The sequence below is a fragment of the Epinephelus fuscoguttatus genome, linkage group LG13, assembly GCF_011397635.1.
Source record: "Epinephelus fuscoguttatus linkage group LG13, E.fuscoguttatus.final_Chr_v1".
NCBI lineage: Eukaryota > Metazoa > Chordata > Actinopteri > Perciformes > Serranidae > Epinephelus > Epinephelus fuscoguttatus.
The window spans coordinates 10,395,748-10,456,695 of NC_064764.1; the positions used below are offsets into that span (position 1 = coordinate 10,395,748).

Here is a 60,948-nt window from a genome sequence, read left to right on the forward strand (position 1 = left end):
AATTCAGTCATAAACTCATTTCATTTCCTATATATCCTTCACAATAAAAGTCTCCCATTATTTTGTTATATACAAACTTTTATTGTTAAGCAGAAAAATAAGGAAATGTTGAGTTTTCGAGGGCTGATAGCAAACATGAAACATTAAAATAAAGCAGATATCTAAAGTCCAAACAGTGCGCAGGAGAGAAACTAAACTTCAAACCACAGAGATTCTGTTAGAACCTACGAAAGTACTGAGAGCTGAACACACAGAGACCTTGAAAAACACCTTTCTCTCTGGTCTCCTGCAGACAGAGGTGAGTAGAGCCTCGCAACACACATGGCTTGTTTGAGGGGGAGAAGCGGGGTCATCGGGGGTTGGCTGCCATTGATGAAATGTCCCTGCTAACCGCTTGAGGGCGGGCAGCCCGGCTTTTGTACCTACTCTGTAGAAAGCTCCATCTGTGTCACAGCTCAGCATGGCACGGTGCATCAAAACTGATAATCGCAATGCAAATTGGCGCTGCATGGCTCGACTCAGCAGGGCCAAAAGTTACAGTGGAAATGGCCCATATATGTATCCAGTATGTATTTGTACGGTATATGTTTTATATGGCAGCTACACAGGCTTACACAATACATGAACTTCTCAGCACAGTTGTCACCCACTGAGCAGGAGACAGAATTTTAACATTGTGTTTATGCGTATGTTCCATGTAGTCCAGTTTATCAGAAATTAGCAATGGAAGTCCACTGAAGTCAATATAAGTACAAGACTGTGATGTTGAAATGGTTGAGGATGTGAGTGCATACTCAACAGCTTTGGTATTAACAACTGAGAGAATCAACATAAAATTTGGTTTATATAAGTACATGGGCCACAAGTACCTCTTTTCTTTCCCTACATTTCTTCGATGAATTCCGGCACATTCCAGATTTGGTCCGTCACTCAGTAATTGCATGAGATCCACTTAACCTTTAGAAGGAATAACTCCAAGTTATCTGCCTTCGCTGTGCATTGCATACTTTTATTAATGAACTCAAACAGAGAGCCCTTTGCCTCCAATCTAAATGTCATCGGACATCGTGAAACACTGGGGATGTTCCATACAACGCTTGAGGACTTTTAAAACAAGTTTTTTGTTTTCTTTTTTTTTTTGTCTTTCCCAACTGTGATGAAGCAGACTGTTCTTGAGGGCACTCTGGCACAGGCTGCCTGAGGCATAAGCCAATAAGCTGCTGCTTAGAGTCAGTATGCAAATTATAATGTGAACTCTCCTTGGCTTCCTCTTTTCATTTTTGGGCCAATTTCCAGGACAGGGATTAGGACTAGCACTAAAGTTGCCTTTAAAACCACATACAGTACAGGCCAAAAGTTTGGACACACCTTCTCATTCAATGCGTTTTCTTTATTTTCATGACTATTTACATTGTAGATTCTCACTGAAGGCATCAAAACTATGAATGAACACATGTGGAGTTATGTACTTAACAAAAAAAGGTGAAATAACTGAAAACATGTTTTATATTCTAGTTTCTTCAAAATAGCCACCCTTTGCTCTGATTACTGCTTTGCACACTCTTGGCATTCTCTCCATGAGCTTCAAGAGGTAGTCACCTGAAATGGTTTTCCAACAGTCTTGAAGGAGTTCCCAGAGGTGTTTAGCACTTGTTGGCCCCTTTGCCTTCACTCTGTGGTCCAGCTCACCCCAAACCATCTCGATTGGGTTCAGGTCCGGTGACTGTGGAGGCCAGGTCATCTGCCGCAGCACTCCATCACTCTCCTTCTTGGTCAAATAGCCCTTACACAGCCTGGAGGTGTGTTTGGGGTCATTGTCCTGTTGAAAAATAAATGATCGTCCAACTAAACGCAAACCAGATGGGATGGCATGTCGCTGCAGGATGCTGTGGTAGCCATGCTGGTTCAGTGTGCCTTCAGTTTTGAATAAATCCCCAACAGTGTCACCAGCAAAACACCCCCACACCATCACACCTCCTCCTCCATGCTTCACAGTGGGAACCAGGCATGTGGAATCCATCCGTTCACCTTTTCTGCGTCTCACAAAGACACACGGCGGTTGGAACCAAAGATCTCAAATTTGGACTCATCAGACCAAAGCACAGATTTCCACTGGTCTAATGTCCATTCCTTGTGTTTCTTGGCCCAAACAAATCTCTTCTGCTTGTTGCCTCTCCTTAGCAGTGGTTTCCTAGCAGCTATTTGACCATGAAGGCCTGATTCGCGCAGTCTCCTCTTAACAGTTGTTCTAGAGATGGGTCTGCTGCTAGAACTCTGTGTGGCATTCATCTGGTCTCTGATCTGAGCTGCTGTTAACTTGCGATTTCTGAGGCTGGTGACTCAGATGAACTTATCCTCAGAAGCAGAGGTGACTCTTGGTCTTCCTTTCCTGGGTCGGTCCTCATGTGTGCCAGTTTCGTTGTAGCGCTTGATGGTTTTTGCGACTCCACTTGGGGACACATTTAAAGTTTTTGCAATTTTCCGGACTGACTGACCTTCATTTCTTAAAGTAATGACGGCCACTCGTTTTTCTTTAGTTAGCTGATTGGTTCTTGCCATAATATGAATTTTAACAGTTGTCCAATAGGGCTGTCAGCTGCGTATTAACCTGACTTCTGCACAACACAACTGATGGTCCCAACCCCATTGATAAAGCAAGAAATTCCACTAATTAACCCTGATAAGGCACACCTGTGAAGTGGAAACCATTTCAGGTGACTACCTCTTGAAGCTCATGGAGAGAATGCCAAGAGTGTGCAAAGCAGTAATCAGAGCAAAGGGTGGCTATTTTGAAGAAACTAGAATATAAAACATGTTTTCAGTTATTTCACCTTTTTGTTAAGTACATAACTCCACATGTGTTCATTCATAGTTTTGATGCCTTCAGTGAGAATCTACAATGTAAATAGTCATGAAAATAAAGAAAACGCATTGAATGAGAAGGTGTGTCCAAACTTTTGGCCTGTACTGTACATTGCTTTTTTCAGACATGGTTTAGTATAGGCCTGAGTTTAGCCTAGTCTTAAATCTACTGTAGTGATTTCCTAAAGGGAGATTAGGCGTAAATTAAATTAAAATTAAAGGTTGCAAGGTTGAGAGTAATAATCTGTTGGTAGAGACAAATAGGTTATTTGGTCCACAAAGAGCAATGAGCATCACTGTCCAGACAAGTGTTTAATGACAGAAGCAGCCTGCTCAATAATTTTAATCAAATCACTTCCCAGGATGTACAAAGAAAATGCAGTGGATATAATTTCTTTGCTGAAGCCCACACTTGCATAGTGGTAAAAAACAGGGGAGCTGGTATCCCCACAGTCTTTCAGTAAAATCATGGCAATACTGTAGTAGCTAACTTAATTTACTGCTTGACAATATGATGACATTTGATGCCTTTTCCCCCAACACCTCATTTCAGTTTTTCAGCTGAACAGAGAGAAATATCCCATTCATACACTTCACTTTAAATAAGTGGAATTCGCTTCACTTAAAGGTTCCCTGCAGAGTTTTCTTGTAAACAAACGAAACACACAAATATATAGACAGCCTGTTCTATTTTGTTACGAAAATATCAGCGTGCAGTCTTGCTCTGCGGATAATAAATGAGGTGCAGACTGATAAAGGAGGAAATACAGTGAGTGCTGGAGAGAACGATGAGCAACAACAGTCCCACCCACATTTAAGGGAAATGCGAAGCGGACCTAGGGTTTAGGTACCATGGTTACTTTTGGTTCCAAAGGTACTGTTATGCAGCGCTTGGGTTTTAGGTTCCTCCCAACTCAATATGCCATCTAGTGACCTGTTTAGGTATTACACAACACAGTGACAAGTAAAGTACAATGAAAATGCATTAAATTACTATTTAAGACACAATAATTTCTTTTTAAAAATGTGTAGGGGTGTCTGTTTTTAAATACATTTAACTTATTATATTAGCCATGAACTGTGCCATAGCCTCATATGAACTGTACTATAGTCACGATGACTTTTTAAACACATTCAACTTATGTCATTTTTAAAAATCCTGTAAATACTTTTTAACCCTTTACACTCTGTATATTTGTGCCATCGTGAACCTGTGAAGTTGCAGTCACAGTTTACATACATGTTTGTCAAGACCCATATGTGGCCATGACAGTTGACAATGGACATTGCTGCAGAGAAGCTCCATATTCTAAGATGTGGATGCTTCACACACATCTTCCCCCGGCAGCACAGAAGATCTATACAATCAGCACAGTTTCAAGGTGGATACCTAAGATTAGTGTCACCAAACCAGTATCTGATCAAATGTCTCCCCTTATGTTCCTGAGTTATGGCATTGAGTAATGGCCAGAAAAATAGTTTTTGTAGAACATTATGATGTCACAATGATGTTAACCACTGACCTTTTGGATATAAAATATAATCACTTAATAATTCATCCTGTTAGACATTTGTGTGAAATCTTAATTAGTGTATGAATTCTTGAATTAAGCCTTGACCTTTGACCATCAAAAGCTAATTAGTTTGTCCTTGAATCCGAGTTGATGTTTGTGCCAAATTTCAGGAATTTCCTTCAAGGTGTTCTGGATGTCGCGTTCACGAGAATGAGATGGACACAAGGTGACAGCGACCTTGACCTTTGACCTCCAAATTCTGATCAGTTCATTGTTGAGTCTTAGTGGACATTTCTGCCAAGTGTGAAGAAATTCCTTCAAGAAATATGGTATTTATGAGAATGGAACAGACGGATGGACAACTCAAAAACATAATGCCTCCAGCCACGTCTGTCGCTGGCACACAGGCATAAAAATCTAAAGACTAACAAGATAAGAAAAAATAGAATTACTCTGTTAGCTGTTACTGAAATATTCTGTATATATGGATGTACAGTTGTAGGGGGAGTAATTCCGTTCATAAAGCTGTGTTTCTCCTGCAGTATTTTCTGGATGTATTTCCTAGGGTGCTTTTCATTTTACATCCCCCTCGAAAAATTTTCTTCTCATCTCACACTCCATTCTTTAACATATTCTCTTAAAAAGAACAGAAGCACGAGTGTCTTGACCTTTGACCTTTAGAAATTCATTGGCATTCCCATGACCTCATATCCACAGATCTCTGAGTGGCAGGTCTCATGAGTTGGCCGCCGGTGTTCAGGATGAAAGGAAGATACATTCCCTTTGCATTTTTCTTGCTGCTTCCGTGACAGATGAAGAATGAAACATGGCCTGCTTATTGAATAACAGCATCGATGCTTGTGGCTAAGTACGCTTGTGATCTTTCAAATTAAACTGATGGATCATGACAGCACGTGGCAAAACGGATTTGGAATGTCAGGGTAGAGGCTCGCCACAGCCATCAGGCGAACAGTTTCCATAACAAATGTGACGGAAAACTCGTAAAATTATGATAATGATTGGGTAGTGTAATAAAATCTGTATATATCAAATCACCTTTTGTATTGCTATGCTGCGCTGCGGGCTATCGGTAACTATAGAGGACTGTGGAATAGGAGTGATTGTACAATAGCAGCACTGTACGTAGGAAGGAGTTTTTTTCCAAAGGAAAAGAAATAAGATAAAAATGAAGAAATCCCATGTGACTGAAATAAAAATGTCAGCTATTATTTTTTTGAGCTGCGATCCTAACCGCTTGCGATGACTGCCATACCTGGAAGATATGAAAGACGAAAAGAAAGGATTCTCTCTTACATAACATGATTTTTTTGTGGCAGCAATAATAAAATACCACATTGTGTTTGATCACATGTGACACAAGAAAATAAATGCATATGCGCTGATTGCAGTGACTTTGTGTGCTTGTATGTCTCTTGTCTATTGGCATGTTGCAGAGGAAGAGGGAGGACAAGAAAAGAAAATGAAAGCGCGTATAAGCAAAACAAAAAAAGGAGGAATGAAAGGAAGACAGCAAATTAATAGGGGATAAAGAATGATACCCAGAATGTATGCTTCATCTGAGTGACAGGTCTCTTAAATTTTTCTTTGTGATCTCCCATGAAACCAAGTCTGGGCAGATGTCAAAAAAATAAGTGGCAGAGATGGAAATCGTAAGACGGATGGGGAGGTCGGAACTCTCTCAGTAGGTTATGTGCACTGGATTTTTAGTGGAAATCAACTACTGTTTAACTAATGTCAGTTCATGAGGTTTAAGTTTCTGTTGGTTGCTAAATCTGTTCATGCAACCAGTCTTCCAAGTTAAACATAAAAATACATTGTTGGGCCTCACCCTCCAGAACAACACACATGCATTTTGTGCCCCTATTGACAGAGTGACATTGCCATTTCTAAATGATCTCAAAAAGCTGTGGTTAAAGTTTTGTTAGATTTAGCCAGAAAACAAGTTGTTTATGATTAAAATAGTCTTGCACAGCCAGACCAATCTTACATTGTGTGCTGGAGAAGGGTCTGGCTGAACCCATTACCTCCGGAGGTGCCAAACCACTTCAAGAGGTGGTCAGATATGCGCTGTGACCACAGTGAACACAAGTGTAGATGCAATTGCAATTGCAATCCCAACCCAGTCTCACCCAGAGGACATCAAAAACAGTGCCTGAACCAGCCTTTCACAAACCAGCCTTTCACAAAGTGCTTTCATGTCGTCATAATACACAGCCGGTTGCTGTAATTGTTAAACAGCACCCAACAGCATCAGAGGGAAATGCACCGGGACAAAAATGTAAGTTGAAGGTGTGGAAGTCCGAGTGGGGTGGGTGGGAGGGGTGGCGGATGGGTCCGACAACCAACGACTTTCCAGTCGAGGCCAGTGTTCACTTCCTGTAAAATTTTAGCAAAACCCTGTTCTTTTTTCCACACTGGAGACATATAATAATACCAAGTTTAAATGTAATCAGGTTAAGTCAAATTTAGACACAACATGAATCAGTTCAGTTCAGTTGAGTTCATTTATTGGTCTCCTTAGAGAAATTTGTCTTGGAGCTAGGGGTCAGCATACACATACATACAATCAATATATAATTACCAAAATAAAAATAAACACATTACAACACATAGTCACCCAGACAGACACAGGATACGACACACAATTTAATGCCAGGTGCAAAGAGGGCCATGGTTTCAGGGGGAACTTGCACATGAGCTAAAATGGCTAAATACTCGCTAAAGAAAGTGCCACATAAAACTGAACCCCAAATTGCTCCCAGTGATGTTGCCATCGGTGTGTGAGTGAGTTATGAACTGAGTAGCATGGTAGTCTCGGCCACCAGTGTATGAATGTGTGTGTGTGTGTGTGTGTGAGTGTGTGTGTGTGTGTGTGTGTGTGTGTGTGTGAATGGGTGAATGTGACTCGTAGTGTAAAAAGTGCTTTGAGTGGTCGGATGATTAGAAAGGCGCTATACAAATGCAGGTCCATTTACCATTACCATTTATTAGGCTGTAGCTAGCTTGGAGGTTGTTATTATTTCACACATAGCACTAAGATGAAGCACAGAGATAGATCTCGCTATGCATGACTAGTTTCACGTAGCAACAGGGATTTTGAAAACAGAAATGGGTGGCCAATGACACAGTCTACATCCTGTCAGCCAGACTAGGGTTAATATGACTATTTTGTTAAGATTAGGAGACCCTTGTCATCATAACCACTAGGTTTCATGGTTAGGAGACAATCGTGGTCATGGTTAAAAGAAACCCATGTTGACTGTCAGCTGGAAATAACGGTCTCCCGTGTTAAAGTCCGTCCTATTGCTGACCCAGCCATCCAGCCTCCACTTCTTCCCTGTGCCTCTATAACAACATCTCACCATTTCCTCCTTTGCTCCTGGTGGACAAGAGTTATAACTCCTATGACCTCAAAAGAGCTTTGTCACTTGAACATTATTTGGGCATTTGCTGAAATGACTGCTGCTGACGTTTTTCCTTGAAAGGACAGGCATGTTTATGTTAACTGCCCAGCTTTCTAACAAAAATCTGCTGTTGCTTTTACAGGAAACATAAAACCTTACTTTTTGTATCAGAAAAACTGTTATTATTAAAGCTGGCTTTATACTTGACACAAGGGTTTAATGGCTGTACAATGGTAGATATCTACTGTGCAGATTTTGATTAGCCTAATTATTCAGCATTGGATTTGATCTGCACATCTTTCTCAACAGACCTATATATCATACACATTCAGGTTGGATCATGTTTTATATTTCTCATAGTTTACATTCTTTTAATTACTTTGTGATTCTGACAATGGTAGGATACATTCTGACATCTTTCAGACCTGACAAGACTGAAGCAGCATTGTGCTGCCAATTTGAACAATGTATCCTCATACGACAGTTTATACGATATCTTATAAAACTGCTAACGAATAAGTGCCCCACCAATGACGTTATGTATGTAACCTGTAATGTTTAGTGTCCTGTTTTGATGAAATGGCCCAGACCAGAATATCTTAAGAAATCTCCATTTATTCTAATAAAGGAGGTAAATAAGAAAATCCTCTGTCAATCTCTGTGTGTCAGGATAATCACCAGTAAGTGTAGCTAAAGCTAAATAGCTTGCAAATGATATGCTACCTAGGGGTCTTCTGTTGCCTGTGACTGGTATTTTCCCAAGAATCTGCCGGAAAGACGCAAAGTCAACGTGGAGATCCACCACACATCACGCTAAAAGCTTCAGTAGTTCTTTGTCACTTGTAGCCTGTAGCCGCTATGATTAAAATCCAGTTTTGGTTGTTTAGCCATTGCAGGGCTACAGCCATCCTCTGTGGCTGAGGAGAGCTCCCTTTCCATTGTTGTGCTGTCAGTCGTAAACGGTGTTTCGGACTGAAGGTTTGAGACCGTCTTTTTCAAAGTGGAAGGAGTCTTAGTACCACAAACGCACCTGGAACAATAATGTTCCTGTTTCCTCCTGACATAATCAAAGTTATGGAAATATTTCCGGTTGCCTAAGGTAAGCGGTTCCATCTTTCAATCTAGTTTGCTGCAACGATTGCGAAAAAATGAATCCACTGATGTCACTGTTGTATTTCAAGTCAGTTGAGGGTTATAACAAAAGTAATGTTGTAACAAGTTTTTTGTTTTGGGGTAACTGTAATATTAATTATATTAATTTTATCAGTAATTAGTTAAACTACTTGTTACTGGAGAAGGTAATATTGGCATTACTGCCCAACACTGTGTATAACTGACTTGATTACTGTACTTGATGTAAGGTTACGTGGGTTGGGTTTAGGAAAAGAAACACAGTGATGACATTCCTTAAGATAACTCAAAGTTCACATGGTTTCACTTGGTTCCGAACACTGGTCTCCTGGGGGAAAATCCTGTGTTGTTTGACCTATTCACCACCTCCTTACAGAGACTTTTGGTCTTAATGCTTCTTAATTACTCCCTTCTTTACTCCCATCAGCACACTGGTCACATGATCGCAGCCTTCCTGATGACATGGGATATACACAAATGACTGACTCATGATTACGTGGGTTATATGCGAAATGTGGTGCATTACTTTTTCATAGTTAGCTTTACTTACAAACAGTGCATGAGAACAGCCTAAGTTGAAACACTGAACTCAACACAAGACTGAAGTATTTCTTATTTACAACTTCTCGTCAACACCTCATGAAGTTGGTGAATTTTGTAAATTCTGTACCAGATTTACATCTTTGCAACAGCTAAGATTGAAGTGCAGTGGAAAATAAGATGGTTCACTTCATGAGGAATTTTACAATGTGAAAAGTATTAAGAGCAGTGCAATTAATGATCACACTACAACAGTCATTAAAATGTTCCACTGACTTGTGATATCAGTGAAACAACGCTAACCTTCTACAACAAGCACAAATGGCAAGCAGCACAGAGTACGCTCTCTTCTTACAGAGCATAATAGAGAGAACAATGTGGCCAAATGCTTCCCTTCATCTTTTTCACGTCATTGAAAGCAAATGAAATATACTTTACTTTGATCGTCCCTCGTATGTAGACATGAGATTCTGAGCACCTTTGAAATTATGTTTCTCTGCAGGGAGCCTTTGAACATGCCCGATTCCTTTCCTGTAAGATCTCAGAGAGAGAGAAATAGCAACAAAGCTGCTATTGACAGGAGGAGCTGCGGATGATTTTAAGAAAATGTCAGGGCTGTCAGGAATCAAACGCACTCCTCTTTGCGCTGAAAAAGACAGGATTTGGCTTGAAAGAGTAATGTTCCTTTATTGTGAACACTTGATCTTGTACAGAAATCAGCTCTCTCGCCATGTGAAGGAGCAGTGAATAACACTTCATATACTATACCTTCAGTACCTGTTCATGTAGTTTGTAGTTATCAAAGAGACAGGGTGCCAAGAGTTTTCTTTTTGTCTTTAGATTGAGTTCCAGTAGTGAGGATTTAAGGCTGATGAAATGTGTCGGCTACACATGAGTGGACTTAATATATCAGCGGTAATTAATGAGGCACTTCTCCTCTTTTTGCTGTGTAAGACATGTCCATGTCTGCTAGGGGTTTAAAAATGTGGTCGTAAACATACCTTGCTAATATGCACCAGTAACAGCTTATAAGGTGGTTTTATGTCATATAGATGTTGTGGACTTTTTGTGCCCCCATGTGGCTACAAAAATCTATTCAAACATCTATTAAAGAATCATTCAGAAAACAACATTTCAATCTTTTACCTTAGTTATACACCTGATGTGCCAAACAATTAAAAACATTGTTTTCTTAATAAATGATATTGCAAGTAGGATGTCGGACAGTGTGGGTTCTCTTCTCTCTAACTTATATGCACTTGTATTTTGTCAGCCCAACTGTCCACAGCGATGTTTACAGTAATAGTAGTTGTTTGGGTGAATGAGGTTTGCCATAAAGAATTGTAGTGCCCAAACCTGGAGTCAACACCAACTTATTGAAGTCCAAGAGAGGCCACTGGGAAGAACTGGCTTCAAGGCTGAGCTGGTCTCCTGGGGGCCTGGCCCAGACCTAGCGTTGCATGCAAAATCGATGCAATGCCAGATAATAAGAGGTGGAAGGAGGTTTTTTTTTTTCTTTTTCCATGCATCATGTATACAACTGTACTCACATTTTGCTCAAATGTACATACTGTATAGTTATCCATACTGTTGACATAGCCTGTTCATAGCATGTACATACCTGTAGCAATAGACGTATGTATATATCATTCATACCATTCACCCTGTATATTAACCTGTACATATATGTTATTTAATAACTGCATATGTTATTTAATTACTGCTATATGCTATTTAATTACAGCTTCTGCACTACTGTTTAGATGCAATCTGCATTTCGTTGCTCTGTACTTGTGACATGTGCGATGACAATTAAGTTGAATCTAATCTAATCTAAAATGTTAGAATCAGGCAACATTCTGTACAACTGATGCTAAATCAGCAGCCAGAAACAACTTGACTAGCTTAATAGCTGAACCCGAGTCCAACAAGGCACGAAACTAACGGCTGAAATACATGGGACATGGACGCAGCCTGACATGTCTGCCACAGCAGCGTACGTCCTCTATGAAGAACTGCCATCTCATCATGTGGCTGGTGTTTTGTTTTGTTTTTACTCTGCGTCTGGCTCCAAGAGGTAAAAACTACATAGAACTGTTTAAAAAACAAGTTCAATCTGTTTAAAAATTATTAAAACGAATACCTCATTGTACCAGAGGAACTTTGTGGATGTTTTTACATTTCACATTAAAAAAAAATCACTCTAATCAATGCATCCTGTTGTTAAAACGATACACTTAATTAACTCAGAACAAGTTAATATAGACTATACACTTCTTAACCTCCCAAAACCAACTGCATCATCACTTGGCAAAACTCAATACATGCTCCATAAGCTGGCAGCAACCACACACTGCAAAGATGGACTCTGCATAGCAAGTGAAAAAATCCGCTTTGCTTCACTTGCGTGACGCATCACTCCCATGCCCCATCTATTTTGGCTGTAAGACAAGTGCAAGACTTCAAGAAATGGTCTTGAGACCTTACTCAAGACTGAGACCAGACTCCAGTACAACTTACTACCCTGGTAGTGCCTATGCGCAGTGCAAAATAATCAAAAGTCAGTTTTGTCTGTCTTTAACAGTAGCACTGAGAGCTCAAATAGATAAAAAACATGCAAATAGATACGACACAATAAATTTAGTGAAGATGAAGATAGTGAAGATCTTAATTTGCTTGTGTTTCATCTGTTTCTATGTGTTTTATTAATTTGCAGTTTGTTGAGCTCTCAAGGCAACCGTAGTCCTGACACAGTACAGCTGCAGGTGAAAATAAAACCTGTTGCTATTTAAAAAAAAACCAAAAAAAACAAAAAAAACCCAATATGAATAAATCATTTTTTTGCAAGTACTGTCTCACTTCCTGCTGATCACAGTCTTGATTACAAAGAGCAAGTAAATTGGGATATGAAATTCCCTGCTATGTCTCCTTTGACACATCCATGTAAAACATATTCATTCTACATTGATCAGTAACCTTTAACAGCACTTTTCATTGGTCTGTATAAATTAAACAGAAAACACATTTGCAACACCTTTGGATTTACATTTAAGAATGTGTGTAAGATGAAACTCATTGTCATCCCATCCATGTGTACACACTGAATATTAATACAGTGGAGTGGCCAATCCACTAAGTGGATATTCATATGGACCAACAGCGAGCTGAATGGAGCTTGTTGAGCGCTCTCCTTCTGCTTGCATCGATTCTAGGACGTGTGAGCTGGAGATGGTGGGTGTTGGTTGGCGATCGTTGGCGAGTAGTATGTGTGTGCGTTATAGCTTTGGCAAGTACAACAAACCTGAGGGGAAACAAGCAAGTGCACTCGCCTTTCTCCAACCTCTACCCAATTAAAGGGAATGAAAAATCCATGAACGCTCATTAGATGGGTTTACAGGTGGATATTGAGCTGATATTTAAAACTTGTCACTTGCCATCTTTCTCTCTCTCTCTCTTTCTCTCTCCCGGTCCCTCTGCCTCTGTCTCTCTTTTTCTTTCTGTCTTTGGCTGCCCTCCAGGACAGAGCACCAGCGGGTCTGCTGGGGTGCCAATATTGCTCTGTATCAGCAAAATGTCAGCCAGGAACACACATACACACACACAGACACACACACACACACACACACACACACACACACACACACACACACACACACACACACACACACACACACATAGGATCCAGACTGCATATCCCCAGTGCCTATTTCCATCATGTGGAAGACCCATTCAAGATGGACGACCTTAATTTGACTCCAGTAATATAGGTTTATAATAGGGTATATGACTCGAATGAACTATTCCACTTGTGTCTGTAATTATGCACATGATAGCTGTTCGAGCCCTTCTGGCCTCAGGCAGGTGTGAAAAGTTACACTTGTTGTCCTCATTAAGAATCACCTCACCCTTTTAACCACCGTGTGATAAAAAAGGGCAATTCCAGCAGGACTCAATGCCTCGCCTTTCATGCCAGTCGGCACTTTGTGGGCAAAAGCTGCGTCAGGTAGATTGCCTGCGGACCATAACCACTCTAGTTGCAGTGCAGGAAATATTACCTCAGTAATCTGCAGCAAGAGGCATTTCAGCAGGAAATAGCTCGTTGTGCCGGGTTGTATATATGGCTGGGGCTGAGTCGAGCTCATAATTCAATGCGGTCGTTGGCACTTTTCATCCTCTGTCTGCTGGGGCTGGGTACTGGCTAAATGACAGTGAAAGCCACAGTGGCACTTCCGCCATTGCTTTACGACTGGCAGAGACCCTGGGGCACCATGACTGGAGTGCTAAGTGAGAACATGGCTGCCAATCACTTGATATTAATCTCTCTGTGATCAGGAGAGACGGCCGACATGAGAGGGGGATACGAGAGGTGGGGAGGAGCCGGGAAGTGGACCCAGCTGGTGCAAGGCCGACAGAAATTAGCGGTGTGTCCGCTCAGAGCAGCCAAGTGCTTCACACTCACCTGCACACACAAGCACACACAGAAGCACACACAACCACCTACACACAGACAGTGAAGGTCAGCGGTCCAAAGCCTTCTCTCTACCATACCACATATTATGACATGAATTACAGAGCCTGATGGATTTCTTGGAACACTGCATATCATTGATTGCTTGGAAATAACGTGTAAAAAGTCCGATATGAATAAATATGAGGCTAAGCAAAAAGGTCAGAGTTGGGATCAGCACAGAGCTGGTGAACCCCTGAGGCACACAGTGTTACACAAATATACTATTCTATGTATCTAATGCGATGTTAAGTAAATTACATTAATAAGTCATTCCCACTGACATTAGCCTACTTGTGCTTCTTTTTCTGTAAGTAAAACACACAACAGTCGTATCATATAGCATCTTAAATTTATCAACAGTTGTTGGCTAATCGACCACCACGGCTGTTCTGTGGATACTATGTGCATCATGTGACTTTGTACATACTAAACTGTACTTTGTGATGCTTTTTGTGTGTAATGTATGAAAATTTGCTTTTGACTATAACACTGTGTAATGCATCTGATTTCAAGTGTGGTAAATGATAGCAGCATGCAGCATTTGATATGTATCTTTTTGTACCTCTAACACACGCAACCAGATACACATTACAATGGTTTTAAAACCATGAAACACAAAATATTTTTGATTCAAAAAATCTCAACTTTAGGTCTTACTAGCTTTTCTCAGAGCATTCATCAACATCTTTGTCTGTATTGATTAAAAGCTGTGGATAAAAGATGATTTGAGCAAGCTTCCTGTGCTAAGGAAGACAGTGAGATGTGGTTGAAAGCTCCAAAAAAAGCTAGTAAGTGGACCTTGAGATTAGGTCAAAAATTAACTATCACACTTAAACCTGTGGTCATTAAAATCTTTGTCTCTGGCTTCAAGAATCTTGGGAAATTAAGTGAAAATCAGTGGGCCTCACTGACAGAAAGTGCGTACTCAGAAATCTGTACAAAGGTTTTACACACAAATCTGGGATTCATCTTCAATATTTTCTTACCTGAATTTCTTACTGGCTCAGACCATGCGTACGCACAAATGACAAAGGCCTGCCTGTCTTAGAAAATATAAACACACAAATTCTAACTAAATATTAGAAACACATCCATTAAAAAGGCTTTAATAGGCAACTTTTTTATACCATAAATTTATTTGTTTATTTTGAACATGTCAAAAATAACAAAAAGGGGGCATCAGTGGCTTAGTGGACAGAGCAGGTGCCCCATGTACAAGGCTGTACAGGGCTACCAGCCTGTGGCCCTTTGCTGCATGTCATTACCCCCCTCTCTCTCCCCCCTTCACGCTCAACTGTCCAATCTATAAAGGCAAAAATGCCTTAAATAAATAAAAACATAACAAAAAGCAACTTTACCACATGTTAATTTACTATAAGCTTACACTGGAGTATATGAGAATGTCCTTATTGAAATGTAACCGTTAAGGTTTTCATTGTTTTTACTGATTTGGCCTGTAATGATCAACTGCTCCGAAAATTTTTAGTTCACTGGAAATGCGCATATGTAGCCAACTTTAACTGGTGGCCTAGTAACAGGTATGCAGAGTATGTAAAATATTCAGATTCACCTCTATGCAGGTGTTAAGATGGCATATCTGCCTTGTTGGAAGACATTGTAGCCTGTCTCTTTAGGAAAGAGCAGTCTTCAGTTACCAACGTAACAAGTTTGAAGAGAGTGACGAATGGCTTTTCAACTGCCAAGACAAGTTTTGCTACAACTATGTAATTCCCAGAAACAGCATGAGTCATCAGACGCACCACCCTCACCCAGTACCATCCTAGGTTCACATCCATCTGCCATGGGTTTCCTAGCTACAGAGACATTTCAGAGGAAGATGGCAGATTGATCTGGGATAATTTTCCTTATATATCTAGAGAAATGGGGATGTGACAGTATGCTAGTTGCAAATATTGAGCACACTGTCAGTTTAGAATGACGTTGCGCATGTGTCCAGTTTACTCAAAGTAACCAGTTCTTTCCTTAGGTTTTAAATGATGTAGGCCGTGGCAGGAATGATGGTGGGCGTCATTTCAGTTTCCCCATTCATTCCAATGGATAGACCATTTCTAGGGTGTCTAGATCTGTGATTACTGTCATCTGTCTCCACCCAAATGTACAGATTAATTTGACTGAATTTCTATAAACGACACACAGTGTTCCACATCATCTTCTATGGACTGCAGTAGAGCCACATCCTCTTTTTTTACAAGTGCGGCTGACTGTGAGGCAAGGAGGAAGCTCAAGGCAAGTTTCGGTCTATTAATCATATTGTTAAAGTACATAATTTGTGTTAAACTGTATTTAAAGTAAACATACAATGTTAAATTACGTATACATGTCAAAAAATCTTATAAAAGATTTATAGCTTGTGCTCTTTTTTCAGAAATATCTGAATATCACCAGAAAACAAATTGGGAAATACGGTTGATTTTCTCATGATACAATCATCTTATAATGCATCCTATTGATTATGAACACACAATATTCATCTCAGGTTTTCAACATATTGTTTTCTGGGAATACTTCAGAAATTGAGAATATTTTGAGCCATGATGACTAATACAATACTCTATACAGTATATATATGCATTGTGTTTTAAAACGTCATTTTAGTCATTGATATGAGTTAGATATTCATGAAAAGTACAACAATTTTGTGTGTTTGGAACATAATTGGGTTCTGAAAGAGATACTTAAGTTAGTTAAGAGTTTTTCCAAATGGCCTAAATTTTACAAGCCATGTCTCAGCTTAAAAACACTTATTAACTCAACAGTTTAAATAAATGAAAACTTATTCCTCACATCATTTCATATTTTTGCATGTTTCAAATTTTACATAAATTTCCATGCAATCGTGAAGCTTCAACTTCTCAAGGCCTCAGGATTATGAAAATACTTGAGTCCATGAGTCCCAATCCCGCAGTGCAAAACAAGTCTTGTGTAAATGTATTATTTTGTCACATTTATTTATTTATTTATTTATTCAGCTGACCAATTATACTTGCTGTGCATTTTATTTTCCATTTTGATAGTTTGAAGGCAGTTTTAAAGCTTTCCCCACACTATCAGGAATATGATTCCTGTCAAGAAATACTGGATCCACCTGTAATATTCTAATTTGAAAAATGGAGACTTCATGTTTTGCATAAAAACAGTCAATGCTAAGTGTAAAAAGTACCAGAATCATCCTTAAATAACACACTTGGTGTAATTTCCAATTTTCCAAGGTGATTAAAATCTCCACATTCCCAGACACAAAACCCAGGATATGACCTGGCAGCTACCACCTTGCAGGTCATGTGCCCCACATGCCACAGTGGTAATCTGGTCATTATTTAAGCTGATTTCCAAGCCTGACAACACTGCATTTGGCCATTACGTTATTATGACTCGATCATGAAAAACCTTCTTGAAATGTTTATCATTTGTCAGTCACTGCTGGACCCTCTGCAGTTTGCCAACCAGCCTCATCTGGGAGTGGACAATGCCATCATCTACCTGCACCAGCGAGCTCACCAGTATCTTAATGGAACTATTTGCAATATGAGGATCGTGTTTTTTAAATTTATCCAGTGCTTTCAACACCAACCTGTTACTGCTTCTGAGGGAGAAGCTGAAAGCGATGAAGGGAGATGCATCCACCATCTTCTGGATTACTGACTACCTGACAGGAAGACTGCCATTTGTCCAACTGGGCAGTGTTCAGTCTGAAATGGTGATTGGGAGTAGGAGCTTGTGTTCTCCCCCTTCCTTTTCACCTTGTTCACTGCAGATTTGCAACTCCTGGTTATGCCACCTGCAGAGTTTTTTTTTTACGACTCTGCAGTAAGTGATGGGCAGGTGGAGAAGTTTAGAGTGCCGGTAGAGGATTTTGTGGAGTGGCTTGGAAGAAATCACTGGTTTTTGAACATGGCCAAGACCAGGGAGACTGTGATGGACTTCAGAAGGAAGAGGACGGCTTTACAACCTCTGTATGTTCTGGGAGAGGATACTGAAGTAGTGGAAGACGAAAAGTACCTGTGGCCTACTACAAAGCACGATTTGGAGTTAGGGAGTTGGGTTTACAGTACTATGATGCTGGTTCTCTTTTTACTGGGATAAATCACTGTGTTAACTTATGCTGAACATAACCTGCTCCAGACCAGGTTATGCTCAGAGTGTTGGATCACAGCCTGTCAACACTCCGACCTCTGACCAATCAGATCACTGAAGAAAAAAAAAGTAGCCAATATATTGTTATAGGTCAGTAGAATAATTTCATTGTTCCAGGGCTCTGTTTCCACTGGTTTTGAAACTGAGCTTCTAACACTTGTGCAAAGTTTATTGTAGTCCACAGTGACAGTGTTGCTATTTTTACACTTTGATTCCATCGCTGCAGCTCAAAATAACAGGAAACTAGGAAAAATATATATAATATTTTATTCTAAAAATAATCCACACACTATTAATTGGCTCCCGTTAGTATAAATGCATAAATGTTAGTAACATTTTGGTCAGATAGACCTCATTAGACAATAACTATAAGCTACTTTTCCACCCTTTACTTCGGTGTCAGAGACAGTCTGGCTTTGAAGTGTTTCATGTGACACATTCAGAGTAGTTTCATCACCATCCCATTAAAAAGCAAAAAAAAAAAAAACACCTCTACACAAAGGTCACATATAGCCTAGTGATACCTACATGTACATGTAATTTAAGTCTTGGCTGACAGTGAATTTTGGGATAGTATATTCAGTGTTTCTGCATTTTCCGCTATAAGATTTCTGAGTATTGTTTACATCCCACACCACTTACATTTTATTGTCTCAGTCCCAGACACTTTTGGTACGGTTTCAGCTCATCCCATATTCATGGTTTTGATGATGTCGCTTGTGATGAACAACCCCACCTCTTTCACATGAACCACTAATGGCTGGATAGGAAAACCCAGAGCTGCCTGAACTAGCTGATAACCAGCTTTGTAGTGCTGGTTATCCGGACGACTCGTGTTAAGGTTAGTCAAGCCAGATAACAAAAAGACATCCTGGGTAAGTTGAACTGAACACTGAACAAACTGTTATCCATTATAGATAATCCTGACCACCACCCTCTCCACCACCTACTGGACAGACAGAGGAGCTCTTTCTCTAACAGACTGGTTCAGCTTCACTGTCACAAGGACCAATAGATATTCTATAGAAATGCATCTTATATTTATAGAGTATGCTAAGATTTTTTTTTCTTGTATTCTGTTAATTCTATTTAATGTCTATCTATCTATCTGTCTGTCTGTCTGTCTGTCTGTCTGTGGGCTACAAAAACATGCTGTTATGTGTGTGTTAGTTTCAAAACTTTGGTAAGTGAATAAGTGAATGAGGAACCTGCACACCAAGAAAGTCAGATTCAGCTTGTTTCAGCTCGAATATTTACCTCTTCTCTCCTTTTCCTGTCTGATGGACTGCAGTAGCCTATTTCTTCTCCTCTTTTTTGCCCTTTTTGTCCTAATTATGTTTGGTTCAAACTAAGGCTACTAGTAGTTCACTTCTATCTTGTTAATGTTATCATATATTTATTTATTTTATGTAAATGACTACACTATACACATAGGAAAACATGAAAACTCAAGTTTAAGGAATAATCATATACATTTGCAGGAACTTGTGGTGCACTGTCTGACAGCATGACCATATAAGGTAAAGGTCAGTGTCCCAGTAAGGGGTTATGACCTCATCTTACTGTTCACAAATGGAAAAAAACAGAGGTGACATGCAATCAAGTTAGAGGGTGTAATTTTTTAAGGACGCTGTTGTGGCATTTGCTCATTGCTGTCTGACCATCATTTCCTCAGCCAGTCATATGACAGCCCAGACACAATCTGGCGGAAAGAAACGTCAGTGCTTTCTTCAATGCACTGCGTAGATAGCGCAGACAGTTGGTTCGCCCCTGCCAGGATTGTACAGAAACTCCGTAAGAGCCGTTGGTGAGTGCCAGGCCTTTCGTGCGTTGACGTAAACCACACGGCAGTTTTCTTTTTTTGGTACCGAGCGGAGAGGAGATGCACACGGCACTCGAGTGAGGTAACTATATAAAAAACCCATTTGTTGTCATTCACTCCCACAACATGGACCCGGGCAGCGTTTGCCACGACGTGTAGATGTTATTAACCTCTATTGTTGAACATTTGTCACGGAATATCAGACAGCATTTGTTATCCTTGCTCTTTGTAGGCTGTGAGCTAATTTCCTGTGACTCGTCTGCTAGCTAACGTTAGCTGGCTAAAGTGTTGCCTTCCTTTATGGGCTAGCTTTAGCGTTAGCATGTCCGAGAGTGGCGACTCTAACAAAACAAACAGGCTGTCTTTGAACATGTACCTCGGGAAGCTTTGCGGGGCTCGCTATGGATGTTGGCGACTAGTTGTGTGCTGGTGATTTGATCGGTTTGAACGCTGCTGAGTTGTAGGCACGTTTCAATGACGAGAAAGAGTGGTGCTCAGTGTTGCATTATGCGCACCACGTGCAGTGTTCAAGCCCCCTCCGTTGACCAGACTGATAACTGATGGGCGGTATCGCTGCTGGGCTTCTCATTAACCAACGTGGCTGCTAGTCTGAAAATCACAGCAAACTAATGTGATTAAGCTGCTTTTGAAATGGCATTTTTCCGCATTAAAGTGCATTTTCACCCACCTTATTGGGCGGACAGGGCATGCTTTGTTGCTGCTTTTTGGTCATACGTAAATGTGACATCTAAATCTTACTCTCCCAGCTGATGCATACATTGTAACAGGTGTATATATCAATATAAGTCAAATTTGGGAGAGCATAATTGAGTCTGCATGAGTAAAACTATGCGACTAAGAATTAAGCTGTAAAATAACACTGGTGTGCTGATGTGAGAGCCTAGAGCATGCAGAATAACATTTTAAATAAGCATTTTCAATACAGAAATACAATCAAAAAAATTGTCAATGTGTGTTTATTTCACTCCACTCAGTCACATAACCCAGTCATTTTAACTAAAGCCATTCCACTAAATTATACAGGAGCTATATGTGACATTGAGAGCATTAATATAGCACTAAACAACGATTTTCTGTGCAAAGATGTAGTTTAGTAATGGCGTCCTGAGCAGGAAAGGAAGTCACCCTCCCTCTGTGTGTGTTGTAATCCGAGCATCTCTGTCTACGACTGTGGTAGTGGGTCTGACCGCGCGTGTATGTGAATCCCCTGTGTGTGTCCCACAGGCTACCTAATCACCACCACACTGCATTGCACTGATACAGTGGTTACCCTTGCTGAAGCGAAGTGCCCACCCTCTACTTACCCCCTGGGTTAATATTGGGTCTGCACCATTACCACGCTGATGTATGCTTGCGGCATGCCAAGAAGGCAGAGTCTGTACATGATTTGATAGTTATTTTTCAAATTTCAGCTGTGAGAGCAGCTCTTATGTCACCACGTCCATGTGGTCTATACAAACACATACAGGTTAAGAGAGATTGATAAGACAGAGAACAGATGAATGTCAGTAAGGCTTATATAAAATTAAATTGTGAACATTACCGTCCATGTAGCCAATTATTTGTCAACTAGGAAAGCTACCATGGCTTTTGCCCTGGGCCAAAGTTTCTTGTTTCATCAGCTGACTGCTGCTGCTGGCTGACAGATTATGCTCCACCTAAACAGCTGTCTTGGCCCTCCCTGTAAGTGCACCGGTGCACTTAAATGACCCAATGTTAACTCTGTCAGCACTGATGCCATTGCTAGCACTCTTATGGAGTTAGCATTGTTAGCTTGTAGCTGCCAGCTCAGCCACCTCCATGTTGACAGCCATGTGCAGACAATCCCGGCCCAGACTCTGCATCATAGATATGCTTTAATGTCACATACAGCTCCTCTAGAATTTCGTAACCCTGTAGGTTGACATTTGATAGACTTGTTCAGGATGTGACCAGTGATATGTTTATTTGTTTTAGGAGGTCTTAAAAGCAAAGTTCAACTCCTATCCTCAAAAATATCCTCATATAAACTATGATGATTGTCATAAAGTGTCCAAATTAGAGAAATTATGTGCAAACTTGAAACAAATTGTATGTAACCCCCTGCAGTATATGGATAGTGGCTTACACAGTGTGTGTTATTAATTAAATCACACATCAGTCATATAAATGTCACATGAGCTCCTGGTACTAAATTGCATTTGATTTTTTTTTTAACTGTTTAGGAAGTTTGATGAGAAAGTAACCTATACAACATTTGAATGGAGAACCATAAACAAAGCTGATTCAAAATATGAAGTAATTTATGTAGTTTTATTTTGGCCTGGCCAAGAAAAGTTCATTGTATATCCCCTTTCAATTAACAAGCTGCCAGTGTGCATCCTATCCTGTCAGTTATTAAAGAGGTAATCAAAGCATTACAAAAGTAGCAGAACTCCATAATTACAAGTGCACTCATTATAAATGCATTTTATCAAAATGATTTAATAACGCAAGGAGAGCAGACTTTTAATTGTTGTTGGGGCCAGTGTCAATTTTTCTTGTGGAACATCTGGTATTAACCCTCTTGTGAACTGCAGTCAAACAAGGAGGACAAAGAAGTGTTGTGCCCTCAGGATTATAGAAGGTTTGTTCTGATATAACATGATTAGCTTCAGTGTTGACATGTAAATTCTCTGTAGCAATTTAGAATTGATTTGTACCATGTATGTAATCTGTACCTTCATATGCACCAAGCAGATGAATAATGCAGGACTCAACACCTTAATTATGTTTTAACATACATGACGTGGGACCAGGGGCCCAGTTAATGACATCATCAGAGATATTTCTTCAGATTTGACAGAGCTCCTTCAAAGCCACAGAAGACATTATACCGCTCCGTGTGTACAGGCTGAGTAGAGCTCAACATGACTAGTAAACTGGCCTTCATGTGCAATACTGGTAGAATTCTCCTTTAAGTGATGAACTGCATTACCAGATCTTATTTACAACATACGAGCACCGCTTTATAATTGCAGCAAACAGCTTAAAAGTATAGCTTAAGGATATTATGCAGAGTCTTCCATTGTGTCATTGTGTATTTGAAAATGCTTACAGTGCTATGTGACTATGTGTTGCCTTTTATAATGCAGTAAACAGCCCCCAGAGTACATAAGATTTACACCCAAACAAGTGCATTTGTATGATTGAGATGCAGGGCAGCGCTCAGCAAACCCTTACAGATGGGATCTCATAAGTTTATCTGTTGTGTGTAATACAATGCAACCAACTTTGTCTTTCACATCAAATATGCACACTGTCTCAGAACGATGTCGCTGAAATGGTGTTTTGGTCTCAGCTTTGCTTGCTAAACATCTAAAGTAGGCTTACTGGATGTGGATAGAAAACCCAGGCTTGTATATGTAACTATTTACGAATTGTTTTGTTGCTCATTTTTGGATTACAATGGGATACAAAGGAAGGAGAAACAACACAGGATTGCATCCATCCTATCCAGGCTTGGAGTTTTGTTCTAACTGAATAGTATGCAGTTTAAGGTTTCTTTAATTCTGTTGTTTCAGGTCCACTGGGAACAAAGACACAATAGCAGGGCATCTCCCAGCTACTAATGTGATTTACAAACTCCTAAATTACCCTAAAGTTGCTTTGGGTAATGTTTTTGTATACTGCTTAATATATTTATAACCTCTGTGTTTATCAATATGCAGTTGCGTTTGTGATTATAATATGGATTATAATGAGCTAAAAATGGCCTTTGGCAGTTTGTCTGCTGATATTATCATCCATCCTCTGATTCAGATCTCATGTCACAATATACCATCAGGCATAGGGTACAAAGTCTAGTCTCAAAACACCATAAAGTACCTGATGACTGTTATTAATGGGCAGAAGGGTGATGGAAAATCTGTAGAAAAGAGTGCCCGAGTGTTAGGGCCTCATTCAATATTTTCATTAACTGCATCTTTAGTTGAGCTTAATTTGCATACATCTGTCTCTTGGTGCCATGTCAGAGTCCTCAGAGACTCACAGGTAAAAGGACCCTTAACAATCAGTCCTCAATTAGAGATCTACTTTATCTTCTTTTAAAAAAACAATAACATTTTAAAGAACCAGAGGTTTTGGGGTGCAATGCAGAGTATTGAAGACATTGGCAGGTAGAGATGTCTACCTTCACTCCAGTATGATAGAACTAGATGGCACTCAGTTTGTGGTGCTCAAAGCACCAAACAATACATTTGGAAAAACTCAACAGCAATGTCTCTTTCCTGAAATCATGACCCGGTTACTAAAGATAATCCACAGACTTTGCTGTGAGCAGTTTCATGTATTTGACAGAAGGCAGACATTCAACTGTAAATAACACTACAGGTAAGATGAAGTATCCACCTTATTCCTGAGGGTGCTACTGTAGAAATGATTACGGGTAGTGGAAGCAGTTAGTCGAATTGACTCTCTGGGGTTAGTCTCAGTGGCTAACTTGGTGGCTAACCGCGTACAATGGTTCTTTGTGAAGGTAATTTGCCTTCAGTTTAGCACATACTGCCCCATTTTTAACAGATATTAAACTAATGTTAGATTATTTCTTAAATGTCCCTGTGGAGCTCTAGTACCTGTTGCTCTGTCTACATCTGTAACGTTTGTAACAACCAGACTAAGCTAAATTTGTTGATTTGTCAGTGTCAAACATACACCCAGATTAAAAAGGGATTGTCTCTCGAACCAAAGGTACAGTTTCCATCGCCCACTGACGGAGAGAAATAGATTGCCACCTGTACTGTACAACATTAATACCAGATTGTTCCGAAAAATAAAAAGCACCGTTCCTTACTAAATCAGTACAGGATGTAATTTGTGATGTTTCGTGCACACCCTAATGTATACACTATGTTTTCGCATGCTTAGAATGACATAATAAATAAAAAAATCAAAAGAGTTGGGAGCGGAGAAGTATTAAATCAGAATTTGCAAAAGAGAATGACACTGAGAATGACAGATCAGCCACTCAGTGTTAGCACTCCATGTCCCTGTCTGTCCCTGTCTGACTGCATTCTCAACCTGCATAAGAAAATAAAGTTAGTAGCACACCTTGAATTATGTGTTCAGTCATCTCAATTGAGAATGTTACTGATTTACCGTACTTTTTTCATATCATGAAATGAATGCCCAAAGTTATTTATTTTACTACTACTTTATATTGCTGATAATACTGAGGTCTGCTGTGAAATTAGGCGTCATGTTTCACTCAGTAGAACTCAGATTTAATAAATCAGTAGTTTTGAAATTGTGTAAACTGTGTGAGCATTAGCTAGGAATCCTCACGTTCATTCACTTCACATGGAGCTGAAATTCATTCATTCATTCATCTTCTAACCGCTTCATCCTCTTGAGGGTCGTGGGGGGGCTGGAGCCTATCCCAGCTGACATCAGGCGAGAGGCAGGGTACACCCTGGACAGGTCGCCAGACTATCGCAGGGCTGACACATAGAGACAAACAACCATTCATGCTCACATTCACACCTATGGACAATTTAGAGTTATCAATTAACCTAGTCCCCAATCTGCATGTCTTTGGACTGTGGGAGGAAGCCGGACTGCCCGGAGAGAACCCACGCTGACATGGGGAGAACATGCAAACTCCGCACAGAAGGGCTCCCACACCCGGGATTGAACCGGGAACCCTCTTGCTGTGAGGCGACAGTGCTAACCACCACACCACCGTGCCGCCCGGAGCTGAAATTCATACTGAATTATGTTAAATGTTCGCCAAATGTGTTAGTGTCTGTTTATGAGTTGTAAGAAATCGTAAGTCATCTTTTAGAAGGAGCAGATGTTTACTGTAAGCTAGCTCTGGCTCTTTTAAATTTAACTATATGCAAATGTAGTAGGGCAAGTTAATGGCTAAAATGCTCGTTTGAAAGGGAAGACAGCCAATGCTTTGTGAGGGCCCTCACCGATACACCCTTCCTACCCAAGGGGCGTCACTAACTGAGGCATTTCAAATGCTGTCGCATGCAATTGGATAACACGATGGCCAATCAGAGCAAAAAACAAGGTGACATATTCATTGCACTAAGCCCCATTTGTTTGCCCAACAGTGGGGCTAACTGATATATTATGCTTTTGCCGTATCCCATCGGCAAACCTGCAAAGACATCCTTCCTGGAAGCAAAGGCTTCTAGGGCAGTCTTCTGTTCCTCTCTCAAGGAAAAAGATAAGTGTAGTTGGCTTAGGGTTTCTTCCAAAGCTAAATTGAATGGACGTGGTCCTTCGGCAGCTGCCATCATGGATGTTTACTTTTCAACTCCTACAGCGCAGCTTTGTTGTCATCATGTTATGCCCGCCCAGAGCCCGCCTCTGTCAGATAGACTGATCTGATTGGTCTGATTGGCAATTCAGTGGGCTCTGCTCGTTGGGGCCAGGTTCCTGTGCAGTGCAAATTCAAATTTGCTGGGGGCGAGACATCTGGATTTCCAGGTTACTGGGGGCTGGGAATAAGGTAGATATGTTTTTGGTTTGGGGGTGAGCTGTCCCTTTAAACTTTTTCTCAGTGTAACCCTACCTTGATACCTTATAGTACATACCCTTGGTGAGAGTCACTGTTGCTGCCAGCTGCAGGTTTCTTATGAGAGTTGTGTAAACATGGGCCTGGCAGGTCAGTTTGTTTTAGCGCTCACAGCATTGACAATCTGCTGCGCATGTAACACCATTCCCACACACCAGCTGTTTACGGTACAGTCTCTTATGCAGACAGGGCATTTTAAGTCATGCTTGGTGACATTAGTTAACCAATAAGTGCATTTTAACCACAGCCTCGTTCCTGTGGGACTTTGTTGACAGTGCACTATTGCAATTTCTTGTTGTATAATGGCTTATTGTTGAACACTGTTAATGTTGGGCATCTGTACTGTATGTCAGCTCAGGGCTTGGGTCAGTTGAAGTGCTGACATGAGGTGTATGAGCTTAAAATGATTCTGCAAACTTGGTGAGGATGCTTTTAAAGGACATTTCACTGTATTAATAAACAAGGGGCTCAGGGATAACAATGGTGGCATTTTAGTATATGTTACACATTTCAAGTTGCTGCTTTACACCAGGGTATGAAATTAACAAAATATTTTGGGGGCAATTTTGGCCACCATGGTCTAAAAAATAGGTGCATTTTCAAAATGTGTGGGGGCCATCACAAAATTGTAATTATGTTCTAACAATAAGCACATGAAAAGCAAAACCAGCTAAGATAGTGTCTTCACTCTTCAGTAGAAACCACTATAAATGAAATAAATAATGGGTTACATAAAGTTATGGTTGCAAAATATCATTCAGATTTCCTATAATTCAACCAGTTTAAATGTGATGATTTAACCATTAATCTACTGATAGCAGTACTAATGTTTCACCACATTACAGTTACTTTTACTGTTAAAAAGGCCAAATTACTATAAATTCCTTAGATGCAATCCTGGAAGTAAGTTAATTAATTTGTCATTGTGTAGACACAGATCACCCAAGAAATGGTTAATTTGTACTTATGGTACAGCAAAGCCCCCTCCCCTTCTCTGTCAGATTACTCTCACGTAATCAGTGCAATCTCGTTGATTATGTCTCGTTGATATGTGGTAACTGCAGTCTGGAAAAAAAAAAGTATCCTCAGACGTGACGGTAAATTAATTTAATGAAAATAAAATTATACTTTAATGTCAGATTGTATTACTGTTAAAAATATAAATACATATAGTTGTTTCGAAAACCTGGGGGCAATTTTGGCCCCCGGAACATGGCTTTTGGGGGCATTCTTGGATAAATTGCAGGCCAAATGGCCCGTGGCCCTTGCTAATTTCTGACACTGCTTTACACCAAGGTGAAGTGGTAAAATGGGCAGACTGTCACCATTAGTACAGTAGCCACACACACAGATGTACACCATGAGTAGCTGGTCAGGTGGTTGATCCCAGACACAGCTCCCTGACTGCTCAAACACGCAGACACACACATTCCCTCCCTGTGCCTCCCTCCTCCCTGTACAAATTAGTTAAGTCACTGAACTCAAAAGCCTCAAAACAGGTAAGGAGCAATCTGTTTTACCAAGGTGTTATTTCTTTGACAACTGCACAGTATTCTCCTCCTCAGCTGATTGTTGTGTTTACTTGTCTGTGACTTGTCTAGCCTTGCGGTCTTAGCCTCTTTTTACACTGTGATGAACATGCTTCCAGGCCACAGAGCATCAGCCGTGCACCTGCACCTTGCCACAGTGAGCACTCGCTGTTTTGCATCGCAGCTCCTTGATTCCACCCGAAAAATTCAGGACTATACACAGCATCTTCCCTTAGTGACACTGTCTAAACTCAGTGGCTTCAACCTACAAAACTTGAGCTTGATGTGGTATTTGTTGTCGTGTAACAGGATGTTTGAGTCAGTCAGAAGTTCTGGGAAGTTGTGGCCTGTGTTCATTGATTTTATGTGAACCTGCATGTGTCACAGTGGGCCACAGCCTAATTTCGTACCACAGAGGGTTGCAAGGTATTTGCTGAACGATAGGGTGTGTCAGCCTCATTTTCCTTAAGGATAGGTTGGACTTTTCTTGGCCATTGATTTATTTTAATATTAAGTTGATGAAAAGTTATCGTACTAACATACAGTGAGTCTTCCAACTACTACCTGTGCTGAGTCTGTCATATTGAGCGCTATAATCAGGCTGGCTGTCAAAAGGCTTTTAACATGACTGTGAATGTGCCTGGTACTTGAGTCAGGAGATTTGCAGGAGACCTACCGCACAGCTCATGACAAATTCCACAGAATAGCTACTCTTGATCAGAGGATTGCTGGTTTGACGTGTCAAAATGACCACCTTGATCGGCCTTTTTTTTGTGTGTGTGTGTAAGTGTTTTTGAAGCAGTGGCGGGTGGTTGTCCATGTAATTACCAAAGTGTAAACATAAGGTGATGCCTGTCCTTCTCGTGGATATTTGAGCTAAGCCATGATGATTTCATACTCTGCCCGTGTCGCTGACGTCTCACCGTGTGGCCTCACCACTGTTGAATGAATGCTTACAGGAAACACTGAGGGGTGAGCTGAAAACAGTTATTTCTCTCGCTGTCTTCAGTGATTGTCAGCAGAGATATGTCACTTCACTCTGGTGTCTCATCTGTCTCTTACTTTTCTGAATTTCATGATACAACAGCAGACTGAGGTCCTCTAAGATTCCCACAGACAATCTGCTGTGAGTGGAAACCATGTGGCAGCTGACATCTGCCCTCTCTTGAGCACCTCAGGGTTTATTAAGAAACCCTCCACTCTGATATGTTTGCATATTTGTCATCTGACTCAAGAACAAATCGTGTTCTCACTCCCCACTTTGTGCAGCTTTTGGTTGTATAGCTCCCTGGCATTAAAAAAGCAAAAGCTTAATAGTTTCTGATGTAACCATCACCTTGAGGATCACAGATCTGCATCAACACCTCTCTCTCACACGTCTTATTCAAATCACAAATGCACACAATACCAAATATTGCAAGAAACCATTAAGAGAAAGCTCTACTGGGGATTATAGCCCATTTTTCTAAAGCAAATACGGTTATTGGCTTGATTGATTTTTAAGGAGGTCTATTGCGACAAAAAAAAGGATCAGTTGCAAAAACAAAATATGTAACTACGCTTTAGTTGTTTTGCAGCCAAAAGGCTGAGAGAGATTTTTATCCTTTACTCTTCTTTTCGTTTCCCTGCAGACAAAGGCTTGCTACTGATGGGAAGGATGTGTACTGTCGCGTGAGAGTCATATGAAACAGCTTAAGGGTCAAAGCCAGTTGTTTTTTTGTTTTTTTTTCATGAGGGAAATAACAGGGTTCCTGTTCTGTTGTCATTAACCTGGAAAAGACACGAGGAAATATTTTTGAGACAGAGAGTAGTGTATCGAAAAAAGTTTTTGGAATAAGCTTTATTTATAAAATCTTTGTAGGTAAGTTTTGTAGTCGTTCAGCCAGGTCAATTGACAAATTGTTTTGACAGAACACATTCATACTCGTGGTAACTGCAGTCTGGAAAAAAAAGTATCCTCATGTTCCATTAAAGTATATTCTTTCTTCACAAGCACTTTATATCAAAAGGATTGCAGCTGTTTGTATACTTGTCCAAGACATTTGTAATTTTAATTGTAGTTTAAAGCTTGCTGCAGGGCAGTAAAAACCACAACCAAATGTATTTCTGCAAAACAGTACTCTCTTTGAGCTAACACAAGAAAGATTATTGATGTACCTCATACACTATGATTTACTATTGAATTTGACTGAAACGTCACTCTGTGACAGTGTTACATGTGTATTCTTATTTCAACATATGAAGTTATGCTTGCATGAAATCCTTAAAAACAAAGCTACTGTTTTTTAGCCACCGCCACCATTATATCCAATGGAAAAATAAGATGTAAATGTTGCAGCTTTTTATACCTATTCCTCCAAAAAGGCTGTTACTGAAGCATTATATGATAATAAATACCTTTCAAAGTTCACAAGGAGCTGTTGTTGTTGTTCGAGGTGGTAATGACCACCTGTGTTAGATCAGGCCCCCCTCTTGTACACACGTCACAGTACTTATCATAGAAACACTTCACAGTATCAGATAACAAAACAACCTACCGACAGTTTTTTTTTAAAGTCAAAGTTTACCTTAAGATACCGAACAGCTGGGTTTGCATTTTAACATCAGTAGCTCAGAATTGATTGCAAAAGTTCCTCTTCTACCAATTCTGTCAAGTTGCTTGTTGTGCTCTTATCTTGATTGGTTATTGAATGGAGCCATTCATCCACTTTTTGACTTGTCATAGTGGGAAAAGCACAGGTGTTATCATTAGTGATAGAGCTACTCTGTTGACGTATCTCGGTAAAAACTGAACAATTTCAGGACCCTGAAACTGAAGTGGCTAAATGGAATTCAGCTATCACCAATTTTATTTACACCTGTGATTTTCCTACTGTGACATTTCAACATGTGATCAGTGATAAAGGTCCATCATGGCCTCAATAATGGGGCCAACAGAGTTCTTACAGGTCACACATACTGAAAAGCATGTTGTTGTAAATACTGTTCTATTCTATCTGTGCAGTTTTGAAGTTCGAGTTATTAAAAGAAAGACACTTGTTAGCAAAAGAGCTTAGATTTGGAAAATACATTAACAATTTCTATGAATGATTGCTGACTGTTTAATGTCATACCTAGTCAAGTTAGTTATGCTATTTGGTGGGGCATAACATGAGAGAAGTGTCATTACATAAAAAGTGACTATGCATATACTTTATATGGTGAATCCCAGAATAAATAACCAGATTATGCTCAAATCGTTTGGGCGAGAAGGGTGTGGTAGTGGCAGGAAAAAACAGAACCACCTTCTAAAGTTGGTAGCCAAATAAAGGTCATGAGTGACCAATTATTAAAAAGCAAAATCTCAAAATATCCATAAAAGTACCTTTAAAATTTCTCAAACTTTTTGTTTGGCATTATGCAGGTTTGAGGTATTAATCTGTAACCTCAATACAAATACGCTTTCCCTATAATATTGCTGAAGCTACTGCCATTGCAGTTTGTAAATGACCACAGGTCATTCATTCATTCATTCATTCTCAGCCATGGATGGTTTATATCACAGGGCTGGCACACAGAGACTAGCAGTCATTCACGCTCACATTCACATCTACGGCCAATTTTTAGAGTCACCAATTAACCTAACCTGCATGGACTGCGGTAGGAAGCCAGAGAACCTGGATAAAACCCCTGCTGACATGCGGAGAACATGCAAACTCCACACAGATGGGATCTAGCCGGCTGGCGGTGCAAACACGGATCCCTCCTGCTGTGAGACAACAGTGCCACTGCAGCACCGTGCCACCCTACTTTTGAGGTATTGACTGAAAATTATGCAGTGCCAAGTAGTACTGAAACGCTTCCAGTCAAACGATACCTGGATTTGATGCTTATTGCGTCAGGGTTCTGATCCCAGATGGTCCTGTCTCTTGACTTTCAGTAGCTGCCGTCTCTGCAGCTGCTCTCCTCCCAGCGAACCCAGTTCAACGTCTGCTGGGTAAGCAGGAGCTAACATAGCAGCAGCAGCTTACATCTAAGGTAGAGCCATTGAATGATCCCGCAAATTCACCCTGATACCGAAACGGCTTGACTCTGTTAATAACTATTAGCTTACCCTAACCTTTAGCTGTTTTATGCTAACAGTTATCCCTGTAACTGTGGGTAGTCAGATGACTCTCACCCACTGTTCCTGGGCTCAAACTCCCTCAGCAGCAGCTACAACCAGAACAGTGTGTGGTGTGGGGAAGTTGAGTGCAGAGCTTTTGATGTAGTTGGCAATACAGCGGGTGGAGATGCTACAAAAATATTCCAAAGTCTGACTATACCACACGTCACTCCATTCACATTATTGATATCGAATGAAGCACTGTTGGCATTAATCACCTTAAGGGTGCTATGACTGGCACTGGTATCTTAATTTTTTTAAGATACCCAGTCTATGAGCATTCTGTCAGATAAGTGTGTAAGTAAAATATTGTACTGGCTTGAAGTGAAAATGGTGTCTGGATGATACAGAATTTCACCTCTCTGTCCTCTGTAATATTTTTCCAGAGTGCATATTTCAGAAGAGTTGGAAAAAACCCTTACACAGTAGCACAGGAACTGGGGGCCAAGCAGGAGGAGACGTATTACGGTGAGATACCAAGTTATTGTGTTTCACTGTGCAATTTATACTTGTCTTGTTGTGCTGAAACAAATTGTGATTGCATCAGTGACAGCTCTCTAAATCAGTGTAGATAACACACTGTTTCCTGCATTAAGATCACTTTGATACAAACATACCACTAGATTATTTTTTCATTCATTAAGGTATGAAGTTGTGATTGTTCACAGGAAATAAGATCATTTTTAGTCTCAATACAGAGGAAAAAATCCAGTTACATTAAAAACTGATTTGTAATGCTTATTTTATAGATTGTGGTTTAAGTGACACACGATTAAATTCTCATGTTAAGTAGACACTCTCTTGTTTCCCCTAAAGGCCAAACACAACAAAGGCTCTAATCAGGAAAACACAGCAGACTCTGTAGCTGCTCAGAGGGTGTGCTCTCAAAAATAGGTCCTTGGTTTTTGCCCCAACCTATCTGCTGTGAGGTTCATAGGTCACTGCTGTCTCATGTTTATAAACACTGTCTTGTCGACAGCCGTGAAGTAGGCTTGTAACCGCACTTAACGTCTGCAGCCTTGAGTCAGTACGGCATCATTTGCTCCTTGGCCAAACTTAATTTCACACACCACCCATTCCAAGGGCACACAGTGGTAAGTAGCCTCACTTCCAGTCTCTAAAGGTAACTTAGCAGAATGAAGTCGGTGTTAAGTGACCGGTTTTATTTGATGTGGTATTAAAATGGTTGATTTGCTTACAGTTTTTAAAGGTGTTAAGTTGCGCTTTCCAGTTTACAACCTGGATAGCTCATTATAAAAGTGTAAAAGTTGGGTTTAATTTGGCTGTTTTATAACTGTAGCGTGTGCAAAAGAGTGACAGCATAGCAACGTCATATGATGGGTGACAAATAAATTACCAATGATATAATATTACATCAAGTATTTTATTGCGTAGAAATTAAACAGTATTAGTGAAAACTGTTTCTGCAAAAGTTTTTTATCTTGTTATATTTGAAGAAGGAAGTCCATAACAGGCTGATAGTTATTAGCTGATAAGCGGTTGATGTCGTCTGCACAATGATCAAAGCTTTGAAGGATAAACAAGAGCTTAGTTTAAAGCCCAGCTGGATCTTTTTGAATTTTTATTCTCTGTAAAATATTTTCATGGGGTGAAACAAATATATTGTTAGGGGTGTATTTTTGTTGGATGATTCACTTTAGAGCAATAAATGTGTGCTTTTTTTACGCTCTCCCAAAAACACTAAGTAACAGTGGTCCATTGTAAGTCTATCACTGATATGTTCTGTTTTTAAATGGGGCTCTTGTGCAGTGGTATTTAAGTGATCTTTGACTCGTTCTCTGTGTCCTCTCTTTTGAGTTTGTTTTGGAATTTCTTGCTTCCAGAAAGAAATCAATGTGGACATACTGTGCTCTTTTTCTCTTGTTGTTGCTCCCACAAGCAGACAGTGTACAATCTGTTGTTACTCGCCTTGACAACTGTGAGGAGGATCTATCACCCTCTTTGTTTTTAACATTTAGCCCAGTATCTGTAGTCTGCACAGCACAAATCTATTCCCTCAAGATGCACATGCTGTAAATCCAGTATAAACTTTGCTAACAAGCTGGCTGCCAAAGGCCTTTGTGTTTGTGTGTGTGTCTGGTCTCCGCTGTGTGCCATTTTACCATTATCCAGCAGTATTCCTCATCTGACCTCACTTTACTCCTCCTCCTCTTCTTCCTCCACCCCCACCCTCACCCCTCACGCATCAACCACCCACGGGCTTCACAAGAGACCTTATGAGGATCATTTGACTGGAATGATATTGCTGCTTCAGGCTTTTTAGAGTTGGGGAAAACAAGCAATTTGTTACACAATTCTCAGTAGAGAGTTTATTGTGCTCCAGAAGGCTCCCCGATTCAGTTATTAGATCCGTTATGCTAAGCTAAACGGTAGCCGTCTAGGTGGTTTGAAGGCGGTGTTTATGCAGACTTATTAATCTTTTTTGTGCGTGTGAACATGTGAACTAATGCAGACCCTGTGACACTGAAATGGGTGAATGTCAGTGTGCATCACTGCTAGGGAAGCTCTGATTGGGCTTTTTAAGGCTGCTATTGTTCACTGATTTAATTACCTCTGGATTATTCAATCTGATACTGGTCGTTCTATTTACATACATGTTTTTACAGTGTTTCCACACAAAAGTCAAAGTAAAAGCAATCACTCTGCCTCTTGTCTTTTAACCATTAGCATTGTGAGTGTGCTGTAAATTTACTTTGAGCAAATATGCATAGGCATTAGCATATGTTTTATAAACCCACACACCACGGCATTTATAGCCTAAGCTAATTTGTGATGGCCATCCCTAGAATAGCATTTAAAATACATAAAACTCATCAACAAATACACAGGAGGCAGTTCAAAACACAAACTAAGCAAATACATACTAAAAGTAATGACTTTTAAATGGAATTTTATTGAGGTGATTTTATTATGTTGTAAAAGTCCAAAGTCCAAAGTAATTATCCCAAATGTTTCACACGTGAAGATTTATGTTCCTGATATAATGCATAGTTCCTTGCATTGGCCTTCCTTGCATCAATTTGATTATTTTGTGTGATATTTGCACATATTTGCCATATTCAGATAGAAATCAATGTCAGAAAAATATGAATATTGTCAGGGCTTGACGCTAACTTTGTTCCCAAGGAGCACATGTGCTCCTAAGTTGAAAAAGTAAGGAGCGCACAAAGAACTTTAGGGGCACAATGTAAATTGATCAAATAAAGTGTTTTCCGTAATAAACATGATGCAAATAGACATTTACAAGCAAAATTATTTAATTAATTTGTATACAAAATGTACAGAAAGGTAAAATCATCAAGTTTTGAAAAAGTATTGTAATTTAATTTTGTCTTTAATGTTATTATCTTATATTCAATTCAATTCAATTCAATTTTATTTATAAAGCCCAATATCACAAATCACAATTTGCCTCAGGGCTTTACAGCATACGACATCCCTCTGTCCTTATGACCCTCACAGCGGATAAGGAAAAACTCCCCCAAAAAAAACCCTTTAACGGGGAAAAAAAACGGTAGAAACCTCAGGAAGAGCAACTGAGGAGGGATCCCTCTTCCAGGACGGACAGACGTGCAATAGATGTCGTACAGAACAGATCAGCATAACAAATTAACAGTAATCCATATGACACAATGAGACAGAGAAAGAGAGAGAGAGAGAGAGAGAGAGAGAGAGAGAGAGATATGCAGGTAATGACAGTAGCTTACAACAACATTATTGAAAGTAATAATATTATAGTTATAGTTCTGGCTACTGCGGTACAATATGTTGAAAGTATGTATTAATATCTGGCAGTATACATGTGTGACAATAGTCATATGTGTATAATAACAGTAGAAGTATGACTAATGACTAATGATGGCAGCAGCAGCAGGAGGCATCTGGCAGGACCACGGCAGCAGCACAACCACACACGTCACGCTGTCCAGGCACCACTGCGATATGAGTTAACCTGAGAGACAGTGGAGCACAAAGGCTCCGGAGAAGAAGCCGAGTTAGTGACATCCAGAATGGCCGAGTTAGCAAGATGCAGTAATAGAATACGAGAGAGAGAGAGTGAGAGTGAGAGTGAGAGAGTGAGAGTGAGAAAGTGCCCGGTGTATTATAGGGGGGTCCTCCGACAGACTAGGCCTAAGTCAGCTTAACTAGGGGCTGGTACAGGGCAAGCCTGAGCCAGCCCTAACTATAAGCTTTATCAAAGAGGAAAGTCTTAAGTCTAGTCTTAAATGTGAAGACGGTGTCTGCCTCCCGGACCGTAACAGGAAGATGATTCCACAGGAGAGGAGCCTGATAGCTGAAGGCTCTGGCTCCTGATCTACTTTTGGAGACTTTAGGGACCACGAGTAACCCTGCGTTCTCAGAGCGCAGTGTTCTGGTGGGATAATAAGGCACTATGAGCTCTCTAAGATATGACGGAGCTTGACCATTTAGAGCTTTATAAGTTAACAGTAGGATTTTAAATTCAATTCTAGATTTTACAGGGAGCCAGTGCAGAGAAGCTAAAACAGGAGAAATATGATCTCGTTTCTTAGTTCCTGTTAGTACACGTGCTGCTGCATTCTGAATTAGCTGGAGAGTTTTTAAGGACTTACTAGAGCTACCTGATAATAGAGAGTTACAGTAATCCAGCGTTGAGGTAACAAAAGCGTGGACCAATTTTTCTGCATCTTTTCGGGTCAGGATAGGCCAAATTTTCGCAATATTACGCAGATGAAAAAATGCAGTCCGTGAGGTTTGTTTTAAATGAGAATTAAAAGACAAATCTTGATCAAATATTACTCCGAGGTTTCTTACGGTAGTGCTAGAGGCCAGAGCAATGCCATCTAGAGAAACTATGTCATCAGATAAAGAGTCTCTGACTTGTTTGGGGCCAAGAACAATAACTTCAGTTTTGTCTGAATTTAACATCAGGAAATTGGTGCTCATCCAGGTTTTTATGTCTTTAAGGCAGTTATGGAGTTTAGTTAATTGATTACTTTCTTCTGGCTTCATCGATAAATACCGCTGTGTATCATCCGCATAACAATGGAAATTTATAGAGTGATTTCTAATGATGTTACCTAAAGGAAGCATATATAGAGTAAATAGGATTGGTCCGAGCACAGAACCTTGCGGAACTCCAAAACAAACTTTGGTACGTAAGGACGATTCATTATGAGCACGTGAACAAACTGAAAACGATCAGATAAATAAGATTTAAACCAGCTCAGTGCAGAACCTTTTAGGCCAATTAAGTGATCCAGTCTCTGCAGTAGAATTTGATGGTCAATTGTGTCAAGCGCGCACTAAGATCTAATAAAACAAGTACAGAGGCAGTCCTTTGTCTGAAGCAATCAGAAGGTCATTTGTAATTTTAACTAGTGCTGTCTCAGTGCTATGATGCACTCTAAATCCTGACTGAAATTCCTCAAATAGATTATTATCATGGAGAAAATCACACAGCTGGTCTGCGACTACTTTCTCAAGGATCTTTGACATAAAGGGAAGATTAGATATTGGTCTATAGTTGGCTAACACCTCTGGATCCAGGGTGGGTACATAGCCTGTTAATAAGGATATATTGATCATATCTAATATATGAGTGTTAACTAAAGGAAAGACCTCCTTAAGTAGCCTAGTTGGGATGGGGTCTAAGAGACACGTTGATGATTTGGATGAAGAAATCAATGCGGTCAATTCTTGAAGAGAAATTGGGGAGAAGCAATCTAAATATATATTAGGTTTTACAGCTGTGTTTGAGGTTAGATAGGTACTATCTGAGGACAGGAGGTCATGAATTTTGCCTCTAATAGTTAGGATTTTGTCATTAAAAAAGCTCATAAAATCATTACTGCTAAGGGCTAAAGGAATACAAGGCTCAATAGAGCTCTGACTCTCAGTCAGCCTGGCTACAGTGCTGAAAAGAAACCTGGGGTTGTTCTTATTGTCTTCTATTAATGCTGAGTAATAGTTTGCTCTGGCATTGCGGAGGCCCCTCTTATAAGTTTTGAGACTGTCTGTCCATATTAAACGAGATTCTTCCAGTTTGGTTAATCGCCAATTCCTTTCAAATTTTCGCGATATTTGTTTTAACTTACGGGTTTGAGAGTTATACCAAGGAGTGAACTTTCTTTGCTTCTTTAACTTCTTTTTAAGAGGAGCTACAGAGTCAAGTGTTGTTCGCAGCGAGCCTACAGTGCTATCGACAAAATGATCAAAGTCGATACAGGAAACCTCTGTTACTGAGGGACTTGGTATTGAATTTAATGACGGAGTAATCTTTTCCTTAAATTTTGCGACAGCACTATCTGATAAACCTCTAGTATAGTAACTGTTGCTGAGTGGCGTGTAATCGAGTAAAAAGAAATCAAAAGTAATCAGATAATGATCCGATAGCGAGGGATTCTGTGGAAAGACTTTTAGATTATCAATTTCAATTCCATACGTCAGAACTAGATCGAGGGTATGGTTAAAACAGTGAGTGGGTTCATGTACACCCTGACTGAAGCCAATGGAGTCTAATAATGAAATAAACGCGGTAGCCAGGGAGTCATTATCAACGTTGACATGAATGTTAAAATCGCCTACAATAATAACTTTATCTGATTTAAGAAGTAAACTGGATAAAAACTCTGAGAATTCAGATACAAATTCAGAATATGGGCCAGGAGCACGGTACACTATAACAAATAAAAGTGGCTGCGAGGTTTTCCAGGTCGGATGTAAAAGACTAAGAACGAGGCTTTCAAATGAATTATAATCTAGTTTAGGTTTAGGGCTGATTAACAGACTAGAGTTAAAAATGGCTGCAACTCCCCCTCCTCGGCCACTGCCTCGAGGAATGTGGGTATTATTATGACTGGGAGGAGTGGACTCATTTAGACTAACATATTCATCTGGACACAGCCAGGTTTCAGTGAGACTGAGTAAATCAATATGATTATCTGATATTAATTCGTTTACTAACACTGCTTTAGACGATAGAGACCTGATATTTAACAGTCCGCATTTAATTCTCCTGTTTTGTCTTTCTGTCACAGAAGAGGTTTTAATTTTTATGAGGTTGTTATGCACAACTCCTCTTTGTTTAATTTTAGATTTAAATAATTTAGGTGGTCGGGGACAGACACCGTTTGTATAAAACTATGAAAACTATGGCTGGGTAACTGAACTAGAAGCTCAGAGAGGCGTATAGGACTGCGACTCTGAGTCCTGGTCTCAACTCTGGGTTGTCAGGGATTTAAATTACTAATAAAGTTAGCCAGGTTCCTAGAAATGAGAGCAGCTCCATCCAAAGTGGGATTAATGCCGTCTCTCCTAATAAGACCAGGTTTTCCCCAGAAAGTTTGCCAATTATTAACGAAACCCACATCGTTTGCTGGACACCACCTGGACAGCCAGCGATTAAATGATGACATGCGGCTAAACATGTCATCACTGGTCAGATTTGGGAGGGGTCCAGAGAAAACTACGGAGTCCGACATCGTTTTTGCATATTCACACACCGAGGCAATATTAATTTTAGTGACCTCCAATTGGCGTAACCAATCTTTGCAATATGATTATCTTACATAATGTTATTACTATCCTAAAACATTCTCCAGGTCCTCTGAAACTCTGCAGGACTTAAGCGTCTTTCACACAGAGCTTTCGCGGCGCCCACCGTGGGGTAGGGCGCAGAGGACAGGATTTGGGGGAGTACAGGCTCGTTCAGGAGCTACAGCTCCATGGTGACCGCTTTCGGGTCTACTTCAGGCTCGTTCAGGAGCTACAGCTCCATGGTGACCGCTTTCTGGTCTACTTCAGGCTCTTCTCTGCTATTGGACACGCGGCGCCGAGATGTTGTCACAGCGTGTTGTGGTGAAATTAAAAAAATTTCAATTCGAGCACAGGCTGGCGGCACGTGGCGCTCAGCTCGGCGGCGGAGCGGCGCGCTCTTGCACCGCGGTAGCACATACACAATGAATGGGTTCGTTGGCGGAGGTCTGCGCTTTGCGCGCTCTGTGTGAAAAGGGCTTTATTTCCACCCTGCCCAGCAGCAGTACCGTGGCGAACGGTCCCTAAAGGCCTCTACACATGATCAGCTGTAAAACCGCTTTGCGCTGGCTGTCCCATTGTTTGTCTATGGAGAGGGCAGCAACGCCTGACAAAGCGGCACTGCTACCCTTGGCGTCGTGCACGATATTCATTGTGCCGACAGTGGCTTGGAAAACCGCCCATAACCGTGTCACACGGGGAAGAGGGCAGAGGGAAGGCAGCTGGAGTTCCTCCAACATTTGCGGTTAGATTATCATATTTTTTTATTGACAAAAATATAGGCTGCTTCGGCTGATTTTTTTTTTATGAGCACATGTGCCCCTAAATATTTTTTACAGTTCACACACACCTATTTTTAGTCGCAAATGTGAGTGAAACGCTCACACTGTCGAGCCCTGATTGTGATAGTTCAGTCTAACTTTCAGTATGCTCATTTTATCAGTAGGTCTAGACAGCAGAGCATTTTGAGTAATCACATGAAAAATCAGACATTTTACTTGTCTTACACACCTGATAAAAAATCCAAACATGATACAGAGTTACAGTTGCCATTGCCATATTCTTTATAAATAGATTTCAGCATGTGTATGCAGTCCTAGTAGTAATGACCAATCATGTTTGATCACATTGGCTGATCTCTGAACTAGGAATGTCAGTTTTTTCTTTTACTACGTTAGCACCACTAGCCGTGCTGACACTACGAATGGTGGGAACATATCAACAATGCTAAAGGAGGTTTTATGGCTCAAAACTGAACTGATTACTCGCTGGGGGAGACTGGAGGGTTGGCACATGCACGTTCTACAGCAATACTGTTGGGTCAGGACAGCGTAACTAGTGGTAATGGCCAAATGAGCAGCACCAACAACAGCTAGCTCCTGCCAGACCTGGGTGGTGTGCAGTGCAGTAAACTAAGGAGCAAAAAATCCAACCTGACTGGTTTAAAATATTCTCAATGGTTAACCGATCAATGGTTAACCATTGACATCATGACCAGGAACCCATCGACTGTTGTCTCATGCTTGATTAGCTTTATATTAGCTTTTTTTAAATGTAGCTGCATTTGCCGAAATGACTGGCACACAAAAGAAGAAGTCTTGACTGGATTCACTGGATTTCTGCAGTGGCTACACCGGACCAGCCCAAAATATTGGTTGTTACCCCAAAAAGGCTTTATCTTCGTCAGGCTGGGTTCCGAAATTGCCATGGTCATTAATCAGTCCAACTATTTATAAGTAACACAGTCACCATGGTCTTTTGCCGTCTTGGTCTTTGAATTGAGTGAGGTGATAAGGAGCAAGATACAGCTGCTCAGAGTGTGAGTGACACTACGGACATGAAACCATTTGATAGAGCCCAAAAAAAAACCCCATACGTACAAAAACCTGCTTTCATTTGTGAAATAGGTGTGAAATTATCGTTTAGAGGAGCACTATATAGGAACATAAACTCACCAGTAAAACAGTCTACCTTGTTGTTTAAGCTGTTACTTATACTGTTACTTTCCTGTGTTGGCAGGGGACCAGAAGTAAGGGGACAATGCGAGTCCACGTGCACACCAAGTTCTGTTTCCTGTGTGTGCTCACCTTCCTATTCCATCAGTGCAACCACTGCCATGGAGAAGGACATGACCATCAGCATGGCGGACATCACCATGCTGACCACAACCACGCCCACAGTGACCTGCAGATTTCCGAGGCTCCGTATGTGAAAGGAGCCACTTTGTCCCCAGAGTCCAACAATCCTCAACAGCACGCTCTAGAAGAGGAGCAGCGCTTCTACATCCAGCAGCTCTTCAGACGCTACGGCCAAAAAGACCGGCTAGATTTCCAGGGATTTCAGAATCTGCTTTTTAGTTTGGGTTTGGGTGAGGTGAAGGTGGTAGATCTAGATCACGAGGAGCTTGGCCATGACCATGTAGCTCACCTCGACTTGGTGGATATGAAGGAGGGGCTTCATTCACACTCATCCACCAGTGAGGGCCGTGGTGCAGGTCACGGTCACGGTCACGGTCACGGACATGGTCATCCACACCACAAGCCTGGCACCCACCATCCACACACAGAGCAAGTTCCGACAAAATGCACCCAGCACACCACTGCTGCCAGTCCAGCTGCTGGTGTACCTACAGGACATGACCATGATCATGACCACAGTCATGACCACGATCATGACCACGATCATGGGCATGATGCAGAACATAATCATGATCACACCAAAGCAGAGGGTAGTGACCATAAACATTCTGGTGGGCATGTGCAGGACACACATGATCATGCCCATTCCCATGATCACGCACATGACAAAGAGCACAAACATGAGCAGGCACAGGTGAACTCTAACAAGGACCTGTCCTCTCAGCCTCACGGTGATCATGACCACAGCGATCACGACCAAAGTGACCATGACCACAGTGATCATGACCCTGACCACAATCATGTTCCCGAAGTGCAGCCAGGCATAGACGTTCCTCCACTCAGCCAGGAACAGCAGCCCTCTACCCAGTCGGAGCCGTCCCAGGTCCCTCAAGTGCCGCAGTCCTCTCCTGCCACCACAGAAAGTCGGCCCAAGAAGCCGAGAAAGCCAGGCAGGGGCAGAGGACAGGGAGGGCGAAACAAAAGTCCTGCTTCTGATAGCCATGACCATCAATCTGAACACAGTCATGACCATGATCATGGTCATGGTCACAGCCATTCTCATAAAGATAAGAGAGAAGCACCAGGAGAGCCTGCCAACCCCACATTGCCAGTCCCCGCCTTGTATGGCCACCCAGAAGGATCGGCTCACCAGCATGAAGAGGTAAGACATGTTTGAACTCACTGACTGATGTTAGCTTTGGTAAGCGAGAAGCTCTATATCAAGAGCTTGTGTTTCAAATATGAACAGATTCATAGAAGTGGCAAGTGGCAAGAAGTGCAATTGGAGAGACCTTAACAAATCAGAGAAATGAAATGTGACATAGCGCTGATCAACAGACAAATGTGAACAGACTACAGTGTGCAGGGATGATCTGTGATGGTGCATCAGTATGTGTATGAAGGAGTGTTGCCGTTTTTGCCTTTAGAATTTAAAAATAGTTCTTCATCAGAAAGTTCCACATCAGCTGCAGCCATCTTGGTTGTTGTCACGTATTTTGAGTAAAGTGTGTCCCATATTTAGTAAACTGTTGTGATTAGCCCAACCAAGGCCAGTCGCCTGGAAATCTGTCTGAACGAGAGGGGGACCAGATGCATCTGCCAGAGCAAAAAAACAAACAAACAAAAAAACATGAGCTCCCAGATTCATCTGGTTCCAAGGCTCGGAAGTTTGTGTACAAATTGAATTGTGGAATTAAAAAGTTAACTCTTTCTTGATTCTGCCTGTAAAGGTCTCAATGGGTTGGGTTTCATAGAAATTAGCCCTTTAAAAAGCTGTCGAATTGGAACTACCACTGAAAGTTTTCAGCCCATTTCTATAGCACAGTCCGCTTCTCCTCTCCAGTGTTCAAATGTCAGTATTGTTCAAACAGTCATGCATTCGCCCAAATACTTTGCTTTTACAGCCACGTTTCAAGTTTAGAGGTGAGTTTTACCTGTTAGTTTTTATGTTATTGTATTGATAACTTTAATTACTTAAGTTTTAATATAGCCAGTTGTTTCTTTCCCTTACACTGTTACTATCTCCTTCTCCTTCCAGTGTTTGAACCTGACTCAGCTCCTCACCTACTATGGCCTGAGTCCCGATTCACTCATCTCCCCCAGCCAGTTCACCTACCTGTGTCCTGCCCTGCTCTACCAGATAGACAGTCGCGTCTGCATCCGCCATTACCACCAGATGGACGTGGAGCAGGAAGCCTTGGAGCAAGCCAGTTCCAGTAAGTGCCGAGCGTCTTATTGATCCACTCCATTTTAATTGAAAAGACTTGTAATGCAGAAACAAACAAACAGTAATTTCAGCTGGTGTGAACTCAACACTGCTGAGAGTGCCGTCCAATGTACTTGAGACCCCACTTGGGTTTTGAAGGATATGAGGGACAATGTGAAGGGTTTAACCTCATTATGGATGTTAGAGGTTTGTCCAAGCTGCATCAAGAGCCTGCAGCTCTTCACCAAACCATTGTTCTGCATGAAAGGGAAATGAAATTGCATTAAGAGCACGCAAACATCACAACACTCTCCTTCAGTGACACCATTTTCCTGTGATGTTTGTGCATCTTGGTGACAGCCATCAACTGCTTATATGGATCAAAAAGCTTCAGACAGAAGCATTCCTGTACAAATGTTTTATATAATTTATTTACAGTAATCAAGTAGTCTGCTTACAGTGTCCATCTTAGGGCTTTTCATACATGACAACACATTGAAAACATTTTTTAAACTACAATAATTCTATTTTATTTTTTTTTACTTTGCCTCGTCGTAACCTGTCTGCTTCCAGCTGGCTACCCAAGGCACATTGAAGTCATGATGGAAAAAAGAAAGTTATTTCCTCTCAGTCAAAAACATAGTCTCCTTGAAGCTTATGACAAACTGCCAAAAACGAGCCAACAGGATGCAGCAGCGAAACTTGGTGTTCCTTAGGCTACCTTCTGCAGTGCACTCAAACATCAAGAAACAAGTCTTGGCTGCTAGTGATGGAAACAGAAAATGTTTCCCCATGCATATTCAGCAGCATTTTAAAACCAGTTCAGTAAACAGCCATGTAATAAATATACAAATATGGCTGTAATAATCATTCACTATTAGTGATCAATTTGACCGGCATAGACGTGATTGCTTAAAGTGCTTTCCACTGTAGCCATAAGTTTAGATTGGAGAGCTCTGTCACTGCTGAACAACATTCCGCTGTTCAGGAGATTTTTTTTACCCTTCATATGGATTTTAAACATCAATAGCTCACTGCACAGCAAAGCAACAAAAATGTAATGCTTAGTTATCACTAGTCTTGGAAAACTGTAATCTTATCACTGATATTTTGGCCAAACAGAGTCACAATGAACTTTATTTGCACAGTGGATCAAGTAACAGACAGTACCGTCAAACCCATCAGTGCATAATCACAGTTTATTTGTTTAGTAGATTGTTGTTTTGTAGTCGGAACCCAATAATCCAGTGATATCATCAGGACTGTGAGCGTACCTCAGACAGTGACTTTACCTCAGAAAACAAAAGCCAGAAGGTGGACGAATAAAAATAAAATAAACATTGAATGAAATTATATTCTGTTTAAATAATGGTTTAGTTTACAGTACAACTAATGTAACAGTGATAGATATTTGGTCTATGAAAGTTTTAAAAAAAAGTCAGCTGTAAGTTACTGTCTTTATCTGGTGCCATCGGCCAGAGAGAGCAGCTATCTTCGTAAGCAGGAAACCACAGGGACATCACTATAAACCACTGGGTTTAAAATGCGATGCTATCAGGATGTATAACCTGGAGGTGCTCTCTCTGGGAAGAGTGGCAGACCTGCATAATAGAACGTTTATTGAAATAATCAAGTCATATCAGGAATTATAACCATAATCTCCTGAGTATCCCAACCATTGTTTGCTCCATCTTTTCTCATTTTCAGTACAGAGATAGGGCAGTTTTTTTCCCTCTAATTTTCTGCTCTCCAGAGCAGCAGTGAACACTCACCAGATCATAACTTATAACACTGACATTAAAAAGACAAGATATTAAATAGTCTGTGCAACTTTAAGAGCACAGCTCACAGACCTATGAGTAGGCTGCTGCTGACTCATCTCAAGCTTCTTGTATTTCTACAACACCAACGCTCGAGTAACTTTTATTTACAGATGAAGAAAGCGTAATGTCTAATGTCTTTGAATGTAAGATGGCAGGTTTGGAGAAACATCGGTGAAAGAATTAGGTTGAGTTTTACAGTCACACAAAACTGTGGCACGGTCTCAGAATAAAAGAGGTGTTTTTCCTGTTTGTTGTTAACCGAGCTCTTTAATCTCGATAATACTTTGCCAGTACGAAACCACACTACCACAGACTTATCACAGCACAATCACCTTTGTTTAACCTTCAGTTATACTCAAAACCCACAGGCGTTTCTTTTCAGGAAGTCGTGCTTCTTATTCATATTTGTACACTTCTAGAAACTGCTAAATGTAAGCGGTGTTCCTTCGTGCCCACTTTGTAGCTCAACAGGAGCAGCCTGTGACTCAATGACTTACTCATGGGCACACTGATAGACACAGAGGGACCACAGATGCTAACTTTTGCACTTACCTGCTCATTTTCTCATCTGGTCTTGCACTCAGACTGGTAACTGATACGTCAGAAACCTAGATTTCTAGTTTGCCCTGTCAGATAAACTGCAGACAAATGCATCCGCTTGCAGATGAAGGCATGAACGGTGTGGAAAAACACTGACATGACTCTCAGTTCAGACAGCTAGCACTGAGAATAACCCCTTAGCCACATTTTTAAGAAGAGTGATTGTGCTACTATCAACCACATAATGAGTGGAAAAAAAAAAGATGTTGGCTATTTTTAGATGTGATTGTGGACGCCGCAAGTATTTAGCATAATGATGAATTGATTAATTCTTTCAGTCAATCACAAGTCCCAGCGAGCATATGCATAAGTAATGGCCATCAGCAGGACTTGATAGGCAGTAAATGTATTAAGAGCGCTGTAGAAAAAGTCAGCCTGGCATGTGTGTCTTGGGTCATATTAACTGGAAGAAAGTTAATGTTTGAATGAATGGGTAGCAGAATTTGCCATATCACAGCCGGCTTTTAACTCAACTCTGAATCAGGATCATTCACTCACTTAATTGCTGCACTTTTTGTGTCGGGTGCTTTGTGTCTACGACGTTCCCTTGTTAATAAGTAATTTTCGTCGCAAAGGAGTGGGCCGCAAAGGAGTGGGCCTATGTGCATGAACTCTGAAAAAGTCTGAAAGAGGCTGAAAGATCAGCTATAAAGAATGAAGGTCAGAGTTAAACCCTGCTCTGGGTCCTTGCAGTGTTTCTCCGTTTATGAGAATGCAAATGATAAAATCACAGTGTTTTAAAGTTAATGAGTTACAGGTCGTGAAATAAAGGTCTTAAAGCCATAAAAGCTGGCCACAAATCAAACCAGGACCAGTCATCACAGTTCCCACACACAAAATAGCAGACCATAGAAAAGGCTGCTGCTTTCGTATGTTTTCTGGTACTGTGCATTTATGAGTCCACATGTAAATCTCTCAGAACAGATAACACATGGCCACCTAGAATGAAAATGCATAGTGATCTCTGTATGATAATCAGTTTAACCATGCTGCATTTACGCCTGGTACATTTGTTCTCATGTGCTGTATTATGCCTGCAGTATAATTGGATTGTAGTTTTGCAAAGTAGGCGAGGAGTTTGGGAGCTGTCACTGTAAACAACACAGAAAGTTTGGGGTCATGAGATGTTCAGCACAACCTGATTTATTTTTAATTAGAGGTAGAAAGTGCCGTTTTTATGACAAAAGAAAAAGCTGCAAAAGTTTTTAGGATGGAATAACACTGTCAAAGCAGCAGGCACTTAGGTTCAACCGTGAGATTGGAGGAATTCCCTAACTGTACGCCCTCTTAAATCTTTAATTATTAAACACACACTCCCCTCTGCTGATACCTGTATCACATGTGCCTGAGGCAGCAGTGTGCCACCAATGCAAACAGTCATAAAAATGGTAATGACGACGAGGTGCACAGCGCGAATGAGTCAAAAGGGCAGGAATGGCTCCTCATTAGTGGAAAACAAGAGCGGCTAGATTGTCTGCGATTGTGCACAAAGAGTCAACCATAGGCATCACCACATGGTGCGAAGCTACCTCTCGTTTACCTCCTGCCAGCATCCGTGGGGGAGCTTGGAAAATTTTGCAGTTGGTTTCTCTCTGGTCCCCCACTCCCCTCTCTTTTTGCGCTGTGCCAATTAGGAGAGCCTAAGCGACACCCTGGGCCATTTTTTTTCTGAGCCGTGGCTCACAGGAGATGCGTAATTGGAGAAGACACAGACCGGTCGGTCTCCTTTTCCTATCTTGTGTTCCCTTATCGCTGCCTTCTATCGTCCCTGCCGCAACCCTCCTGTACACCTCCACGTCTCCACACACACACACACACACACACACACACACAAAACCACAACGGCATACAGGTAATGAGATAGAGAAGTAGATGAGCTGTGTGTGTGTGAAGGACCCGCAGTGATGTGCTGTCTGGCTGATGTACAGTTGCCTCTCAGGGTTACACGAAGTTCCGCTTGATGTGACAAATAAGAAAGCAGTCAGCTGTAGCACCTTTTACTTTTGTAAGGCACATTGAAAATGGTGGCAACAACAGAACGAGGAGGTGAGGGTTATTAAAGACATTTTCACTCATGATGAGGAAATGAATTCAGCCTGTTCAGTTTGTCCTTCCGAATGATGACATTGTCGCTGCAACACTCACAGTGGATTAACTGGTACTTTCTAATGTAGCTGCAGCAGAGAGTGATGGGTGTGGTCCACTGCACTACTTATAAAGCATGGCTTTGCTCTTATGGAAAACTAGCTGTATCAGCTTATGATGCTTTCACATTTAATTAATGCTTGTCATATAAAATACTGTCACGTTGTTGTTATTAGTATGTGGTCTAAGATATTTAACCTTTCTATTAACCTTCTGTCTAACCTCTGTAAACAGATATCTTAATATGTATGGAGAATCTGTAGACACAGATCCTGCATCCACATTTTACTCAGTGTTAAGCGGGATTTATACTTCTGCATCGAATCGACAGTATACGCACCATACACTGTAGCCTGGCGCCAGAAATGTAACTATACGTCGCAGCGACACAGACCTCCTGGCTATTTTTGTAAGCTGAAACAATTTCCCTCAGTGGAGACAAAGCTTTTATTTACTTTTATTTCACAGATAAGGCACAATAAATTGTGAAGACAATAAAGCATAAAAATAAATTTATGCTTTATTGTGCTTTATTTAATAAATAGCATTTTTTTTAAATCTTGTGTGATTCATCCTGGCTTCAGGAAATCTCTGCTATTTGCTAGGCTGATTTATTCGATGTAAAACGCCATAGGCTTGTGCTAATAATCTTAGCACGTTGTATTTGTTAGGAAAACATGGTTAGTACAAGACAGTTGTTTTGTCAGTGAACCTTCTGAGCTGTAATGGAACTGAATTTTGTTACATTAACTTTGTTAAATGTTTTCCCTGGCTTCATATGAGAAGAGGAAAAGTCCGCTGGCTGCTAGGCTAATTTATACAATATAAAATGCCATAGACTTGTGCTAATAACATTAGCATGTTGAATTTGTGAGGATAAAAGACAAATGCTTTGTCTAGAAATGCTGCGAGTTCTGGTGAAGCCAAATTGTGTACTTGTGTTTGACATTATCACTAGTAAGCCATGTTTACTGTGTGTTTTGGGTGTGTTTTGAATCAACTTAACTTTACAGCACTTCACAGAAACCTTACCACCAACTAGTGTTTTGGAGTGTTTTGCTCACAATGGCGTAGGCTACGCACAGAGCTGTTGATACGCATAAATTCCACTTTAGTAATGCCTCACTATGGGGTTCTTTTTATTATGTACAGTGCCTGTGTTGTGGAATTTCCTTCAATTAAATAACTTAAAGAATAACATTAAAGCAGATCCTTTGTTCCAACAATACAGTATTTATACATGGGCACCTGGCAGTCTTATCTATCTTCCTCCCTTAGCCATAGACAGAGTCTCCTAATTTATCTGTGAGAGCAGAGAGAAAAAGACCTTCTCACAGGCAGGGAGAGGATGCTCGATTAAGGCCTCTGCATATCTAAGGCCAAACTAACCTGTGAGTGAACCAGCGCACGCTCACAGACGAGCTGAGACACAGGCCATGAATCACACATTGTGTACAGATATTATTAAAATATAATATAAAGGTAAAGAAGGGAATATTATGAGCAGTAATTATTCCAGTACAGACAGCCTTGTACTCAGAAAAGCACAAAACATCCTGTGTGCATACATTATTAAAAAAGTACTGTAGCAGTAGTGCCTGAAATAAATGCACAAGGCAATAATAACAAATGTACATGATGATTTGTAAAGAAACAGTAAAGATCACAAATGCATTTGCTTTAAAATACAAAGAGATACCACCCATCCTAAATGAATCTCAGACAGTGCTGCAAATATAATCTACAAAAATACAAACCCAGCTTGGATATCTCATTTAAGTGCTTTGTGCATATTAAGAACGCTTGAAATGGCATATTTTGTATATTTGCTTCTTGTCAAAACAAATGTGTGTTGCATTAACATGCTGGTGGGGAAGTGCAAGAAAGCGGGCGTGAGAAAGCTGTCATCCGTGTTAAAATATTGTACCTTAAATTCAAAGTACAGAGAGTCCTGATTGTGTACAGTGATGAGTTGTGGCTTGTACACTGACTTTACTGCATAGTCAAGGGGTCTCTCTGGGACTCTGGGAAGAAAACTTGAAAGTGCCACTAGCAAGTAAATAAACACGTACACAGGTGACAAAATGACAAAGGAAAAAACTGAATAAATAAGTGGAGACAAAACTACTGTAGGTGTTTCCATACATGACACATGGGCTCACTGAAAAATCTGAGCTTGGCCTCCACAGTCTCCAGATCTCCACCCAACTGAAAGTTATGGGAGACTTTTGAGTGATGAACACCATCATCAAAACGCCAAATGCCTCAGATTTTTGGCTTCAGACACCACATGGAAAGCGGCAATAAGAGTCAGGATTTGACTAGCTTCCCCAAAGCTAATGACAAGTGGCTGTAATCAGCACTTAAGCATCGGGGCCTTCCTCTTCAGTTAAAATATTTCCCCCAGGAGGAACTCCAGCCTCCTGTTTTCAGAGTGGAGAGACCGCTGGCAGGAGAGAGACTTTTTTTTTGTAATGTTTTTTAATCCTACAGCTGGGTAATGGGACAGTAACAGCTTGATCCAGTCTCTCTAAAGACCACTCTGTCAGACATAAGACATGTTTCAGATCATCTCCTCACAAGCGACACCACCTGGGGCCGATTAGATGAGGAGAGGAAGTGTGACTGCCAGTGTGATTTTTACTGTTATTAGTCATTTCTTCCCTCTGGCTGGATGGCAGCTTTGGTTCTTTTGTTTAGATGAATTAAGCTCCCTCAGTCCAGCAGTGGGGAGAAAATATATTCAGTGTTAAGTAGTGGTCAAATACTTTATCAGTGTCAAACCCTTTGACCTTGACAAACAGAGCAAATACATTTCATTTCAGTTCTATATTTACAGTTTGTTATGACATCCTCCTGAGATGCCTCTCTGGAGTCAATTGCCTGTAAGATGTGCATTACATGCACACTGTGTTCTAGTCAGTAGATGTCCTATAGCTGAATGTCAGCAGTGAGGCAGCCAGCATCACTTTAGCGAACACACCACCAGCTTTGGTGTGACATTGAATTTCATACGACATTAAACATTTCGTCCTGTGTGACGAAAGGATCGTGAAGTTTCTCCCACTCGGTCTTGTTTTGAAACGTGTCCTGCGCTGACAGGTGGACTGACAGTTTAAATGATAGTGTACCTTTCTGACTTTTTCTCCGCTTCTGCTTCACGTCTTATGTCTGCGGCCTCGAATGAAAAATGAGGCTGGTAGGATTCTGCTGAAATGTCACTTCACGTTTCTCGCTTTAGGCGTCATGTGTCATCACAAGGACACATGGATTGAAAACGTCTAGAGGATAGCTTTCTTCACATGTGAACAAAAATACCTTCAGCCAGCAGCCGAGTGATGGTAAAGCTGTGGCTGTTAGCGTCTTTCCTCTAAAAGACGAAGTGAGCCGGCTGAAATCCTGACAATCCTGTGTTGTGTTGAAATTTGAAGTTATCTTCTTTTTATGGCCCTTCACAGTTGAAGAGTCAGACTACATCTACAAAACACTGGATGTGGCTAACAAGCACCGGACTCCTGACCCTTTCTAGAGAGTAAATAATACTTGTCTTTCATCCCTCTCCCTGTCTGTGTCTCTCTCCAGTGTGGGTGTGGCTGTGGGGGTTTGTATCCATCACCATCATCAGCCTGCTGTCTCTGCTGGGTGTTGTTCTCGTACCCATCCTCAAACAATCCTGCTTCAAGTTCCTGCTCACCTTCCTGGTGGCGCTGGCAGTGGGCACACTCAGTGGAGACGCTCTCCTTCATCTGCTGCCCCATGTGAGTACACCACAGACGGACAAACAGTGGAGACCCTTTGTAGAGCAGCCACTGAGTCTTTACAGCATGAAATGCGCTTTTGTCTTCTCCACCCACACTAATGGATGATATCAATACATTTGGGAGGACTGAATGTATGACAGAAATCAGGGATGGCATGTATAAAACCCTTAAAAAATTGTCTTGAAGGGGACCTATTATGCTCATTTTTAGGTTCATACTTGTGTTTAAGGTTTCTACTGTAGCATGTTTACATGCTTTAATGTTTGAAACACTTAATTTTCCTTGTACTGTCTGTGCTGGAACACCTGTATTCACCCTCTGTCTAAGCGAGCTCTGTTTAGCACCTGTCTCTGTAAGCTGACATCACATCTGCGTGCATTAACCACATTTTGTGAAACTTTGGCCGCATTAAATATGATCAACCTTCATTGTAACACTAAACACTGTATAATGTTATGTTCACGCAGTGTGACCAGCTACATTATCACAGAGCTGACGTTGAAGAGCTGCTCAAACGCTCATTAAAGTAGTTATGTCGTGACAGGCTTGTGTGCGTCTGCTACTTGTCACCATCTCGACCTAACGTTATCTTTAGTTTGTATTTTGTCAAAGCCCCATTTTAATATCACATGCTAGCATAGCATAGCTAGCCGCTAGTCCGCAGTGACAAGTGTTGGGCGTCAGTTTGAAGCTTCATGTCATCGGCTTTCACTGAAAATGACTTGTGGCCTGTTGCTGTATCGCTCATAGTGTGACGGCAGCATAAGACACAAAATACGGAAGAACATTATAGGTCCCCTTTAAAGTGGTCTAAACCTGACCTATGGGTCTAATGATTTGTATAAAACTGTAATGTAAATAGCAATATGGCAAAGTGTGATAACTAAACATTTCATTTGGGAGTCATGCTGTTGACTGCTGACCTTGTTCTGGATATTTAGCACTTAGCAATACTGAAACCATCAACTTCCTCTTCCTCTGACCAATTGTCAGTACACGTCTAACGCACCAAGTCGATCATGTGCCATGACAGTCACACAGTGTTTTTCAGTGATCATCAACCATCCTCCGTTTCACCCACACTACTTATTCTGTTCTTTGTCTCAGCAGTAAGAGGCATCAGGGATTCGATCTGTGTGACTCCTGGAAATGAAATCTATGTACTGATGAATGTGTGATCCTCCTCCCTCGCTCCCATCCTTCTCTCAGTCGTCCTCTGTTTCTCTTCCTGTCTGCAGTCTCAAGGGCAGCACGACCACAGCGCGTCTGAGAAGAGTCACAGCACTGATCTGGCAACAGCCTTTGATGGAGTATGGAAGGGCCTAACGGCACTGGCCGGCATCTACCTCCTCTTCATCATCGAACACTGTATCGGCATGTTTAAGCACTACAAAGACCACGGGGTAAGATGAACATGACCCAGCTGTGGATGATGGAGTAGGCTGAATCTTGCTGTTGCAAGACTGTGATCAGGACACTTTATTCTCACAAGCAGCTGCTTTTGTCTGCTGTGTTCCCTGACTTTGGTTCTTGTTGATACAGACAGGTATTGAATTTCTGTGGATAAAACATCAAACTGTGTCTGCTCACAGGGCATGAAGAAGACGAGTGAGGAGGGCAAGATTGGCAGGAAGTTGTCAGATCACAAGTTAAATCGGCGCTCAGATGCGGAGTGGCTGCACCTGAAGCCGCTCAGTGAGGGTAAGGAGTATTCAGTCATGCAGTCTTTACAGCGCTTTATTAGCCTCAGCTGTCACTGTAACATCTCCTCCATCCTCCAGACCCCGACAACACCGCCATCTCCTGCGACAATGGTCACAATGACACGCAGCTCACAGAGCTCCAGACGCCTGACTCTCCCACCAACAAGACGCCGCTGGCGCCAACAAACCCCCTACAAGACCCCCTGTCACCCACCAAGGAGAACGGACGCAAGGCCAAGAGGCACGGACACTCACACGGCCACGGCCACTCCCACGGTGGGAACTGCCACTCAGACCAGGAGATGAAGGACGCTGGTATAGCCAGCATCGCCTGGATGGTCATAATGGGCGATGGCATGCATAACTTCAGTGACGGCCTGGCTATAGGTTAGTAGGAGGTTCTGGTATTTTATCAGCACTGCATCCACTTAAGATAAATAAGCCAGGAATTCCTGTGTTACTCCACTAACAGAAGTTTGACAAAAGTTCTCAGCTCAAGGTCACTTACTGGAATTCTTCCAAATCTTTCAGCCTCATTTTGTTATCCCTAAGAAACTGCTGTGTTAAGAGTTTATGTAGTAAACTTATGGATGTATAAAGACAACTGGATGCAGTATGGGAGGCAGGGCTCCATTTATTCCTATTATAGTTACTCTGTGGTGCATGTAGCTGAAAAAGTTTGATTTCCTGGAAATTTCCCAGATCTTCTGTGAGGCTCATAGCGTAAGCACGCCAGAGACTTGCAGTAGCCGAGCAGCTAACTTCAGGTTTAGCCCTCCGCTAACTTGAATGGGGATAAAATGATTTAATCATGTAGCTCTGCTAAATGCTAACTGACTGAATGGATCAAATCCCAACAGTGAAACAGGTCATTTTGCGGGGGTTGTGACGCTCAAAAAAATGTATCCACTGATGTACAGACATCTTTTTCACAGTGTAGGTCTAAGGGAAAAAGTCTTTTAGGGCCCAATGGCATTACAAGACGGCCCTGGAAGTTGTAATTCCATGTTTTGCCACTATGTAAAATGGACTTCAGAGCCCAGCGTTGTTCCTGGGGTCTTGGGTAAACTATATATAGACCTCACAAAATGACAAAGATACCCCAGGAAGTCATTGTGTGTGGCTTAGGCTAACTGTTTTCCCATGTCTTCAGCAATTGTGTTAACTGAATACTGGATCTAGCTTCACTTTAACCGTACAAACCATAGCCTATATAAATAACTTTAGTTTAGTTTAGTTTAGTTTATAAGGATCCCCATTGGCTAACGCCTGAGCATCAGCTAGTCCAGTAGCCCTCCTGGGGTCCATTAATGAAGTGGTAAATGAAATGGGGTGAAGTCACCATGACGTCACCTGTTGGTTTGTGGGCTACCATTTTGAAGCTTGGAGTTCGGCATTTTGGCCGTCACTATCTTGGGTTTTTTGGGAGTCAGAAATGTTTTTATGAGAGGGTGAAGTTGGCATGGATACACCTTGCTATGCCTATATGTGAGCTGTCAATCACAAGGTAGCCACGTCCTAAAGCATATCCTGCCTTATGGTCTATTTTACTCTAAAGGGGGACCATAATTTACAAAGTCAGTGTCATGCTGTATTGAAGAAGACTTGAAACTGGCGATTGAGACCATAAACTCATTAGGTAAGTATTTATTGAGGTAGGGTAGGGTGAGAAGTAGGGTCCTTTTCTCATTGATTTCTATACAATCAGACTTCTTTATATGACCAGTGATTTGCCCCCTGCTGGCCATTAGAAAGAATGCAGACCTGGAGGCTGCCCCCACTTCTTAAATGCATTCTATGACATGACATGAGAGTGGTATTAATCTTTCAGTACGATAGCGAACAAACATATTTCTCCTTCCTAAGATTTCCTCAACTTGTCTTTACAGGCGCAGCGTTCAGTGCAAACCTGACAGGAGGCATCAGTACATCAGTGGCTGTTTTCTGCCATGAATTACCTCATGAACTTGGTAAGTGGAGCGCAACAAAAGAAAGTGTCAAAAAAAAGAAAAGAAACTAAACAAAACAAGTCATTTTCTCATTACACACTAGACGCTGCACACTTCATTTATTCAACAAGTATAACAAAGCTGTATTGTGAAGGCCTTGCAGTTAGCTCACATAATGATAACCAGTGTCTAAATCACTGCCTCATGCAAAACAGCTCTTTCTCTCAGTCAGACTGAAACTTTAATCCGAGGGAGTCTCACGACCCTCGGTCCCTTGGAACTTGTTAAAAACCCAGCGGTGTCAATAATCATCACTCTTCTCCTCACTTCGGAAAAAAATGCCCCTTTTTTTCCCCGATTAATGGCTTTTTGTCTGACAGCGGCGAAATGGCTCGTCAACGTGTCTGTCAGTGAAGATGATGTACCGTGCCTGGCACACATTGTTCAATACAGTCAGGCTCAAAGACGGTACAGCTGCCGGTGCGTTCATTTGCATTCAAATCTGTTCTCTCCAAGGACCCATTTGATTCAGTTTGACTCAGCAACAATGAACATTTTTGTTGCGAGCAGTGTTTTTTTTTCCGTTTTACTCCACAGTGCTCTCCTCCGCCTGTTTGTTTATAGTGTGAGGAAGAGGTGGCGAGAGCGGGGTGAAAAAGACAGACAATGGGGCCATCCACAGCAGATCAGTACTAATGATGTGTCTTGTCGTGGCGCAGTTTCCATGCCTCGTTTGTGAGCTTGATGAATAGAGCAGTGTCAATTACGGCAAGAGTATGAAGTAGTGAATAATGGCCTACGTTTGTCTGCCTGCTCCCCCTTGTGTTGACTCGCGGCATCCTGTCCTACTGTTATTGTTGTGTTTAAGGTAACGAAGAGAAAAATCTGCCTCTGTTAAAAGCATCTATATGATGGAGGCCGATGAAACACTTTGGGTTTAACTAACACTGCAATCATGTTCAGTGTTTAGCTGTTTTAAAGGGTTAGTTCAGATCTTTCAAAGTGGGCACTTGTTTATAGTCAGTGTATTACCTACTGTAGATGTTAGGAGTTTAGAGAAGCAGGCAGGAGCATCACCGCTGAAGCTAAGCAATGTACTGCAGTGGACGAGGGCAGCAGCTAAATGTATTTTAGCCACCTAAAAAAATCAATGTCATTTTAAGTGTACGCTATATTTAGAATATTTTGACAGCTTTACCTTCCTGCAGGCAGCCCTTTTCACCGGGGAAACCATGAACTGCTCTAGTTCCTATCTATGCTCTCATCAAAACCACCAGACTCCACTGACAAAAACAGTATTTTTAGCTTGCTGGACATGGGAGCTGCTGGTCTACTGCTGCCTCAATCAGTTAGTTCATTTTTCACTAATTGTGTGACTTTGTTGAATCTGAACTTTCCACTTTAAATGCCAAAGTCGCACAATAATACAAACTAACTAAAAGATCAAGGCAGCAGTAGACCAGCAGTGCTCCTGTGTTCAGCAATATTAAATTACTGTTTTTCTCAATGGAGTCTGGCTTTGCAGAGAGCAACATAATGGCTTTAGTTCCCCGTTGGAAATTGCTGTCTGACAGCAAGGTAAAGCAGTGAAAGTACTCTAAATATAGTACACACTTAAACTGATTCTTTCAGATGGCTAAAATACATTTTGTTGCTGGCCCATCCACAGCAGTGCATTACTTAGCTTCCCGAGAGGTGCCCCAGCCTGCTTCTCCAAACTAAGGAGCGTGTCGACTGACATCTACTGCAGGTAAAACGCCGACTATGGATAAGTACCTCATACAAGCCCACTTCAAATGATCTGAACTATCCCTTTAAGTGCTAAAAAATGCTGCAGTCGTTGACTGCCTCTGTGAGGCTTCAGTATAATAAAGAATAAGATGGCTAGGTGCTTTGATTCTGGTCCAACCTTTTGTCTCTATTTTGACACAGTCATACTCGAGCTTCCAGATGGTTGACTGCCGCACAAGTCCCATCTCAAGCTGCACGTGAAGATTTTTGAGATCAGTCTCTCCCGGAGTTATTTCACATTTCCTGTTGATTCGTCGCCCGCTCTTCAGGAGCACTTTGCTGTCGTGCTTTCGCCCCCATAGGGCTGCTTGTCAGACAAACCCAGCAGTTTGACAAGTGCACCTCTCAGCTCCTCCTGAACACAAAAGCCGTCCCCTGCCTGGCAGCTGGATGGCAAAGATGATGATTATGAGGGTTCTTTAACCACCCAGAGTGAAGCTAATTGGCAGTGATGGGTGTGTTAATTGCGGTAGATGAGGTGGCGGCAGGCGTGTCTGACTGTCGGACGCATTGGAACCAGGAAGGCAGGAAACGGCAGTTGAAGAGGGGGAAAAAAAAAAGAGGGCCATTGAAGTGAGGTGTGTGCAGACTGTCTCTTTTTAACTTCTCCCCCCCTTTTCTCTGGGTTTGATTGATGGATGAGAGCAGAGTGGTAATATATTCATTGAGGTAATTAGCAAGGAAAAGAGGCCGCTTGTTACACGGTGCAGGAAATGTAGGCCACCCCCTTCTCAGTATTCATCTCTCTCTCCAAATCCAGGGCGTTTCCGCTGAGACTTGGGCCTCTTCCCGCATTTGGCCCGGCAATGATTGAAGAGGGTAGAGAGGCTACGGCGTGCATGTGTAATCATAAGTGCATCTGAAGGGAGTTAAAGACATATTTCTTAGAAAGCAGCCGCTCCTGGTCTGTTTTTCACCTGCTTGAAGTCAGATAGGGGCGGCAGATGTACGGAGGGAGTTCACTTTGAATGAGTTCACCTCATCACCGAAGGCAGAGTAGACTGAGAGAGTAAAAACAAAACACAGCATGACAAGCGCCAAGCTATACACCGAGGGGTTTACATGCAGCAAAGTGCACCACACTTTGCAAAGTGTAAACAGAAATTGGACACATTGCTGTCACTATTACTTTTACCTTTGATAAACAACTTATAAACAAATGGAATCATTCATGGCACCGAAGTTGGAAGACCTGAGCGTTACTTGCTGGGATATGTGTGTCAGAATATGAGATGGGTGCATGGGAATTGCTTTAATGGTGTTTAAATGAGTGTGTGTCTCTCCTGGCTGACAGGTGACTTCGCTGTGCTGCTGAAAGCAGGGATGTCTGTGAAGCAGGCCATTGTCTACAATGTGCTGTCCGCCCTCATGGCCTACGTTGGCATGCTGATTGGCACAGCCGTGGGCCAGTACACACACAATGTCACCAGCTGGATCTTCGCCATCACGGCTGGCATGTTCCTCTATGTGGCTCTGGTGGATATGGTAAGTTGGCACTTTGCACTCGACAGCCCCAGAGTGATAATTGTCAGCCCCCCACAACAACATCAGCTTAACTTTCGCTGTCTCCTCTCCCGCATGGGCAGTCAGTCCGCTCCTCGCTTGCCTCCTGATCTGCAATGCTAATTCCAGGAAGTCAGTTTCTGATCCCAACTGCTTACTTTGTGTCTTTCATAGCTGCCAGAAATGCTTCACGGGGACAGTGAGGACCACAAGCGCTGCCAGCTGGGACACTTTATCCTGCAGAACCTGGGCATGCTGACCGGGTTCGGCATCATGCTGCTCATCGCCATCTTTGAAGACCGCATCGTTTTCGATTTTGGCTTTTAGTCGTGGAGAGGGGTTGGGGGTTGGGAGAGGGGGGTGGGTGGGGTGGGTGGTGGGGGGGTGCTGGGAAGCAAAGGAGGGGAGAGCTGGATGTATCAATATTGTTCTTCTTGGCCTTAACATGCTTTGTTTGCAATGTAACGGCCCCGTCTTGCATGCAGTGTGGGTCTTGTTCATGGCCAGTGCCTCCATTCCAAACATGCAACGGTAGCTTAATGCATATCTCATGACTCTGCCAGTGATGTTTACACTCTGCTCCTCCATTACGTCTCCTCTGTCAGCTCCAATCTGTCTGCTCCCTGTGAAACAAAAAAAAACGAGAGAGAGAAAGAAGAGCGAGGCCGCACACCGACCAGAGAGCACCTCTTCTGCTCTGAACCAGTAACCTCCATCTAAAAAAGAGCTGTAGACGGTAAGGCGGCACAGGAGACGCATTCCTGCAGAGAGGCAGCTGCCACGGCCCAGCAGCTCACCGCCTATGCATCATCACCTGTTGTTAGTGTGTTGTCGTCATACACCCCCCTCCGCCTCCCCGTCTCCTCTCCGCTCTGTGCTGTGTCCCATCATCCATGCCTTGTACATCTGTGGTGTGTTTTCCACCCGCCATCCATCATCAACCTCTGATGTCATCACGCTGTGTATGAAACATCTCGTGTCTCTCTGTGCCAAGCCCTGGCCACTGGAGCAGCACCACAGCAGTGACACTCAGTTTAGCTAGCTATTACATCTGGAATAAACCCTTAGCTCACGTCGCTTCACCTCCAAAATGTGTTGACAGCTATAAGCTACGGTGTCAAAACAGAAAAGTGTTCCCCGACGTGGGAGATAGTGGCTCAGTGTTGTTTTCGTGCTGCAACTTCCTCCATTAATTACGTCAGAGTTGCGTTTTATTGTCTAATTTGATCTTTGGGATTATTAAATCTTTGTAGTTCAGAGCTAACACAGCTGCCAAAGCCTTTACAAATAAGCATTTAAGATTTTAATGTTTTTGTTTAGATACTAGATGTCACAAATGTCTGACCAATTTTCTTTTTAAGGGTTTGACAATCTGTAGCCAGAGGAGACATATCCGTATTAGGCCTTTATATACTAGATTTCTTTGTAAGAATCAGCAGCTTCAAAATGTGAATTCAGAGAAAGACTAGCTGTTCTTGTCTTCATCAAAGTGTTGTAGTTTACTAGATTTATTTAGGGTGCCTCTTTGAGTTCCTAAAAGGTGCTTTGTCCAGCTGGACCGCCCTGCAATGGACATTTAATTACAGTAGGAGGTCG

At 41.5% G+C, this 60,948-nt stretch overlaps 1 protein-coding gene and 1 long non-coding RNA gene across 2 annotated transcripts; one reads left to right on the forward strand and one right to left on the reverse strand.

Annotated features, from left to right (window-relative positions):
- Nucleotides 1-26,591: 26,591 nt before the first annotated feature.
- LOC125899724 (zinc transporter ZIP10-like) lies at nt 26,592-59,686 on the forward strand. The gene is given in 12 exon segments (XM_049594213.1): nt 26,592-26,614; nt 32,584-32,665; nt 41,753-41,841; nt 41,844-43,033; nt 43,910-44,087; nt 52,228-52,403; nt 53,645-53,809; nt 53,999-54,107; nt 54,188-54,496; nt 55,999-56,079; nt 59,144-59,334; nt 59,527-59,686. Coding segments are annotated over 12 exon segments (2,736 nt in total). The 5' UTR covers nt 26,592-26,601; the 3' UTR covers nt 59,680-59,686.
- On the reverse strand, nt 43,056-46,765 carry LOC125899725 (uncharacterized). Its single transcript, XR_007450762.1, has 4 exons — nt 46,453-46,765; nt 44,266-44,334; nt 43,988-44,134; nt 43,056-43,467 (listed from the first exon to the last, which is right to left on the reverse strand). It is a non-coding gene; the product is annotated as an uncharacterized LOC125899725 (long non-coding RNA).
- Nucleotides 59,687-60,948: the final 1,262 nt, after the last annotated feature.